General features: G+C 44.8%; 2 protein-coding genes across 2 annotated transcripts; both read left to right on the top strand.

Annotated features, from left to right (window-relative positions):
* Positions 1 to 17,063: 17,063 nt before the first annotated feature.
* LOC138080744 (uncharacterized) lies at positions 17,064 to 20,026 on the top strand. Its single transcript, XM_068973610.1, is given in 4 exon segments — positions 17,064 to 17,573; positions 17,575 to 17,664; positions 17,667 to 19,985; positions 19,988 to 20,026. Coding segments are annotated over 4 exon segments (2,958 nt in total).
* Positions 20,027 to 27,698: 7,672 nt separating this feature from the next.
* LOC138080743 (putative serine protease 47) lies at positions 27,699 to 44,256 on the top strand. The gene is made up of 6 exons (XM_068973609.1): positions 27,699 to 27,702; positions 28,650 to 28,934; positions 29,934 to 30,117; positions 31,559 to 31,836; positions 34,123 to 34,283; positions 43,881 to 44,256. Exons 1-6 carry the CDS (start codon positions 27,699 to 27,701, stop codon positions 44,226 to 44,228), a joined length of 1,260 nt encoding a protein of 419 aa, XP_068829710.1. The 3' UTR covers positions 44,229 to 44,256.
* The last annotated feature ends 24,978 nt before the right edge of the window (positions 44,257 to 69,234 follow it).

Raw genomic sequence — 69,234 nt, 5'->3', positions numbered from 1 at the left:
GTCTTCCACTCCACTATGAACCATTAAGGAAACAAAGACATACCATGTTTGTGAAAGTGAAGAAGAACTTAAGAGCCTCTTGATGAAAGTGCGGGCGGCTGCGATGGTGCACAAGCACGGCCGAGAGGAGCTACCCCACGTCCGAGGTCAGGGGCAGCGGCTGAGAGTGCCAGGCTGCAACAGCACAGGGGCAGCTGACAGGTGTTACCCCACGTCCAAGGTCAGGGACAGCAGCCAGGAGGAGCTACCCAACGCCCAAGGCCAGGGGCGGCGGCCGAGAGGAGCAACCCCACGTCCAAGAAGCAGTGGCTGCATGGGTGCAGGAGGGCCTAGAGGAGCTACACCACGTTCAAGGTCGGGAGGGGCGGTGGTGAGGAGACACCCCTCAGCCAAGGTAAGGAGCAGCAGCTGCGCTTTGCTGGAGCAGCTGTGAAGAGATACCCCACGTCCAAGGTAAGAGAAACCCAAGTAAGACGGTAGGTGTTGCAAGAGGGCATCCAAGGGCAGGCACACTGAAACCATAATCACAGAAAATTAGTCAATCTAATCACACTAGGACCACAGCCTTGGCTAACTCAATGAAACCAAGACATGCCCTGTAGGGCCACTCAAGACGGGGAGGTCATGGTGGAGAGGTCTGACAGAATGTGGTCCACTGGAGAAGGGAATGGCAAACCACTTCAGAAGTCTTGCCTTGAGAACCCCATGAACAGTATGAAAAGGCAAAATGATAGGATACTGAAAGAGGAACTCCCCAGGTCAGTAGGTGCCCAATATGCTACTGGAGATCAGTGGAGAAATAACTTCAGAAAGAGTGAAGGGATGGAGCCAAAGCAAAAACAACAGCCTGTTGTGGATGTGACTGGTGATGGAAGCAAGATCCGAAGCTGTAAAGAGCAATATTGCATAGGAACCTGGAATGTCAGGTCCATGAATCAAGGCAAATTGGGAGTGGTCAAACAGGACATGGCAAGAGTGAACGTCAACATTCTAGGAATCAGCAAGCTAAAATGGACTGGAATGGGTGAGTTTAACTCGGATGACCATTATATCTACTACTGCGGGCAGGAATCCCTCAGAAGAAATGGAGTAGCCATCATGGTTAACAAGAGAGTCCGAACTGCAGTACTTGGATGCAATCTCAAAAATGACAGAATGATCTCTGTTCATTTCCAAGGCAAACTATTCAATATCACAGTAATCCAAGTCTATGCCCCAACCAGTAACGCTGAAGAAGCTGAAGTTGAACAGTTCTATGTAGACCTACAAGACCTATTAGAAGTAACACCCAAAAAAGATGTCCTTTTCATTATAGGGGACTGGAATACAAAAGTAGGAAGCCAAGAAACACCTGGAGTAACAGGCAAATTTGGCCTTGGAATACAGAATGAAGCAGGGCAAAGGCTAATAGAATTTTGCCAAGAGAATGCATTGGTCATAGCGAACACCCTCTTCCAACAACACAAGAGAAGACTCCACACATGGACATCACCAGATGGTCAACACCGAAATGTGATTATATTCTTTGCAGCCAGAGATGGAGAAGCTCTATACAGTCAACAAATACAAGACCAGGAGCTGACTGTGGCTCAGATCATGAGGTCCTTATTGTGAAATTCAGACTTACATTGAAGAAAGTAGCGAAAACCACTAGACCATTCAGGTATGACCTAAATAAAATCACTTATAGTGGAGGTGAGAAACAGATTTAAGGGACTAGATCTGATAGATAGAGTGCCTAATGAACTATGGACTGAGGTTTGTGACATTGTACAGGAGACAGGGATCAAGACCATCCCCATGGAAAAGAAATGCAAAACACCAAAATGGCTGTCTAAGAAGGCCTTACAAATAGCTGTGAAAAGAAGAGAAGCAAAAAGCAAAGGAGAAAAGGAAAGATATAGCCATTTGAATGCAGAGTTCCAAAGAACAGTAAGGAGAGATAAGAAAGACTTCCTCGGTGATCAGTGCAAAGAAATAGAGGAAAACAATAAAATGGGAAAGACTAGAGATCTCTTCAAGAAAATTGGAGATACCAAGGGAACATTTCATATAAAGATGGGCTCAATAAAGGACAGAAATGGTAGGGACGTAACAGAAGCAGAAGATATTAAGAGGAGGTGGCAAGAATACACAGAAGAACTGTACAAAAAAGATCTTCATGACCCGGATAATCACGATGGTGTGATCACTCATCTAGAGCCAGACATCCTGGAATGTGAAGTCAAGTGGGCCTTAGGAAGCATCACTGCGAACAAAGCTAGTGGAGGTGATGGAATTTCAGTTGAGCTATATCAAATCCTAAAAGATGATGCTGTGAAAGTGCTGCACTCAATATGCCAGCAAATTTGGAAAAGTCAGCAGTGGCCACAGGACTGGAAAAGTTCAGTTTTCTTTCCAATCCCTAAGAAAGGCAATGCCAAAGAATGCTCAAACTACCTACCGCACAGTTGCACTCATCTCACATGCTAGTAAATTAATGCTTTAAATTATCCAAGCCAGGCTTCAGCAATACATGAACCACAAACTTCCAGATATTCAAGCTGGTTTTAGAAAAGGCAGAGGAACCAGAGATCAAATTGCCAACATCCGCTGCATCATCAAAAAAGCAAGAGAGTTCCAGAAAAACATCTGCTTCTGCTTTATTGACTATGCCAAAGCCTTTGACTGTGTGGATCACAATAAACTGTGGAAAATTCTGAAAGAGATGGGAATACCAGACCACTTGACCTGCCTCTTGAAAAACCTGTATGCAGGTCAGGAAGCAACAGTTAGAACTGGACATGGAACAACAGACTGGTTCCAAATAGAAAAAGCAGTACGTCAAGGCTGTATATTGTCACCCTGCTTATTTAACTTATATACAGAGTACATCATGAGAATGGCTGGGTTGGAGGAAGCACAAGCTGGAATCAAGATTGCTGGGAGAAATATCAATAACCTCAGATATGCAGATGACACCACCCTTATGGCAGAAAGTGAAGAAGAACTAAAGAGCCTCTTGATGAAAGTGGAAGAGGAGAGTGAAAAAGTTGCCTGAAAGCTCAACCATCAGAAAACTAAGATCATGGCCTCTGGTCCCATCACTTCATGGCAAATAGATGAGGAAACAGTGGAAACAGTGGCAGATATTATTCTCGGGGGCTTTAAAATCACTGCAGATGGTGGTGACTGCCACCATGAAATAAAAGGATGCTTACTCCTTGATAGGAAAGTTGTGACCAATCTCGACAGCATATTAAAAAGTAGAGACATTACTTTGTCCACAAAGGTCCATCTAGTCAAGGTTATGGTTTTTCCAATAGTCATATATGTATGTGACAGTTGGACTATAAAGAAAGCTGAGTGCTAAAGAATTGATGCTTTTGAACTGCGATGTTGGAGAAGACTCTTGAGAGTCCCTTGGACTATGAGGCGATCCAACCAGTCCATCCTAATGGAGATCAGTCCTGGGTGTTCATTGGAAGGACTGATGTTGAAGCTGAAACTCCGATACTTTTGGCCACCTGATGAAAGAGCTGACTCATTTGAAAAGACCCTGATACTGGAAAAGATTGAAGTCAGGAGGAGAATGGGACGACAGAGGATGAGATGGTTGGATGGCATCACCAACGCAATGAACATGAGTTTGAGTAATCTCCGGGAGTTGGTGATGGACAGGGAGGCCTGGCATTCTGCAGTCCATGGGGTGCAAAGAGTCAGACACGACTGAGCGACTGAACTGAACTGAACTAACTTCTCCCAGATTTATCTATGCAGTGAATGCTGCCCATTCTTCCCCACAAAGGGACTGGTGAAGGCATCAAGGGGTAATGGATATGAAAGCACTTTCTTAATGATAAACCCTATCACAAGCTTCACCATCACTGTCAGCGATCATGTGGCCCTGGACTCTGGTTCTTGGATCCCAACCTCCCAGTTGTGTTCCCTTAAAGGGACACTGCAATCAGCCTCCTGTAATATCCCTATGCCCTGGCTTCCTCACCATGAGCCAGTCTGCTGCTTTCCAGCTTGCAGAAGTTGCCTTAAAGCACTGAAGGAGGTCTGGGACCTGACATCACCTCTGCAAAGGTAGAGAATCATCCCTTTCTCTCCTTGGTGGTTCTTCTTCCCAGAGCCTATGGTGTGACCCCAGGGCTGCAGGTAGCCTGGGTTTGAACTGGAAGGGAGACTCCTGGGGGTGGTTAGGTTTAAAATCCTGGGGTGAGAGACAGCAAGGACACTGTGAAGTCAGTATGGGGCTGTGCAGGGTAGTTGGTTGCAGATGTGCACCCCTTCCCAGCCTGCCCAGGTTTCCAGGCCCAGAAACTCCTGGTTGAAGCTTGTTCCTCATGTCTCCTGCAGACACTTGGGGAGGTTCCCTGACAAAGGCAGCTTTCATCAGGTCTCTCAAGATATCCCAGGGGAGATGTACAAAGAAACACCTACTGCAGCCCAACAGCTGTGGAGGGAAAAGCCTGCTCCCACTATGTCCTCCATGCCTCCTCTGCCCAAACGGCCTCTACCTCGAGCCTCCAGCTCTTCTCCAGGCTTAGTCCCCTCCTTGGTTTCCGTTCACTCAGATTCATCCCTGAGTGCCTCTCCAACACCAGAGCCTGTCCTTCTGCTGGACAGTCTTCCACCCACTTGCTCTCTCTCCTTCCCCTCGTCATCTTGATGAAGGTACCTGCCTTCCACCTCAGCACCATTAGGCTCCCTGCTGAGTCTCACTCAGGGCGACTCCATGGCACTAACACTGGGCACTATCCCACAAAGTTCATCCCCGTGCTCCCCTTGGAGACCAGCCATCTTAGGGCTTGTCCATTCAAGTTATCCCCTTTCAACCCTGTCTTGGTGGCAGGGGGCTGCCAAAGAATTGAGCTTCTCCACCCTGACACACTTGGGGTCCACAAAAGAATAGCTTTCCACACGCTCACCAGAGGCATTATTTTGGTGAGACCCCAGAAACAGACAGGTAGAGGCAGGTACCCTCTTTTGTCAATGCAGATGTCCAGAAGCTGCTGGAGATACGAATCACCAAGAGAGTGGAACTCAAGATTTGGAAGGAGTAAGAAAAGGAGGAGGAGGCAGGCCACCATCTGACTTCACTGGGGAAGAGAATTAAGTCGCTGCGTGACAAGCAGCATACCTTGGGTCACCAACATTTCTGGAGCATAAAAGGCAAACCAGAACAGCAGCTTGGTCCCAGAAAGCTCCGATATCCTAACACTTTGAGGGACCATTTACAGAAGACATGCAGGTAGCACTTCTGGGTCTCCCCTTTCTGCAGAGTGTGTCTCTGGTGGCTACTGACACAGTACCTGGGTCCCCTCTAGAGTTACACCCTATCTTATTCAATGAATGCTCTAAGGCTGAACAATTCCAAATTCAAACTAAATTAATTTCACAACTGCCATTGGTCCAGTCCTTGATCCACTCTGTACCCCAGGCTTAGCCTCAGTCCTTGACTGCAATCATGTCCCAGTTGCAGCCATCACCTCTGAGTCACATTTAGACCCAGGCCAGACCCCTACCCTTAATTCCAAACATGCCCCAGATTCAACCACCACCACAAGCTCACATGGAGACTCAGGCTGGACTCTTGACTCCAATTCTTGACTCCATCCATGCCCCAGTGTCAACCACCAATACAGGCTCAAGTAGAGACCCAGTTCCAATCAAAACACTATGGAGTTATGACTCCAACTGTAACTCACTTTCAACCACCACCTCCAGCTCATGTGGACACCCATACTCACCCCAACCCTTGACTCCAACCACAGCTCACTTTCAAACACCACCAACTCAGATTCACATGGGGACCCAGGCCCGAACCCAATCCTTGACTCCAAGCAAACCTCAGTCACAACCACAACCTCGGATTTACATGGGGACCCACTGCCCATCTCACACTCTTTCCCAATGGAACTATCTTCCTCTCAACTGAAGACTAGGTACAATGAAGTGTCTTGCCTTATATTCCAAAACAAGGCACAATCTTTGATCCTCAATGCAATTCAAGCCTACAATGTCTGTTTTTTAAAAAAGCAACTAGAAAGTGGGTGAACTTAACCCTCTTCAGTTAGAAAAATCTCAGCAAGTCTTTAGCCAGATCACCCCCAATCTTCCCCAGGAAAACAGGTCTTCCCAGGCAAGCAGATGTGTTTCCATTATTCCTGGGGATTTGATCAGCCCTGAGGTTCAGGAGAAACTGGAGTACCCTCTTTCCAAAAGGTTCATGCAACAAGAGAGTGGCATGCCCTGCAGAATCCACAGTCTCAGAAATTGATGCAGCCTCAGGGCGAATCCCCAAGGCCTTGGCAGACACTGGGCATGAAGAAACCCTCAAGACCTTCTGCAGGTCTAGGCAAAAGCAGCCAGGAAACACAGAAAATGACGTCCTGGTACCTAGCAAGGATCCCAGCAGGAAAACTCCTGAGCCAGGATGTAAGGCAGAGCATGGGGAGGATCCTAAAAGTTCTGTACATGACCTCAGCCAACCCTCCAGTGAAGGTTCCAAGTGCAAAGCATGAGTTAGAAAGAGAGTTGAGCCCAGGCAGGAAGCATCCAGAAGAAATCCTGGGGGTCCTTATAAACAGGAAGGCATAGCAGATCCATGAGTGTTAGACCCCTGTTAATGTCTGTTGTTCAAGGCTTTCTGCCAACCATTTCATAGACCTTCCTGGACTGTCAACTGCTCCTATGGGAACAGAAAATGCAGGTTGTTCTCAGGATTGGGAAGCTTCCATGTAGACTTCCTATGAGTCTCTTGTCCTCAGTCCTCATATTTAACAGGAGCTGGAAGCTCATATAATAAAGTTTCAGGTGAGGCACAGATGGATCCTTCTCCTCAGGTTCATATATAGCTTGAAGTTGAAAACTTTTCATCACATACACCTTCGAAGATCCACCTTGAAGACCACCAGTGACTCTGGGGACCACCCAAATACCAAGTTACAGAGGGCTCAGGAAATCATTCTCATCCCCATCCAGGAGAGAAAGTGATAACAATCCAGGCAGTGCCCACCCTGGAGAGTACCTGTCCTGCCCCCTACCCGGCAACTCAGAAAACCCAGGGGGCTCTGGGAGGAACCTCAACTGGAAATGTCCAGAAGCCCTCAGAAGCCCCTCTTACTGGAAAGGAGGATAAGCCACCTTCTCAGGCCCCCACATACAACTTTGTGGGCAGAATTTGGCACAGTGAATCTGTTGTGGAGGCTGACAAAGGCAGCTTGGAGCCCAGTCCACATCCAGCAATGGCCAGAAATGAGCCACAGGAGGAATCTGGGGATCGGGCCTCCCCAGAAACTTGCTCTAGTGTGACCGTCATGGACCTTGATGAATGTTCCCAATCTTCCAGAGAACAAGAGACTGTGGAGGGAGACCCTGCTTAGAAGGGTACTTTGAACCTGGTCTACTAATCAAATCCCAAATAATTAATTTTGACAGGAGATCATGGTCACCAAGGTCCCATAAAAATCCCTCCTTGAACACAAAGTCTGTTGCCAGAAATCCAGAAGATGTATACTTTGATGAACAGTTTCATAAGCTTAAGTTCCAAGGGTTCATAGACTGGCAGAAACAGGCTCAAGGCCAGGCCACTTTCAAGACTGTGCCACTGAGAGGCTTCTCAAAGACTCATTTAGATATATTCATTGCCACAAACACCTTGGTTTCTCAGGAATCTCTGTGTTGTTTTGAGACCTTGTCCAGTGGAGACACGGCCAATTCCCGCACATGTGATGTTACATCGAGTGGAGGGAGCAGCCAGGGACAGCAGGATGCCCTGAAAAGGCAGCCCCAGCCTAAGAGTCAGCACAGGAAGTTCATCTCCACTGATGCGAGACAGACTAATAGGAGGCCCAAATTACAACAGCATAAAAAGGGGTTGGTGGCACAGAAGTTCCACCAGGCCCACAGGATGAGCCACCCTGGCCAGAAAAAGGAATCAGCAGATTCCCTACAAAACCGTTAATCCTGAAGAAGGGACAGGTTTCTTCAGAAAACCACTTTAGAGAAAGGATTAAGCACTTTCTGCAGTGGATTTGCCCCTATGAAGGCAAAAGACTATAACAAGCCCTGCAACAGCAAGCCTGCAGCAGACACTGCTCAGAGCCAAGGAACTGTCAAAAGAAGTCTGATTACAGAGAGCAAGGCTGTTGAGGCTCAGGATCTCATGACATCTGTTGGACAGATCTAATAGAAGAAGATGGAGCTTCACCAGGGTAGTTTCACTGGTACAAAGCAGAACTGCAGGCCCCGTTAGGTCCAGCTTACTGCTACCATGGCTTTCTCAGAAATCAAGAGCAAAGGAGAGTGATGAAACAAACAGCCCACCATCAGCGAGCTACCCCTGTAGGCCACAGGTATCCTACCAAGAGTAAGTGGACCAGTCCCAGGAACAGCACATGGACCTTCCCACCCAGGGAGTCAGGTCCCCTTCTGGGCAGAGCCTGCCAGCATGGATCAAGAGTGACAAGTATCCCATACCATCCCCTCCACAGCCCAAGGCACTGTCTTCAGAAATACACCTCTTCTGGCCAATCAGAACATGCTTGTCACAGCTTTCCTGAAAGGAAAACACTTCTCAAAAAAAAATCCATACCATGCACATGAAAACGTTTTTTCTCATGTTAGAACATCCTCTGTGTGCTAAAACCTTCTTCCTACCACAAAATTAGTTTCCTGAAATAAATGTTATTTCTCATGAGAAATGGGGCTCTGTCTGCTTGAAGAAAGGAAATGGATAAGCGTCCCTTCTTCCCAGGTGTGTGCTTTGACTTCCATATGGGACGGGGTCATGGAAGGAAAGTGAACCCAAGAATGGATACTCAACCCATACCTCAATTCCCTCCCTGCACCTCAGTGTCCATAATACCAGCACAGTATTACAGAAACAAGCAACAGCATTCAGGATATGTCACGGTGAACTAAACCTAAAGACCTCTCCCTTCTCAGGGGAGAGGACAGCTCAGTCCTCCCCATCTCTCTCTCTACTTTGAACTTGTGAGGCTGTAGGGGAAGAGTTTGCAGAAGCTGAAATTCCACCCCCCTCAGGCTCAGAAAGTGTCAGAAACAAGTTCACTCATCAGAATAAGGAGGGGAATTTGGGGCAGTGCTGGCCCCGAGTACAGGGTGGGAGAAACCTCATTCCTGTGTCATGGTGGGATTAGATGATGCAGTCCTGGAAGCCCCTCTTCTTCCAGATGGAGCTGTAATGAGGTGCGCCAGGCCTGTCACCCTTTCTGTTTTTCTCATGCTCTGGAGCAAGGGTGAGAATGAGATCCACACACACTCAGCTCTGAGGGTTGCGGTGTGGAGCATGGAGGCCCCTGAGGGCTGGCCCACCCCTGCCTTGGAGAAGAGGACAGCTCATAGTACCCACCTCTGCCAGGAAATGGGTAGGGGTGTGTTTTTGTGTGCAGTCACCTCAGTGTCTGAGGGTGGGACACTGTGCCCCTAGTGTCAGATACAGGGAAAGGAGGGAGGGGGCAGAGGTGCCCATAGATGGTGCAGGGACCAAGGAGCCCCTGGTGTCCCACCAGCATCTACAGGCCCAGAGGAAAGAAGTTACGGGGCCGTTGGCTCCTGGTGGCCCCACCCCAGAGTCTCCCCTCTACTCTAGCCTCCAGAACGCAGACAGAGGGAGGCCACCTGGACTCCCTGACAGAGGGCCAGGCTCTCAGAAGCAGCAGAGCCTCCAAGCAGGCAATCTTCACCGCTCCACAGTGTAGTTAGTCAGCTACCATAGGACTGGGAGCTCGGGATAGACTCGTGGTCTGTGACCTCTACCTATGCACGTGGCCCAAGGAGGCTCCCAGAGGACAGGTGAACTCAACAGGCCCAAGGGCTCTGCTACAGTCATCGCAAGTCTCACCTGTCATCAGCCTTGCTCAGCCCAGAGCCCAGACAGTGAGGAAGCCAGCAGACAGAATGTGTCACCCAGCAAGCTGGAAGCAACCTGTGGAGAAGGGTGCTGTCAGCTTTCTTCCCCAGGACCCATCTGCACAGGAAAGTGTTAGTCAGTCAGTTATGTCCACCTCTTTGAGATCCCATGGACTGTAGCCTGCAGGCTCCTCTGTCCATGTAATTTTCCAGATAAGAATATTGCAGTGGGTAGCCATGCCCTTCTCCAAGGGATCTTACTGACCCAGGTATCGAACCCAGGTCTCCTGAATTGCAGGCAGATTCTTTACCATCTGAGCCACCAGGGTGCCCTGAAAAGCAGGGAGACAAGAGCAATTCTCTAGGGCAATTTGGGGCTCTGTATCATACTCACTACAGCAGTGGAGAGACCAGCTCCAGGAGGGGCCTCTGATCCCAGTGACAGCTGGAATGGCCCTGCCCCATGCCTGTTACAACCCTCACATTTGGAACCAGGTCCAGGTCTGCATGGCGGTGTGCACAGGCCTGCATGTGCTGAGGTCTTTACCTGGAGCCAGGTCTTGCCTCTGAGCCCCATCCCCCAGGGTGGGCACAGCAGTGGGTGCTCAGACAGGGTCTAAGGGAGCAGCTAGAACCCAGGGCACAGAGTGGCCTCCAGAGCTCAGGATAGAGGAGGGCACAAAACAGAGACTCTGAGCCTGGGTGCTGCCTGGTCCTCTCAGAGGCATTGAGGGGTGAGTGCTGAGAGTGGGGGGCGCTGACCCTGAAGATACCTGTGAGGAAATGTGACGCAGAGGGACACCAACAAAGAGCAAGAAACCAGAAGGGGAAAATCCCTGTGCCCTTCTCTTGCTGAAAGATGCAGAACAGCCAGCAATGGAGGTCCCCTCACTAAGAGACTCCACACAGAGACCCACACTGTCCCCACATGGGGACCTCCCACACATCCACTCTGAGAAATCTCACTCAAGCATCCCACAGAGACCTCGCTGTGAGACCTCCCATGCACACACCTCACAGGTGTTCTTCAGGATCTGAGTATCCACCCACTTGACAGGTCCTTCATGGTGGGTCAGATGTCAGTTAAGAAACTGGCAGCACAGAAGAAGGACCAGAGATGGTGCCCAGCCCCTACCCCAAGTCCCAGAACTCCAAGATATCCAGATACTGTCAGCATTGCCCTAAATGGCATTCTCTGCTTGAGGAAATGCTCATGCCTTCTGTCCTTTGTAACCATTGCCTCTGAACAGAAGAGTCATGGTGTTCCACATGCAGACCTGCAAAAGTCTTTCCTCCACAGATCTTCCTTAGCTTGAGCTCTATCCCATGGCTTCAGTCCAGTTCAGTCACTCAGTCGTGTCTGACTCATTATGACCCCATGAACCGCAGCACACCAGGCCTCCCTGTCCATCACCAACTCCCAGAGTCCACCCAAACCCAGGTCCATCAAGTCAGTGATGCCATCCAACCATCTCATCCTCTGTCATCCCCTTCTCCTCCTGCCCTCAATCATTCCCAACATCAGGGTCTTTTCAAATGAGTCAGCTGTTCGCATCAGGTGGCCAAAGTATTGGAGTTTCAGCTTCAACATCAGTCCTTCCAAAGAACACCCAGGACTGATCTCCTTTAGGATGGACTGATTGGATCTCCTTGCAGTCCAAGGGACTCTCAAGAGTCTTCTCTAACATCACAATTCAAAAGCATCAATTCTTCGGCACTCAGCTTTCTTTATAGTCCAACTCTCACATCCATACATGACCACTGGAAAAATCACAGCCTTGACTAGACGGACCTTTCTTGGCAAAGTAATGTCTCTGCTTTTTAATATGCTATCTAGGATGGTCATAACTTTCCTTCCAAGGAGTAAGTCTCTTTGAACTTCATGGTGGCAGTCACCATCTGCAGTGGTTTTGGAGCCCCCCAAAATAAAGTCAGCCATTGTTTCCACTGTTTTCCCATCTATTTGCCATGAAGTGATGGGACTGGATGCCATGATCTTAGTTTTCCGATGATTGAGCTTTAAGCCAACTTTTTCACTCTCCTCTTTCACTTTCATCAAGAGGCTCTTTAGTTCTTCTTCACTTTCTGCCATAAGGGTGGTGTCATCTGCATATCTGAGGTTATTGATATTTCTCCAGGCAATCTTGATTCCAGCTTGTGCTTCCTCCAACCCAGCGTTTCTCATGATGTACTTTGTATATAAGTTAAATAAGCAGGGTGACAGTATACAGCCTTGATGTACTCCTTTCCTGATGTGGAACCAGTCTGTTGTTCCATGTTCAGTTTGAACTGTTGCTTCCTGATCTGCATATAGGTTTCTCAAGAGGCAGGTCAGGTGGTCTGCTATTCCCATCTCTTTCAGAATTTTCCACAGTTTATTGTGATCAACACAATCAAAGACTTTGGCATAGTCAATAAATCAGAAATAGATGTTTTTCTAGAACTCTCTTACTTTTTCGATGATCCAGTGGATGTTGGCAATTTGATCTCTGGTTCCTCTGCCTTTCCTAAAACCAGCTTGATCATCTGGAAGTTCACGGTTCATGTATTGCTAAAGCCTGGCTTGGAGAATTTCAAGTATTACTTTACTAGTGTGTGAGATGAGTGCAATTGTGCGGTAGTTTGAGCATTCTTTGGCATTGCCTTTCTTTGGGATTGGAATGAAAACTGACTTTTCCAGTCCTGTGGCCACTGCTGAGTTTTCCAAATTTGCTGGCATATTGAGCACAGCACTTTCACAGCATCATCTTTCAGGATTTGAAATAGCTCAACTGGAATTCCATCACCTCCACTAGCTTTGTTCGTAGTGATGCACTCGACTTCACATTGCTTAGAGAATCACAAATTTTAAACATGAGTTAAATGCTGCCAACCTCCAATGAAAGCATCTTATTTGTCCCATTTATTCATCTTCCTGTCAGATGGTGCCAATATCATATATTTTTTCTTTTCTGGAGGATAAGATCTGAACTCATGATGCAGGTTTCTTTACTTTGGAAACAAGGTAAAGCACGGCAGCAAATGGGCTCTAGGAATAAAATTAACCAGCAACAAGGTGTGTGGAGTTTCACTCACCTCCCAGGGGGCCATGCAACTAACACAGCATTTTGTACATAACGGCTTGTGTCAGGCTTGGGTTTTAAGTTCAAAGGCAACAGCCTAAAATTATGTGTAGGTTTTCAAATGAATCATGTAACTGGCAATTGCTTTTTGGTCCCCTGCAAAAAAATACTTATTTTTTTCTCAAAATGTGGTAATGCCCTCAAATGATATTATGCATATTTCCAAAATATGATATAATCTTAATGTCCATGTAACATAGCTTAAACTTATTAACCATTTAAGAAGATTCAGTATTTAAATAATTCTTTTAAAATGTACAATTTCCAAGACTCAAATGGGCTCAATTTTATGTCCATTATAGGGCTAGAAAAGGATACATTGCCTCAAATACTGTGGAATCTTACAAAAGACATCATTTAATCTTGCTTGATATATACACATGGTCTAATAAAATGACCAGAAGGGACTTCACATCTGAATCAAAGAATGTTTACATAAATAATCAAAGTGTGCATTGACATACACAAGGTGTACAGCAATCATCAAAATCCTCACACTGTAAATCCAGCCCTTCCCAAAGGGGGACTTCTGTGATATCACAGACATAGTTGTCATTGCTCATATGTAACTAGTTTCCCTGCTTTGTTAAAATCGACTTAATGATAGCTGCCATGCACTTATCATTGTTAAGTCAGATTATCTGCATGATGACAATCTTTCCTCTAAAAGAAGCAGGGTTGATATGAGGGCTCTTACGACCTATTTATTTCCTTCAGGTGGCACTAGTCGTAAAGAACCCACCTGCCAATGCAGGAGACATAAGAGACATGGGTTCCATCCCGGGGTTGGGAAGATCCCCTGGAGGAAGGTATGGCAACCCACTCCAGTATTCTTGCCTTGAGAAACCCCATGAACAGAGGAGAATTTACACAAAAGTTCTTAGTGACCCAGATAAGCACAATGGTGTGGTCACTCACCTAGATTCAGACATCCTGCAGTGTGAAGTCAATTGGGCCTTAGATTCATTACTATGAACAAAACAGGTGGTGGTGATGGATTTTCAGCTGAGTAATTTAAAATCCTAAAAGATGATGCTGCTAATGTGCTGCACCCAGTATGCCAGCAAATTTGGAAAACACAGCAGTGGCCACAGGACTGGAAATGTCAGTTTTCATTCCAATCCCAAAGAAAGGCAATGCCAAAGAATGTTCAAATTACTGTACAATTGCACTATTTCACATGCCAGCAAAATATGTTCAAAATCCTGCAAGCTAGGCTTCAGCAATACATGAACTGAGAACTTCCAGATGTACAAGCTGGAATTAGAAAAAGCAGAGGAACCAGATACCAAATTGCCAGTATCCATTGAATCAACAAAATGCAAGAGAATTCCACAAAAATATCTACTTTTGCTTCATTGACTACACTAAAGCCTTTGACTGTGTGGATCACAACAAACTGAGGAAAATTTGTAAAGATATGGGAATACCAGACCACCTTACTTGCCTCCTGAGTAACCTGCATGCAGGATAAGAAGAAAGAGTTAGAACTGGACATGGAACAACAGACGGGTCCAAATTGGGAAAGGTGTATGTCAAGGCTGTATATTGTCACCTTCCTTATTTAACATATATGCAGAGTACCTCAAAAGAAATGTTGGCCTGGATGACTCAAAGCTGGAATCAAGATTGCTTGGAAAATACCAATAACCTCAGATATGCAGATGACACCACTTTAATGGCAGAAAGTAAAGAGGAACTAAAGAGCCTCATGATGAAAGTGAAAGAGGAGAGTGAAAAGCTGGCTTAAAACTCAACATTCAAAAACAAAGATCATGTCATCCAGTCCTATCACTTCATGACAAATAGGTGGGGGAGAAGTGAAGACAGTTCAGATTTCATTACTTGGGCCCAAAATCAATACAGATGGTGACTGAAGCCATGAAATTAAAAGTTGCTTGCTCCTTGGAAGAAAAGTTATGACAAATCTAGAGAGTGTATTACAAAGCAGAGACATCACTTTGCTGACAAAGGCCCTTATAGTCAAAGCTATAGTTCTTCCAGTAGTCACATATAGATGTGAGAGTTAGTCCATAAAGAAGGCTGAATGCTGAAGAATTAATGCTTTGAACTGTGGTGCTGGAAAAGACTCTTGAGAGTCCCTTGGAATGCAAGGAGATCAAACCAGTCAATCCTAAAAGAAATCAACCCTGAATATTCATTTGAAGGATTGCTGCTGAAGTTCTAATACTTTGGCCACCTACTTTGAAGAGCCAACCCTTTGGGAAACCCTGATGCTAAGAAAGATTGAGGGAAAGAGGAGAAGGGGGTGACAGAGGATGAGATGGTTGGATGGCATCACTGACTCAATGGACATGAGTTTGAGCAAACTCAGGGAGACAGTGAAGGACAGGGAGGCCTGGCATGCTGCAGTCCATGAAGTCACAAAGAATTAGACAGGATTTAGTGACTGAACAACAACAATCTCAGAAGATAATGTGTTTACAAAGAGGGCAGCTAAAGTTTGCTGAGTGTCCTTTTTATTACATGGAATCCCAGATGCTGTAAAAAGAGAGCTTCTAAACTAGCTGTCAATGGCCGCAGATTCTTCCCCTTTCATTTGTATGATAGAATAACAGATCAATCAGTGTGAGCAAGGATGGCTTTAGAAATGGCTTGTAAGTCAGTTGTTGTTTCGGAAGCCTTTTATTAAGGTTGCTGTGCTGTGCTTAGTCGCTCAGTCATGCCTGACTCTGCCCTCATGGACTGCAGCTCACCACCTTTGTAGTACAGTTCTCCTGTGTCTCCTGGGATTCTTCAGGCAAGAATCCTGGAGTGGGTTGCCATGCCCTCCTCCAGGGGTTCTTCCCAACCCCTAAATATTATCCTAGGATTTTCCTATTTTGCTTGCTATATCCATTTGGTGACCTTCCCTGGTCCTGCCAACATGTGTACAAGCTGAGAAAGATCTAGCAGTTTGGAGTCAAGGCCATCACAATGACCCTTAGCTCTTCAAAAAATATTGCAGGCTCCTTCTTAGACTTCCCTGGTGGCTTAGATGGTAAAGTGTCTGCCTGCAATGCAGGAGACCCGGATTCGATCCCTGGGTTGGGAGGATCCCCTGAAGAAGGAAATGGCAACCCACTCCAGTACTCTTGCCTGGAAAGTCCCATGGACAGAGAAGCCTGGTAGGCTACAATCAATGGGGTCACAAAGAGTCGGACAAGACTGAGTGACTTCACTTTCACTTTTCACTTTCTTAGGTTTAAAGAACTCCTTGACTGGAGCTCTTTGTTCAATTTTGGCAAAGGAGTAAAGAACACCTGAGGGGGTTTGCCTGCAACCTCAGGTACAGTTATTTTAAATGATAATTGCTAAATATGCTCTTTAGATTAGAAAAGTAGTTCAGACAGAGAATTAGTAAAACATGAGTACTCAGGTGAAAAAAGACAAGATAGGGTGGGCAGTAGGATTTAAGTCTTTATAGTCTTTTGATTTAGGTACATTTTATCCTTTAATTTTTTATAAACTTATTTTTAATTGGAGGATAAATGCTTTACAATGTTGTGTTGGTTTCTGCAGTTTAACAACGTGAACTGCGGGGGACCGCCTGTAAAGGGTTAAGTCTTGGGAGCTGCTCGGCAGGTATGCAGAGCCTTAGGCATTGTTCCTAAGCTCCCTGTCCCGCCACCCTTGAAGAGTTTTTACAGCCCTTAAGGTCAGGGTGTCCTGCAACATGTCATAGAAGATAGATTACTTAGTATACTCTGTACACAATGGTAAGGGTCTAGTGATTGTATCCTGAGGTTAAAAAATAATCTTGTACATGTCTTAAGTCACGTACATTATCCTATAAATACTATAGCCTAATAAAGAAAGGCATCAGCCAATTGTGGTCTGATCCTCTCAACCCCATCTTTTGTCTCTCTCTTATTTTTCTTAGCGGGGATGCTCCGTTCTCTCCCTGTGCAGGTGCAACTCTTGCTCGTGCTGGCCGCGGCAGGTGGCGCCCAACGTGGGGCAGTTCGACAGTTTTCCTCGCCACTACTCTTATTAAGCTGAAAAGAGTGAGTATATAAGTATACAAGTGATTTAAATTAAGGAGGAGTAGTAAGGTATATAGTTGAGAGTATAAATATGGGACAGACGCATAGTCGTCAATTGTTTGCACATATGTTATCTGTAATGTTAAAACACCGGGGAATTACTATTTCCAAACCTAAATTAATCAATTTTCTTTCATTTATTGAGGAAGTTTGCCCTTGGTTCCCCAGAGAAGGCACAGTAAGTTTAGAGACGTGGAAAAAGGTAGGGGAACAAATTCGGACTCGTTATACTTTACATGGCCCTGAAAAGGTTCCTGTAGAAACTTTATCCTTTTGGACACTAATTCGTGATTGCCTGGACTTTGATAATGATGAATTAAAACGTTTAGGAAATTTATTAAAACAGGAAGAAAATCCTCTTCATGTTCTTGATTCGGAGCCCAAGTATGCTGTTCCCAAGGGAATTGAAGGTGACCCTCCGTTTTGTAACTTATCGCGTCCGCCGGATAATGATGATTCACTTTCCTCCACAGATGAGGCAGAATTAGACGAAGAGGCTGCTAAATACCATCAAGAAGATTGGGGTTTTTTGGCACAACAAAAAGGGGGCGTCAACATCTAAAGATGATTTGGTTGAATGTTTAAAAAATCTCACTGTTGCTTTACAAAACTCAGGAATCAAGCTTCCTATTAAAACTCCAAATCTCCTTCTGCTCCGCCTCTTCCCCCTGGCTATGCTCCTTCCGTAGTTGCTGGTCTCGATCCCCCTCCGGGGCCGCCTCCTCCGCCATCTGAAAATGTGTCTCCGCTACAAAAGGCATTGAGACAAGCACAACGACTTGGTGAGGTTGTCTCCGATTTTTCTCTTGCTTTTCCTGTCTTTGAACATAATAACCAGCGTTTCTATGAAGCGCTGCCTTTCAAGCAATTGAAAGAGTTAAAGATTGCTTGCTCACAATACGGTCCTACCGCTCCATTCACTGTTGCTATGATAGAAAGTTTGGGTACTCAGAATCTACCCCCAAATGATTGGAAACAAATAGCTAGAGCTTGTCTTTCGGGGGGAGATTATTTATTATGGAAATCTGAATATGTTGAACAGTGTGCTCGTATAGCCGATGTTAATCGGCAGCAAGGTATACAAACCTCCTATGAAATGTTGATTGGTGAAGGCGCTTTCCAGGCTACTAATACTCAACTTAATTTCTTACCTGGTGCATATGCACAAATATCAAATGCAGCCCGACAGGCATGGAAAAAACTCCCTAGCTCCAGTACTAAGACAGAAGATCTTTCAAAGGTCCGACAGGGACCTGATGAGCCTTATCAGGACTTCATGGCACGACTCTTAGATACTATAGGTAAGATAATGTCAGATGAAAAGGCTGGGATGGTATTAGCAAAACAATTGGCTTTTGAAAACGCTAACTCTGCCTGTCAAGCTGCTTTACGACCTTATAGAAAGAAGGCAGATCTGTCTGATTATATTCGTATTTGTGCTGACATTGGACCCTCCTATATGCAAGGCATTGCTATGGCAGCGACATTACAAGGAAAAAACATTAAAGAGGTACTTTTTCAGCAACAAGCCAATATCTCCTTTTATGGTCTTACTACGCAATATCCTATGTGCTTTTCTTATCAATTACAGCATCCTCACTGTATACAGGTGTCAGCTGATATATCCTATCCTCAAGTGACTATTTCTGGCATTGATGAAAAAACCGGAAAAAGATCGCACCGTGACGGAACTGGACCTCTCGACATTCCGTTTTGTGGCAAACATCTAAGCATCCGCATAGGAATAGACACTCCTTGGACTTTATGTCGAGCCCGGGTTGCGTCGGTGTACAACATCAACAATGCCAATACCACCTTTTTGTGAGATTGGGCACCTGGAAGAAAACCTGATTTTCCTGAATATCGAGGACAGCATCCACCCATTCTCTCTGTAAACGCTGCTCACACATATCAAACAGAACTGTGGAAACTTTTGGCTGCTTTTTGTCATGGCAATAGTCTATATTTACAACCCAATATCAGTGGGAGTAAATATGGTAATGTAGGAGTTACGGGGTTTTTATATCCCCGAGCTTGTGTCCCTTACCCATTTATGTTGATACAAAGCCATGTGGAAATAGCATTGTCATTGAATATTTATCATTTAAATTGTTCTAATTGCATACTTACCAATTGCATAAGAGGTGTTGCAAAAGGAGAACAAGTTATAATAGTAAAACAACCTGCTTTTGTAATGTTACCAGTTGAAATAACTGAAGCTTGGTATGACGAGACTGCTTTAAAATTGCTACAACGCATTAACACGGCTCTTAACCGCACTAAAAAAAGTGTGAGCCTGATTGTTCTGGGTATAGTATCTTTAATCACCCTTATAGCAACTGCTGTTACTGCTTCTGTATCTCTGGCACAATCCATTCAAGCTGCTCATACTGTAGATTCCTTGTCATATAACGTTACTAAAGTAATGAGAACACAAGAAGATATAGATAGAAAAATAGAAGATAGATTATCAGCTTTATATGATGTGGTTAGAGTTCTAGGAGAACAAGTTCAGAGCATTAGCTTTCGCATGAAAATTCAATGTCATGCTAATTATAAATGGATTTGTGTTACAAAAAAGGCTTATAATGCATCTGACTTTCCATGGGATAAGGTGAAAAAACATCTACAAGGAATTTGGTTTAATACTAATGTTTCTCTAGACCTATTGCAATTACATAATGAAATTCTTAATATTAAAAATTCTCCTAAAGCTACTCTAAACATAGCTGATACTGTTGACAATTTTTTACAAAATTTATTTTCTAACTTCCCTAGCTTGCATTCACTGTGGCGAAGCATAATTGCTGTGGGCGCGGTTTTGATTGTTGTGCTTATCGTGATTTGTTTGGCTCCTTGTTTTATTTGTAGTATTGTTAAAAAATTCTTACACATGAAAATTCTGATACATAAAAACATGTTGCAACACCGACACCTTATGGAGCTTTTAAAAAAAAAAATAAAGAGAGGGGAGCTGCGGGGGACCGCCCGTAAAGGGTTAAGTCTTGGGAGCTGCTCGGCAGGTATGCAGAGCCTTAGGCATTGTTCCTAAGCTCCCTGTCCCGCCACCCTTGAAGAGTTTTTACAGCCCTTAAGGTCAGGGTGTCCTGCAACATGTCATAGAAGATAGATTACTTAGTATACTCTGTACACAATGGTAAGGGTCTAGTGATTGTATCCTGAGGTTAAAAAATAATCTTGTACATGTCTTAAGTCACGTACATTATCCTATAAATACTATAGCCTAATAAAGAAAGGCATCAGCCAATTGTGGTCTGATCCTCTCAACCCCATCTTTTGTCTCTCTCTTATTTTTCTTAGCGGGGACGCTCCGTTCTCTCCCTGTGCAGGTGCAACTCTTGCTTGTGCTGGCCGCGGCAGTGAACCAGCCATGAGAATATATATATTTATCCACCTCTTCTTGAACCTCCCTCCCACCCCAACTCATCCACTTCTCTAGGTTGTCAAGGAGCACCAGGTTGAACTTCCTGTGTTATATACCAACTTCTCACTAGCTAACTATTTTACATATGGTAATGCACATGTTTCAATGCATTCCTTAGCTTTTTGTACTGAGTACTTAAATGAAGCTATTTTGGAATCTTGAAACCTTCTGTAAGCTTTTACATGTCAATTAAAGTAGGCATCTCCTTCACTTTGTCCAATTTGGGATCCTGTGCTCTCTAGGATTTTCCTTAAATGAACAATCTTGTCTACCTGGAACACTCCCCACAATGACTACTATAATTCTAGATCAATATTAGTAAAAATTTGCCATCTTTCTAAATATCTATAGCCTCAAGGTCTATAGCTCTTCCATATAAAATATAAAATAAGCAGCTGTGCCAGAAGGTGACATGCTCAGTAGGATTAGGCTCCCATTTCTTTAGCTAGCCTTTGTCATCCCCAAACAAGACAAACAAACCTATGCCATAATACATCAACACTACCCGAGAGATGCTACTATGGCCTGGCCAAAATAAGGCTGGCGTGCACAATCACTAATTCTCAGAGAACCTTGTATTGGGTAAAATGATAAAACCAGCAAATCCCTAGAAATGGGGACTACAAACTGATTCCATGCAAAATGGAGACCTATAGCTGCCACCGACAGTTCTGAGCACAGAAGCTGGGCTGATACTGATTCCAAACACATGGGGAAGTAGAAACTACATCGTCAGCGGTTCCCAAATTGGGATCTAGCAAACAAAATTAGGGGCTAGGGTTTACCACTCAAAAATAGATTGGCAACAACCAAGAAATGTTACTGTGCACTGGAAATTTGATCTAATAGGTTATGGGTTTGGCCTCAGGCAGAATGATCTGCCAGCCAACCCAAACCTCCCTGAAAGGAAAGCCAATTAGATTAGGGGCACAAATGCAAAGAGAATGGAGTGCAAACCAAGAGGAGCTTACTAACAATCTCTGTGAATGGCAAGAAAAACAGTGAACTCAGAGGATGTGTGGGCACCACAGTTGTTTCTCCTTGTCTCTAAATGTCATCAGAAATTCCCTTGAGATCCCATCACTGTCACCAGCACATTAAGAAAGAAAAATTTGTAAATTTGAAGTAAAAAGTAAATTTGAAGATTTACTTCAAATTTAAAATAAATGGACTCTAGAACTGATTCATGAAACCAGGCAGCACTTCATTTGGAAGACAGGGAGATGCTCCAAGGAGTTACACATCATGGAAGGCTTTTAAGGTAAGGAGGGCAGGACAACGGAATAAGTCATCAGCATGGGAAAAAGTGTAACTTCAGCGGAAGAAAGAAAACATTCAGGGGACAATGGCTTCTCTTTAGCTAAACTGAAGAATTTTCTATTAGCTGGGTTTGTGGCTGGCCAAAAGGGAAGTCTTCCTCCTCCAGCTGGAGTGGTGATGTGGCTGCACTTCTTGTTTGGGAATGCAAGGTTTATTTCTTCCTGTTGGGTAACTGAGGATGAATGACACGGCATGAGAGCTCCCTCTACAGACCTTCCAGACTCCAACTATAGTTACGGTTTGCTTTTCTTAATTTTCCACAGAATGTTTTGTTAGCAGGAGGATTCACAATAAGGGAGAAAAGGCCAGAAGACTCACCGTTAAGAGGGTTCAGAAATTCTTGGGTGAATCCATGGGAGGCAGGAGGTGGCTGTGGGGTCAGCTGATTTCCACACTGATCACATGGCTCCATCTGATGGCGTTGCAGCTTCCTGTTGAAACAGTTCAGTTCAATTCAGTTCAGTCACTCAGTCATGTCCAACTCTTTTAGAACCCATGGACTGCAGCACGCCAGGCCTCCCTGTCCATCACCAAATCCAGGGGTTTACTCAAACTCATGTCCATTGAGTCAGTGATGCCATCCAACCTTCTCATCCTCTGTCATCCCCTTCTCCTCTTGCCTTCAATCTCTCCCAGCATCAGGGTCTTTTCAAATGAGTCAGTTCTTCACATCAGGTGGCCAAAGTATTGGAGTTTGACCTACAATATCAATCCTCCCAAAGAACACTCAGGACTGATTTCCTTTAGGATGGACTGGTTGGATCTCCTTGCAGTCCAAGGGACTCTCAAGAGTCTTCTCCAACACCACAGTTCAAAAGCATCAATTAGTCAGCATTCAGCTTTCTATATAGTCCGATTCTCACATCCATACATGACCACTGGAAAAAATATAGCCTTGACTAGACAGACCTTTGTGGGCAAAGTAACATCTCTGCTTTTTAATATTTTGTCTATGTTGGTCATAACTTTTCTTCCAAGGAGCAAGCATCTTTTAAATCCGTGGCTGCAGTCACCATCTGCAGTGACTTTGGAGTGCAAAAAAAATACAGTCTGCCACTGTTTTCACTGTTTCCCCATCTATTTGCCATGAAGTGATGGGATCAGATGCCATGATCTTAGTTTTCTGAAGGTTGAGATTAAGCCAACTTTTTCACTCTCCGCTTTCACTTCCATCACTTTAGTTCTTCTTTGCTTATTGCCATAAGGGTGGTGTCATCTGCATATATGAGGTTATTGATATTTCTCCCAGCAATCTTGATTCCAGCTTGTGTTTCTTCCAGCCCAGCATTTCGCATAATGTACTCTGTACGTAAGTTAAATAAGCAGGGTGACAATATACAGCCTTGACGTACTCCTTTCCCGATTTGGAACCAGTCTGTTGTTTCATGTCCAATTCGAACTGTTGCTTCCTGACCTGCATACAGATTTCTCAAGTGGTCAGGTGGTCTGGTGTTCCCATCTCTTTGAAAATTTTCCACAGTTTGTGGTGATCCACACAGTCAATAAGCAGAAATATATGTTTTTCTGGAACTCTCTTGCTTTTTTGATAATCCAATGGATGTTTGCAATTTGATCTCTGGTTCCTCTGCCTTTTCTAAAACCAGCTTGAACATCTGGAAGTTCATGGTTCACATGCTGTTGAAGCCTGGCTTGGAGAATTTTGAGCATTACTTTGCTAGCATGTGAGATGAGTGCAATTGTGCAGTAGTTTGAACATTCTTTGGTACTGCCTTTCTTTGGGATTGGAATGAAAACTGACCTTTTCCAGTCATATGGCCACTGCTGACTTTTCCAAATTTGCTGGCATATTTAGTGCAGCCCTTTCACAGCATCATCTTTAGGACTTGAAATAGCTCAACTGGAATTTCATCACCTCCACTAGCTTTGTTCGTAGTGATGCTTCCTAAGGCCCACTTGATTTCACATTCCAGGATGTCTGGCTCTAGGTGAGTGATCATGCCATCGTGATTATCTTGGTCGTGAAGATCTTTTTTGTATAGTTCTTCTGTGTATTCTTGCCACCTCTTCTTAATATCCTCTGCTTCTGTTAGGTCCCCAACATTTCTGTTCTTTATTGAGCCCATCTTTGTATGAAATGTTCCCTTGGTATCTCTAACTTTCTTGAAGAGATCTCTAGTCTTTCCCATTCTGTTGTTTTCCTCTATTTCTTTGCATTGATCACTGAGGAAGGCTTTCTTATCTCTCCTTGCTATTCTTTGAAACTCTGCATTCAAATGGCTATATCTTTCCTTTTCTCCTTTGCTTTTCGCTTCTCTTCTTTTCACAGCTATTTGTAAGGCCTCCTCAGATAGCCATTTTGATTTTTTGCATTTCTTTTTCTTTCGATGATCTTGATCTCTGTCTCCTATACAATGCCACAAACCTCCATCCATACTTCATCAGGAACTCTGTCTATCAGATCTAATCCCTTAAATCTATTTCTCACGTCCACTGTATAATCATAAGGGATTTGATTTAGGTCATACCTGAATGGTCTAGTGGTTTTCCCTGCGTTCTTCAATTTAAGTCTGAATTTAAGACTCTACACATGGCCATCACCTGATAGACAATACCGAAATCAGATTGATTATATTATTTGCAGCCAAAGATGGAGAAGCTCTATACAGTCAGCAAAAACAAAACTGGGAGTTGACTGTGGCTCAGATCATGAGATCCTTATTGCCGAATTCCTGTTGAATAGTTTTTAAAAAAATGGGTCACTTCATCCTATAAAGGAAACATGAAACTGAGATGAGCTTCCACTGCTAGAAGAATCCTAAGCCTTCAGAAAAGAATGGAGAACATGTCTAAAGGATTTGAGAATGTCAGAACTGTATTTCCTCAGAGCGGGACTCCCCAGGCTCTCCAAATCTCAGTCCTTAATGCTCTCTCTGGAGAAGGCAATGGCGATCCACTCCAGTACTCTTGCCTCGAAAATCCCATGGACAGAGGAGCCTGGTAGGCTGCAGTCCATGGGGTCGCTAAGAGTCGGACACAACTGAGAGACTTCACTTTCACTCTTCACTTTCATGCACTGGAGAAGGACATGGCAACCCACTCCAGTGTTCTTGCCTGGAGAATCCCAGGGACGGAGGAGCTTGATGGGCTGTCGTCTATGGGGTCGCACAGAGTCGGACACGACTGAAGCGAATTAGCAGCAGCAGGAGCAATGCTCTCTCTCAGGAACAAAGCCTCCCTACTACTAGGGAAATTAAATAAATAGTCTTGATCAGGCTTCAGAGACAAAGCAGATCAGGCTTCTGACCTTGCTTCTAACTTACTTGGACACAGCACTGACTTGAGTGGCTTGATTGCCCTATTGTGAGTGCAAGCTGTGCAGAACCATAGGCAAGACAGGAGACAAGTCTTGAAATTGTTGAGCCTCCGGAGGGACACTGGCCAACCAAGCCCCAGGCTTAACAATATTCCAAGTTTTACATGACAAACAAATAGCATTAGTGTGAAACCTAGCTGAAATTGCTCACAGATTGATGATGGTATCAGTTTGCATCCTGGGATTATAAACTGGAATCCCAAACTGCAATATTTGAAGTCTCACTCATGAAGCAGATGCATTGCCTGGGAACTTTTCCCAACTAGGACTCCAGATATGCTGTGTCAGGGGACTTCCCAGTGCGGTTAATTCTGAATGTTGGTCAAAACCCAATTCGGTGATGTATCCTCTGCTGTTTCTATTTCTCTTCTCTTTTAACATTAGTATATTGAAAGAAAGCTAGATAATTCTCTAATAAATTTTTGTATTATTTATTTATGTATAACAAGTGGCTTATTTTGTTAAGAAATTATTTGAACCTGAGACGAAAGTGAAAACTTTCTGCAAAACACCCACCTTCATCCTTGTCAGTTCACTGATCCCCAGAGGTCCTGTGTATCCCTGAGAAGTTAGGTTTCCATGGAGCTAGACTGGTTGCAGGCCTTCCCTGGTGCCTTAAAAGAAAGAATCCACCTGCAGTGCAGATTGATCCCTGGTTCCCTGAGTTCGATCCCTGGGTGAGGAAGATCCCCTGAAGGAGGAAATGGAAGCACACTGCAGTATTCTTGCCTGGGAAATCCCATGGACTGAGGAGCCTGGCAGGCTGCAGTCCATGAGGTTGCAAAGAATCAGACATGACTGAGCACACACACACAGGTTGGTTGAGACCTAGTGATACAGCTGACCAGATTGATACTCAAGTCCCCACAGCTCCTGGGGAAGTTGGGTTCAGGGACACAAGACTTGTAGACTTTCACCACCTGGACCCAATGTGGAGTTGTCCTTGCCCATCAGCTGTGCCACAGAATAGCCAGCAACACCTGGAGCTGTCCAACTGACTCTCAGGGCCTTTTCCTGAGAGAGCACTTGGTTATCAGACCTCTTATCCAGGAAGCACCATGACTTTTGACTGCTGCCTGTTACACCAACAACACACCTCTGAAGGTTCTCCTCTGCATGCCATCTGTCCACCAGACCCACCCTTCTAGGAGCCCAGATGCCAGGACCCACCACACAAATGCTGAAGGAGTGCCCACGAGCCTAAGGTACAGACATCCCTCTATCCATCTGCATGATTTCTGCTGGGAATCCCCAACAGTGATGGGAATTCTTTGACCCACCTGATAGGAACAACGCAATGATTCAGAAAGATGAGGGTCCTTTCACACATATTGCTTATTTAACTTCTATGCAGAGTATATCATGTGAAATGCCGGGCTGGATGAAGCACAAGCCTGAATCAAGATAGCCGGGAGAAATATCAATAACTTCAGATATGCAGATGACACCACCCTTTTGGTAGAAAGCGAAGAAGAACTAAAGAGCCTCTTGATGAAAGTGAAAGAGTTGGCTAAAATTCAATGTTCAGAAAACTAAAATCATGGCATCTGGTCCCATTACTTCATAGCAAATAGATGGGGAAACAATGGAAACGGTGAGAAACTATTTATTTGGGGCCCCCAAATCACTGCAGATAGTGACTGCAGCCATGAAATTGAAAGCCGCTTGCTCCTTGGAAGAAAAGCTATGAGCAACCTAGACACCACATTAAAAAGCAGACACAATGCTTTGTCAACAGAAGCCTGTCTAGTCAAAGCTAGGGTTTTTCCAGTGGTCATGTATGGATGTGAGAGTTGGACTATAAAGAAAGCTGAGCACTGAAGCACACCAGACTCCTCTGTCCATGGGATTCTCAAGGCAAGAATACTGTGCTGGGGCAGTTGCGGGAGAATCGCCATGCCCTCCTCCAGGGGATCATCCCTACCCAGAGTTAGAACTTGCTTATTTTATGTCTCCTGCATTGGCAGGTGGGTTCTTTACCACTAGCATCACCTGGGAAGCCCAGAAACTGTCATGCTAAGTGATATAAGTCAGACACAGACAAGTATTGTATGATTACACTTCTTTTGGAATCTAAAAGATAAATGAACAAGCATAACAAAACATAAACAGAGTTATAGACAAAGAGAACAAACAGGTGTTTACCAGAAGGGAGAAGACTGGGGGGAAGAAAGCAAAAGCTGAGGGAGATTGAGGTATAAAGTTCCCATGGCAAGAGTTCCGTGGTGGTATAGTGATTAAGAATCCGCCTGCCAATGCAGCAGACATGTGTTCGATTCCTGATCCAGGAAGACAACATGTGCTATGGGGCAACTAAGCCAGTGCACCTCAATTACTGAAGCCTCCATGCCCTAGAACATGTGCTCCACAAGAGAAGCCACAGCAATGAGAAGCCTGCACACCAGAACGAAGAGTCCTACTCCCTGCTCTCTACAACTAGACAAATCCCTCGTGGAGCAACAAAGACCCAGTGGAGCCAAAATAAATTTAAAAAATATATATATATATATATATATATATATATATTTTTTTTTTTAAGTTCTAATTGCCAAATAAATGAGTATGAAATGGGTAAGAAATAACACTGCAGAGAATATAGTGAATAACTATGTCATGCCTTTGTATGGTGACATATCATAACTATTCCTATTATTTTGAAATGTGCAGAAATATCCAATCACTATGTTGTGTAATAGCAACTAACAGCATTGTAGGTCAATTATACTTCAAAAACAAATCCACAGAAAAAGAGATATCAAATTTGTGGTTACAAGAAGCCAGGAATGGGGAGGTAGGGATTAGATAGCTATAGTCAAAGAAACAAGCTTCCAGTTATAAGTTAAGTACTAGGAATGTAATATACAACATGATAAATATAATTAACACTGCCCTATATTATACAGGAAACTTATTAGAGTGAATCCTGAGTTCTCATCATTGGAAACACATTTTTTTTCCTATTTTTTTAATTCTGTACCCATGTGGGTTCACTAAATTTATCAGGATGACCATTTCATGATGCACCCAAGGCACATCACTATGCTGCTACTGCTGCTGCTAAGTCACTTCCATCGTGTCCCACTCTGTGTGACCCCATAGACGGCAGCTCACCAGGCTTCTCTGTCCCTGGGATTCTCCAAGCAGGAATCCTGGAGTGGGTCGCCATTTCCTTCTCCAAATCACTATGCTATGCACCTTAAACTTAAAAGATTGAAAAAAGAAAGAAAAAAAGAATGGACTTAGGTTAATATTAATGTATCAGTACCAGCTCACTACTTGTGACAAACGTGCAGAGTAATGCAAGATCTGATCATTGCGGGAAACGGGGTGAGGAGGAATATTTGAACTCTTTTTATCATCTTTGCCGTTTTTCTGCACATCTAACACTGTTCTAAAACAAAAGGTTTACTTAAGTATAAATCAATAAATTTTTAAAACATTTACTGAAAATCATTGACTTGTCCTTTGTATAAATGAACTTGATGGTTTAAAAATTAAAAGTAGCGCTGTTTATAAAGTTTTCAAGAAGATAGGGGTGGATTGGGGTTGGTCTGGGGCGGGGCCAGAGCAGGGTGGGGTCAGGCTGGGGTCAGTAACCCTGGCAATGGGCGGGGAGGCGGGGATCCCCCAACGCCTAGGCCAGCCCGCGGCTCTTCTCTGGCTGCTGCTGCTGAACGTGGCCACCCGGGAGCTGCGAGGGTCCCCAGCCACGGCCGCCCCCGGCCCGACTGCAGGCGATGGGGGAGCGTTGAGGGGCGGCGCTCCGACTTGGCGAGCACAGCGGTTGGCTCCGGGAGCTACAGGTGAGTTGGGCCTCCATTCGGGCCAAGATCTCCTAGCCTACAGGGCCTGTGGGCGGCCGGCTGTGACCAGGGCCTGGTGAGTCACTAAGTATCATCTTTTCTCTGGCCTTCCCTCCAACCAGGCAGCCCAGAGATCCCCTCCACACAGGTGGGTCAGGCCCTCCACCGTGAGGCCTCTGGGAGGGAAGAGACCCAATTCCTTTGTGGGGCTGTGGGAGTGGGGACTAGTAGGGTCTGCCCTGGAGGTTGGAGGCTGGGTGGAAGAAAGTTCTAGGACTACTGAGTGAACAGGCCTGAGTCCAGGGACCAGGGGTGTCATTCCCCTCACTGAGGCCCTGGGAGCCCAGGCCCTAGACTAGATGCCCAGTCTCAGGGGGCCTGGGCACACTCCTGCCCTCCCGAGTGTGAGTCCTAGAACCAGGGCTGTCCCCATTAGCCCACTCCTTCTTCTTTTAGACATGGAGACTCCTGCAGAGTCAGAGAGGGGAGTGAATTGCCCCAGATCACACAGCACCACAACTTCTGCCTGCAAGTCTCCTCCCTAAGACATGGGGTAGAGTGGAGGGAGCACAGGCCCTTAGAAGCCGTGATCTTGAGAAAGTAATGTTGGTAACTTCTGAGACCTTTAGTTCTTTGATCTACCAGACAAGGCATTGAGGCGAGCGAGGTGAGGGAAGTGAGGTCTGTGCCATGCCCAGCGCTCGGCAGCCTTGCTCAAGGATGTCCACCTGCCTGGAGACGCTCCTGTGAGCTGGTCCCTCCTTGTCCCACCCCCCAGACCCCTGGGTCCTCTTCCCCACAGGGCTTGATGTGTTGTGCTCTGCTGTCCAGTCCTCAGTGGCAGCCAGTGAAGGCAGAGTCCTGTCATTTTGGCTACACCACTAGACGCCTGGCCTTTTGGCTAGACTGCTAGAAGCCTGGCCTTGGTTTTCCCATCTGTGAAGTGGGGAGAGCTTCCTGGTTGTGACATTTGGGGCACCAACAGTGTCTCTATTGTAGGTGGCAGCAGAGTTTCCACGGTGTGCGGGAAATCCAAGGTGATGCGGAGGATCTATGGTGGCCGGGACGTGGAGGCTGGCCAGTGGCCGTGGCAGGCCAGCCTGCGGTCCCAGGGCTCGCACATCTGTGGAGCTGTCCTCATTAACTCCAGCTGGCTTCTTTCCGCTGCCCACTGCTTTCTCAAGTGAGTCTCCCTCCTAGGCTGCCAGCGCAGGCTCTGGCAGGGGAGGGGGATGCAGGGGAAGATGAGAAAAGGGGGATGGTGTCCCATGTCAGCTCCTCTGGGCTTTCCTCTGGGCAGTCTGTGGCCTTCAGAGGCATGTCGTTCCTGCCTTTGGGCTGTGTACCCTCCACCTGGACTGTCCTCCCTGCTCACCTGCCCAGATCCTCCTCATGCTCTGCCCTTGGCCCCTGTGTCCGTTCCCCAACACAGGTGTGCCTCAGGAAAGCGGCAGTGTCAGTCCTCACTGCCATGTGGTGTGGACCCATCTCAGACCACAGCTTCTTCTCAGTGTCCCCATATTTCCAGGTGTCAGACTCTTGGCGGGGGCCTGGGACCACATGTGTGGCCAGCAGCTGGGAGATTCTTATTAGTCCTGCGAAACTGTGCCCAGGAGGAGTCACAGTCACTGGCGTGCATGCAGGGAGCTGTGGTGCCAGGCTGCATAAGGGGGAGGTGGGCTCCCTGGGAGAGTGACAGTGCTGCTCAGAGTCTAATTCACCTAGCCAGGTGGGGCTGGCTCAGTGACTGGCTTCTGAACGGATGAGGAGGGGTCACCAGGGAGTTCAGGCATCACAGCCCAGGTCTGGGCACTGGAGCTTTGAGGGCTCAGAGTTTATCGGCACCTGCTCTGTGCCATGCTCCGTGCAAGACCCTTGGTGGCATCAGGGGTGGCAAATCCCACCTCACCGTGTCTCCATCCTGTCAGAAGGGAAAGCCCAGCATGGATGAGAAGGGCAGAGCAGATGAGGTGGGGGATCAGGAGAAGATGTGTGGAGAGGGAGGCCTTGCTGGAGGGGAAGGGTTGGGTGAGGGGAACATGAGAGAGGGTCTGCAAGTAGATGAGCTGTGAAGACAGTCAGGGAGGTGGGAAGTTTCAGCACCTGTGTTGGGGGAACAAGGCAAAGTTCCATTTCCTGCACCCATTTGCTCATTTATTTAACAAATCTTTTGTCCTTGGAACTAAGTGGAGAAGCAGGCCTTGGGCATGGATGTGTTTAGAGAAAGGGGATGGTTAACAGGAGTGTGGGGCCAGAAGGTGGGTTGTATGGCATCTCGGGTAGGGTAAAGTTAGAGCCTGAACTGAGCCAGAATGCCTGCTGTGTACAATCAGAAGGCCTTCATTTAATGACCTCACCAAGGACCTTTCCAGAACAAGGATTCAGTGCTTCCTCAATTCTAGTGTGTGATGGAGAAGCCAGCCATATGTCTGAAACTGTAAGTAGGGTATCAATTAGCCTCAGGAAAGAAGGGCTCCTGAACATTAGAAATGGGGAGACAAAGGCTGTCTGGTGTCATGTGGGGTGGAGGGGTCCAGAGGCATGTGGGCAGTTAGATGAGGATGCAGGGAAAGAGCTAGTCCCCACTTGGAGATGATGGTGGCAGTGCGCTTTTCCTCCTCCAGGAAATCCAAAGCCCCGGAGAATTACCAGGTTCTGCTAGGAAGCACCCAGCTGTACCAGCACACCCCTCAGACCCGGGAGGTGTCTGTGAGCCGGATTATCACACACCCAGACTTCGAGAAGTTACATCCCTTTGGGAGTGACATTGCCATGTTGCAGCTGCGCTTTCCTGTGAACTTCACCTCCTACGTCATCCCTGCCTGCCTCCCAGTCCCTGGCATGAAGCTCCCCAGTAACTCATCCTGCTGGATAACTGGCTGGGGGATGCTCAACGAGGAAAGTAAGGGGATGTGGGGAGTTGGAGGGGGGATGAGAATGGGGAGGAGGAGGAAGGGGAGAAGGACAGAGGGGCAAAAAAGAGAGGTGTGTCTCCACCTGAGGCGTCCCCAGGCAAAGGTCCCCTTGGCCCACTATGCTTCATTTCCAGAGGACTGAACCATTCTAGTTCTAATTCTGAAAGTGTGTGATTCTAAAGCTTTGGTGTTCCCTAAGTGTAAAACTCTGAAGTCTGGGAATATTTGACTTTGGAATCAAGAATCTGAGTTCTTGAAGTCTTTCTGGTTCTTGATTCCAAGGTTTAAATCAACCATAGATCTGAGATGACTTGATCTAACTCAAAGGTCATGGTTGGGGCCTGACTCCTTCCAGGTCACTGACAAACTCTCTGATTTCCCAGTGCCATAGGAGGTGCTTTGGAAAAGTGGAAAAAAACTCAAATATGACCTCTGACCTCTGAGTCTGCCTGATCAATTTAGAATTATTACAACTTGAGAAGGTTTCACTCTCCAGACCTCACTTTGGTTTTCTCCCAGGTCAGGTCATCTATCTAATTTGTAGACTTGTTAGACAAACTGAGTAACATGAAAAAATTGTATTTTTTAAGATTGAAAGAGAAGAAAAGGAGACCAAAACTTATGAACAAGAGTCTCCACTAAAGAAAGGAGTGTCTATGACTTGGTGAAATGCTTACGATGCCAAATTAGGGAGGGAAAGAATATTTATTTGTCATTATTTGTAGGGTCATAATTTGGTATGGTGTTTCTCTACAGAGGTGCTGCAGGCATTTTGAACAGATGCTGCTTCATTAGGTGGGATGTTCCAGCATCCCTGGTCCTTGCCTATTAGTGTGTCGGTTAACACTCAATAATCATAGGACAAACAACTAGGTCCCCAGAATTCTCACACCACCCACACAACACACATGTATACCACACTTCACACTTCACACACACACACACACACACACACACACACACACACAGACTGGTTCCTCCTGAGGACAGGGACCCTGTCTTTCTTGTTTCAATATCCCAGTCCGTGCCCCAGGCAGGGCCTGGCACCTGGTAGGTATCCCACTGCTGCCCTGGGTGCTTCTTCCCTGGACCTCCAGACTGATCTCGGCTCCCACCCTGTGTGCTCTATGTTACTCTCCATGTAGCCGTTTGAGTATTTGCTTTAGAGCAGGAGTCATGCCAGTTCCCTGCTCATCACCCCCAGTGCCTTCTCATTTCTACTTAAAATAAGGTCACAACTCCCTGCCTTGGCTCTCAGGCCCCATTACTCTCTCTCACCTCCTGCTGCATCCCTCACCCACACCACCCCAGCCAGCAGGCCTCCTTCCTGCCTTGACGATGCCAAGGCCATTCCCACCTCAGGTCTCCACCTTGGCTGTCTCCCTGGATGCATTTACTCTCCCAACTAACCTTGTCATGACTTGTTTCTTTACATATACAACTCAGCTGCCCCTCTGAGGAGTTTACTTGATCATGTGAGCTAAAATAGGCAACCCCTAATGGCACATCTTCCTGTTATATTTCCTTTATACCACTTATTAGATCTAAAGTAATGCTATTTATTTACTTCATTTACCCTGTCTGCCGCAACTAAAATATTCCCCTGTATCATTAGTTAAAAGATACTTAGCACGAGGATAGAGCAATAAATGAGTAATTGAATGATGAATAAATCAGTGATTGGATGAGAGAATGGATGGGAGAAGGAGGGAGTATGAGTGGGTGGAAGGGAAGATGGTTGGGCGGGTGGGTGAAAGGGTGGTGGAGAGAGATGCAGTGAGTGGTCTATTGCTGGAGGCGAGAATGGAGGGATGGATGAAGAGATGAGTGTATAAGCAAATTTATGGAAGGGTGAGTGGGTGAATGGGACATGAGGAAAGATAGGTAGATGGATGGAGGGACAAGTGAATGGAAAGCCAGGTTAATGATAGACAAAAGGTGAGTGGATGAGATGGTTTGTGACAGGGTAGATAGATTGGTGAATGGTTGCTAAGCACCAGTGAGTGGCATGTGTTGGAGGGATTTGCCTTTTTCCTTTGTGGAATAGGAGGAGTGTAGTTTGTTGCTATGAAATAGGTGGAGGGAATAGGATGAGTTTGGAAACGTTTGAGAAACACGGGAGGGCTTATTAGGCATAGGTAGAAGACTGAAACAAGGATGAAAGCTCAGCTGTGCAGAGAAAACCTCATGTTGAGGGGCAGTGCTGACTGGTAAGGCAGAGCTCTGTAGCTCGGCTACAGCATCCTTCCCTGATTTTCTTCTTATCCTCACAGCACCTCTGCTCAAACCCTTCCATCTCCAGGAGGGTAAGGTGAGCCTCATTGAGAACAAGTTCTGTAATATGTTATATGGATTTGCGAAAGGCAAGAACCTCTCTGTGCAGGAGGACATGCTGTGTGCTGGGGACTTCTCCACAGGAAAGTCCATCTGCCAAGTGAGTAAGGTCCTTTCTGTTTCCCCTGCTGGTCTCAGGGCCTCGGTTTCTCTGGGGAGGGGCTGTGTTGCCTCTGCTCTCTTTGTGGAGCCCCTGGGACTTCCCGTTTCCTCCTCCATGCGTCTTCCTGGGCTCCATCCCTTGGCAGTGTCCCCCAGGTCAACCCCCCTTCCTAACTCCCTTGCTCATGAGGGCATCGACAGCATCTATTCTTGAGGCATATATTAAAGTGTTTATTGAAGTGTAACATACATACAAAAGAGTATATCCATGCTCTTTTCATAAGTTGGATAAATGTTCACATAGTGAGGCAACATGTGATCAGTACCCCAGAGGCCCCGCTCACACCTCCTTCCTGTCACCAACACCCAACACAAACCACCATCTTCACCTGTAATACCTTAGATTAGATTCTGAATGTTCTGTAAATAGAATGTATTTCCAGTTGTCAACCTTTCTTGTCTTAACGTTGTATTTGTGAGATTCGTCCATACTGTTGCCTGTAGTTGTAGTGTGTTCAGTCTTCTTACTCTATCGGACGCTCCTCTGTCCACTGAATCCTATGATCAGGTACACTGTAATGCATATTTTTGTACTTTCCAAATTTTTCATTTCATTTCACTTCCAAATGTTTTATCTTCTATTTCACAAAACCCTTGAGTAGAATTATTGGATTAAAAGGTACATGTATATTAAACTTTGGCAGATGTTACCAACCTTCTCCAAAGTGGTTCACCATTTCCACTCATTCAAGCAGTGGATGAGAGTTCATATTCTCACCAATACTTAGCACTTTCCATCTTTTCTTATTTTCATAATTATTGTGGTTGATGAATTAAATGTACTTTTGCATATTTACTATCTTTGGACATATTTTTCTGTAACATTTCCTTTCAGGGTTTTTCTCCCCTCTCACTTCTCTGTTGGGTTGCCTGTCTCTTCCTTTAGGGGCTCTTTGTGCATTTTACATATTCCAGATATCAGTCTGCTGCTGGATATTTGTTTTTGGGGGTTTTGGTTTTGCTTTGTTTGTTTGTTTTGCCTGTGTTGGCTGGGTGTTAGTTGTGACAGGCAGGCTTTCCATTGCAGCGTGTGGGCTTCCCTTTAGTTACAGCATGCGCGCTTCAGAGCGTATGGGCTCAGCAGCTGCAGTATGTGGGCTTAGCTGCCTTGGGGCATGTGGGATCTTAGTTCTCTCACCAGGGATTGAACCTGCATCCTCTGCATTGGAAGGCAGATTCATAACCACTGGACCACCAAGGAAGTCCCACTGTTGGATATTTGATTGTGAAGCTTTTTTTCCACTCTCTGTGGTGCCTTTTTATAGGTGAGAAAACAAGCCTGGAGAGGGAAAGTGGCTACCCTAAAATAAGACACCACAACTTGGGCCCCTTTGTTCTGATTCCAAGCCTAACCTGACCTCTACCACATCATCCTCAGGGCCCAGGCTCCCAAGCTGGCATCATGTGCTGATTCTTCCATAGATGGTGTCGTAGAGTGGAGGGGAAGTGTTAGGGTTCTGGAGTTAGAGACACTGCACCAGCATGTGACCTTGGGTGGTCTTTTCAACTTCTGAGCCTGTGTCCTCATTCATAGCGTAGGGTGTTGAGGCCTCCGTCACGGGATTGTTGCAAGGATAGTATAGTAGGTTGGATAGTGTCTCCTAAATTTGTGTCTTCTAAATCTCAGAATGTGACCTTATTTAGAATTAGGTCTTTGCAGAGACGATTGTTGAGAATCACAAGATGAGACCTTGCTGAATTTAGAGTGAAAGAAGAGAGTGAAAAAGTTGGCTTAAAGCTCACATTCAGAAAACGGAGATCATGGCATCTGGTCCCATCACTTCATGGGAAATAGATGGGGAAACAGTGGAAACAGTGTCAGACTTTATTTCTGGGGGCTCCCAAATCACTGCAGATGGTGACTGCAGCCATGAAATTAAAAGATGCTTACTCCTTGGAAGAAAATTTATGACCAACCTAGATAGCATATTGAAAAACAGAGACATTACTTTGCCAACAAAGATCCGTCTAGTCAAGGCTATGGTTTTTCCAGTGGTCATGTATGGATGTGAGAGTTGGACTGAGAAGAAAGTTGAGCGCTGAAGAATTGATGCTTTTGAACTGTGATGTTGGAGAAGACTCTTGAGAGTCCCATGGACTGCAAGGAGATCCAACCAGTCCATTCTAAAGGAGATCAGCCCTGGGTGTTCTTTGGAAGGAATGATGCTAAAACTGAAACTCCAGTACTTGGGCCACCTCATGCGAAGAGTTGACTCATTGGAAAAGACTCTGATGCTGGGAGGGATTGGGGGCAGGAGGAGAAGGGGACGACCGAGGATGAGATGGCTGGATGGCATCAATGACTCGATGAACGCGAGTCTGAGTGAACTCCGGGAGATGGTGATGGACAGGGAGGCCTGGTGTGCTGCAGTTCATGGGGTCGCAAAGAGTTGGACATGACTGAGCGACTGAACTGACTGAACTGACTAAATCCAGTGACTTGTTTTCTCATAGAAAGACGGAGAGACACAGATAGTTGATTTCAGACATCTGACTTCTAGAACTGTGAGAAGATCAATTTCTGTTGATTTCAGAGGAGTTAGCCAGTCTGTGGTGATATGCTTTGGCATGCCAGGAAATGCACATAGGAGGGATGAGATGCACCTGGCCCACAGGATGGCCTCACAGACAGCTGTTTTCATGGCGGCCCAGTGAGCTGCTGAGCCAGAGGGGAGAAGCTTGGCCCCTTGCCCTCCTTGTAGGAGGTGGACCCAGGTTTCTTGGTTCCCAGTCCACAGCCAGTGGTATGAACTGTCTGGCTGTCTGGCCTGGCCTGTCCTTCTCACAGAGTCAGCTGCACCCGAAGGTGAAACAAAGGGCTCAGACCCCGAGTCCCCATCTGCTGTCACCCGAGACCTCCCTTCCAGCCTGCAGAGGTCATGCCCACGGAGCTCAGGGCTGGAACCCTTTGTCTCCTTGCCTGCTGGACATCCATAGTGCCCCTTGAGCCCACTCCTCCTCTCGTTTCGTCCCAGGCTGAGGACAGCACTGAGATGGACCCCCAAGAGCCAAGGCATTAGATGACCCCCCTCCTCCCTCTCTTAGCCTTTCAGTCACCACAGCCTACCTGAGACACTCCATCTAGACTCATCTGCTGCCGCATCACCTGCTCCAGCCCCCACCCTGAAACCCAGGCCCCTCTCCTCTCCTTGGAAGTACCCCTCCCCCTGTGCAGGGCACTCAGAAACAGGTCTGAGGAGAGACAGGCCACAGAGGCATTCAATGCTCAGACTGCGGGGCAGGAGAGCCCTGGTTTCAGTATTCGATCTGTCATTTACTGGGATTGTGACCTTAGCTAAGTTTCCTCACCCATGAAATGGGGTTGCTAACAGCCTCCTCTTAATAGGGTCCCTGTAGAAAGTTTAATACTGTGCCTGACATTCAGTAGGTACTTAGCAAGTTTTTCATACGGTTCATGGGGTTCTCAAGGAAAGGATACTGAAGTGGCTTGCCATTCCCTTCTCCAGTGGACCACATTCTGCCAGACCTTTCCACTATGACCCACCTGTCTTGGGTTGCCCTGAGGGCAGGCTTAGTTTCATTGAGTTAGACAAGGCTGGGGTCCTAGTGTGATTAGATTGACTAGTTTTCTGTGAGTATGGTTTCAGTGTGTCTGCCCTCTGATGCCCTCTTGCAACACCTACCATCTTACTTAGGTTTCTCTTACGTTGGGCGTGGGGTATCTCTTCACGGCTGCTCCAGGAAAGCACAGCTGCTGCTCCTTACCTTGGATGAGGAGTATCTCATTCCACCACCCTTCCTGACCTTCAGCGTGGGATGGCTCCTCTAGGCCCTCCTGTGCCCGCACAGCCACCACTCCTTGAAAAAGCAAAATGATAGGATACTGAAAGAGGTACTCCCCAGGTCAGTAGGTGCCCAATATGCTACTGAAGGTCAGTGGAGAAATAATTCCAGAAAGAATGAAGGGATGGAGCCAAAGCAAAAACAATACCCAGCTGTGGATGTGAATGGTGATAGAAGCAAGGTCCGATGCTGTAAAGAGCAATATTGCATAGGAACCTGGAATGTCAGGTCCATGAATCAAGGCAAATTGGAAGTGGTCAAACGAGATGGCAGGAGTGAACGTTGACATTCTAGGAATCAGTGAACTAAAATGGACTGGCATGGGTGAATTTAACTCAGATGACCATTGTATCTACTACTGCGGGCAGGAATCCATCAGAAGAAATGGAGTAGCCATCATGGTCAACAAAAGAGTCCAAAATGCAGTACTTGGATGCAATCTCAAAAATGACAGAATGATCTCTGTTCGTCTCCAAGGCAAACCATTCAATATCACGGTAATACAAGTCTATGCCACAACCAGTAATGCTGAAGAAGCTGAAGTTGAACGGTTTTATGAAGACCTACAAGACCTTTTAGAAGTAACACCCAAAAAAGATGTCCTTTTCATTATAGGGGACTGCAATGCAAAAGTAGGAAGTCAAGAAACACCTGGAGTAATAGGCAAATTTGGCCTTGGAATGCAGAATGAAGCAGGGCAAAGACTAATAGAGTGTTGCCAAGAAAATGCACTGGTCATAGCAAACACCCTCTTCCAACAACACAAGAGAAGACTCTACACATGGACATCACCAGATGGTCAACACCGAAATCAGATTGATTATATTCTCTGCAGCCAAAGATGGAGAAGCTCTATACACTCAACAAAAACAAGACCAGGAGCTGACTGTGGCTCAGATCATGAACTCCTTATTACCAAATTCAGACTGAAGTTGAAGAAAGCAGGGAAAACCACTAGACCATTCAGGTATGACCTAAATCCCTTATGATTATACAGTGGAAGTGAGAAATAGATTTAAGGGCCTAGATCTGATAGGTAGAGTGCCTGATGAACTATGGACTGAAGTTGTTGACATTGTACAGGAGACAGGGATCAAGACCATCCCCATGGAAAAGAAATGCAAAAAAGCAAAATGCCTGTCTGGGGAGGCCTTACAAATAGCTGTGAAAAGAAGAGAAGTGAAAAGCCAAGGAGAAAAGGAAAGCTATAAGCATCTGAATGCAGAGTTCCAAAGAATAGCAAGAAGAGATAAGAAAGCCTTCTTCAGCGATCAATGCAAAAAATAGAGGAAAACAACAGAATGGGAAAGACTAGAGATCTCGTCAAGAAAATTAGAGATACCAAGGCAATATTTCATGCAAAGATGGGCTCTATAAAGGACAGAAATGGTTGGGACCTAACAGAAGCAGAAGATATTAAGAAGAGATGGCAAGAATACACAGAACTATACAAAAAAGATCTTCATGACCCGGATAATCACGATGGTGTGATCACTCATCTAGAGTCAGACATCCTAGAATGTGAAGTCAAGTGGGCCTTAGAAAGCATCACTACAAACAAAGCTAGTGGAGGTGATGGAATTCCAGTTGAGCTATATCAAATCCTGAGAGATGATGCTGTGAAAGTGCAGCACTCAATATGCCAGCAAATTCAGAAGACTCAGCAGTGGCCACAGGACTGGAAAAGGTCAGTTTTCATTCCAATCCCAAAGAAAGGCAATGCCAAAGAATGCTCAAACTACCACACAATTGCACTCATCTCACACGCTAGTAAAGTAATGCTCAAAATTCTCCAAGGCAGGCTTCAGCAATACTTGAACCATGAACTTCCAGATGTTCAAGCTGGTTTTAGAAAAGGCAGAGGAACCAGAGATCAAATTGCCAACATCCACTGGATCATCAAAAAAGCAAGAGAGTTCCAGAAAAACATCTATTTCTGCTTTATTGACTATGCCAAAGGCTTTGATTGTGTGGATCACAATAAACTGCGGAAAATTCTGAAAGAGATGGGAATACCAGACCACCTAACCTGCCTCTTGAGAAATCTGTATGCAGGCCAGGAAGCAACAGTTAGAACTGGACATGGAACAACAGACTGGTTCCAAATAGGAAAAGGAGTACGTCAAGGCTGTATATTGTCACCCTGCTTATTTAACTTATATGCAGAGTACATCATGAGAAACACTGGACTGGAAGAAACACAAGCTGGAATCAAGATTGGCAGGAGAAATCTCAATAACCTCAGATATGCAGATGACACCACTCTTATGGCAGACATTGAAGAGGAACTAAAAAACCTCTTGATGAAAGTGAAAGAGGAGAGTGAAAAAGTTGGCTTAAAGCTCAACATTCAGAAAACGAAGATCATAGCATCCAGTCTCATCACTTCTTGGGAAATAGATGGGGAAACAATGGAAACAGTGTCAGGCTTTATTTTTGGGGGGCTCCCAAATCACTGCAGATGGTGACTGCAGCCATGAAATTAAAAGACTCTTAGTCCTTGGAAGAAAAGTTATGACCAACCTAGATAGCATATTCAAAAGCAGAGACATTACTTTGCTGACTAAGGTCTGTCTAGTCAAGGCTATGGTTTTTCCAGTGGTCATGTATGGATGTGAGAGTTGGACTGTGAAGAAAGCTGAGCACCGAAGAATTGATGCTTTTGAACTGTGGTGTTGGAGAAGACTCTTGAGAGTCCCTTGGACTACAAGGGAATCCAACCAGTCCATTCTAAAGGAGATCAGCCCTGGGATTTCTTTGGAAGGAATGATGCTAAAGCTGAAACTCCAGTACTTTGGCCACCTCATGCGAAGAGTTGACTCATTGGAAAAGACTTTGATGCTGGGAGGGATTGGGGGCAGGAGAAGAAGGGGACCACCGAGGATGAGATGGCTGGATGGCATCATGGACTCGATGGACACAAGTCTAAGTGAACTCCGGGAGTTGGTGATGGACAGGGAGGCCTGGCGTGCTGCAATTCATGGGGTCACAGAGTCAGAGACGACTGAGTGACTGAACTGAAGCTGAACTAGCAAGTTTTGGCTTTCAATATCCTGGCCTGTTCTGTCTCCTTCTACCAGGATTGTACCTGTTCTTCTGGGCCTGTCTTGGACCTGTCCTCTCACCCAAGGTAGAATTCACTGCCCTGGCCCCATCCAACACATATACACACAGTACACAACACACACACACACACACACACACACACACTGCCTTGGTTTGCTCTGTCTCTTCAATAGTGCAAACCACAGCTCACTTTCCATGGGATACACTAGTGTTGGGGCTTCCCACTAGTGCTGAGAGCTCCCTAGGGTGCAGGAGGCTTTTGGAGCCCTTCCCATCTCCCACAGACTGGCCTAGATTTCACCATAATATCAGCAACCATGAGGCTTATCTGCACGAATCCTGGAGCCCTGTGGTAGACAGGGACCAGGCCTTCCCCTGGCCTTGAACAGCTCAGGGAGGGTACACTGTGGGGAAGGCCAAGGGCAACCCAGGTGGGGACACCAGAAGGGAAGAACTGAGTTGATGATGGCACATTCCCAATGTCCAAGAAGCCCCTGGTGTGACTTTCTTGGTGCTTTGGTGACATCACCTTAAATTGGTGGCTCAGACAACAGAATGTATTATCTTACATTTCTGGAGGTCAGAGTCTAAAATCAAGGTGTGGGCCTGGCTGCTCCCTTCTGGAGGCTCTAGGAGAAAACGTTTTCTTGCTTTTTCTATCTTTTTAGAGGTCCCCAGCACTCCTCGGCTCATGGCCCCTTCCTGCGTCACCAAATCACGTTGCTCTCCCTCTGCTCCTGTCATCACATCTCCTCCTCTGACTCTGACCTCCTGCTTCCCTCTTTCCTCATGAGTACCTTTGTGTTTATGCTGGATCCAACCAGATCATCCAGGATAATCTTCCTATTTCCTGATCCTCGACTCCATCACAGCTGCTGAGTCCCTTTTGCCGTGTAAGGTAACACAGCCCCAGGTTCTGCTGATGAGGATGGCCGTCCTTGAGGGTTACTTTTGGCTAGCCACACCATGTACCCTTCTCCTTCCTTCAAGTCACCACTTCCCCCACCCCTCCCTCTCAGCTGGAGAGCTTGCTTCCTATTTCACTGAGAACTTCAAAGCATTCTGTTGGACAAAATGCCATTCATCTTCCCAGTCCAGTGGGCATCTTCCATCTCTCCTGAGCCTCCTGGCCCATTGTACCCAGTCCCTCCTGGAGCTCTGGGTGTCCAGAGGCTCCCTTGCTCCATGTCTTGTCTCCGCTTTCACGGCTCTCGTATAAATGTGCAGTGGCACTCTCCTTCCCGCTACTGCCCAGTTTCTCTGCCTCCTTTCCCCCAGAGACTCCTCCTAATAGCCCTGGATCTAACTCACTCTACCCAGGAGTGTCCCCAGTACCACCAGAGCCACATGGCCAATGTCCCTGGGGACCTGTCTTGCCAGATACACCCGTGGCCCCAAATCCTCCTCTCACTCGGCACTTGACCAAGTGTCACTGCCATTTCCTGGGCACCAGGACCAGCCAGCTACTCCACTCTGCACCTGGTCCCCTCCCTGCCCACCTCTGAATGCTGGAGACCCCGGGGCTATACCTCCCCTCCACACCGCCTCCCTGAGATAGGCTCAGTTCTCCATGGGCGTCAACTCCAACCCCCACCATAAGGCCCTGGGAATCCGAGTCCCGTCTACCCCCCTCGCTTCCCACATGTCATTGCTCTTCCTCCCACCCACCTGGCCATCCCTCCTCTCCTCGTCTGCACTCACTGCTCCCTCTGCTCCAGCATCAGAAAGTTGGGTTGTCCCATTTGGACTCTCAGCTTGGGAAAGCTCTATGTTTCCACCCTATGAAATGCCTTTCCCTTCCTCTCCTGTCCCTTCCATGTGTTGTTACCACATGTCACATCTGACAATGACAGGCTGGTTGCCTTATTTACAATAACTCCATGAAAGAGGAACCTTGACATTTCACCCCTGTGCCCAGGGCAGAAGCTTCCCTGGATGCTGGATGTGCGTGTTAGACAAGCGTATGGAAGGCAGCAAGCACAGCTATCCTGCTCCTCTCACCCTGCCTCCAAGGATGACACCTTCCCTTTGGGTGATGAAGTGAGAGATTTCCACCCAGGTGGTCCTGCCCTGACAGCATTTCAAGACTCCAGTAACTCCTAGCAGCTTTCAGGGGACCCTAGCAGCTTTCATTGCTCTCTGAGTAATACAGGCTGCCTCCCCCAGGCCTGGGTATGGGCACTTTCTGAAGATGCTCAACCAAGAATTTGAGAGAAAACTAAAGGACTGACTAATTGAGTGAAAAAGGAGGCGGACCTGGGTGGACATGTGCTGCTGCAGCTCAGAATTTGCAAGATCCAGGTCTGCAGCAGCTTCAGCTGGTTCCACTCTCAGACCAGCCTTCTTGAGCTCATATCCTGCAGCTGTCTGTCCCTTCTCGGCCTTGGACAGTGCTTTGTCCCTGGCCACCACACCCTCCCTGGGCATAGCATCCATATATTGATGGATATAGATCTGTGATTGTTTTGAGGGTCAATCAGGACTTCCTGAAGCATGATTCCAGTGCCTGCCTGCATGGCTTAATTGGGCTGATCTGCAGTGGGAAGTTGGTGCTTGGAATTTCACAGAATGAGGCTGGAGGGCAGAGACTCATAAGCCCCACCCTGCTACCTGGTCTTCTCAGAACTGGCTCAGTCACCCACGTGAACTCCCATTTCTTTCCTAGGGCGATTCCGGGGGCCCCCTCGTCTGTGACTTCATCGGTTCCTGGGTTCTGATGGGGCTGGCCAGCTGGAGTTTTGACTGCCGACACCCCATCTACCCCAGCATCTTCACCAATGTCGCCTACTTCACCAACTGGATCGAAGAGATCCAGAGACTCACACCCCACCCTGAGCCCATGTCTGCTCTTACACCGCTCCCTGAGCCCACGTCCACTCCTCCACAGACCCAGTTTCCACACCAGTCTCTGCAGGCTGCCGCCTCGTCTGTGCTGGGCACAGCCTTTGGGCCTCCACAGACCTGGCCCCTGCTGCTGTTCCTGCTTGGTTCCCCGAGGCAAACCATGCGGTGATGCGCCAAGCCCCTCAGCTCCTGCTCTGTGCCTCAGGCTCCAGCCTCCTCACTGGAACCTTCCCCTCTCCCCTCCCCCAGCCCCGTCACTCTCAGTGGTCCCTTCTTGGCTTCCCTGTCTACCAGCTGTGACCCCCACAATCCAAGCTTGAAAAGCCAAATAAAAACAAATGAAAGAGTCATCCTGATTCTGTCTTGGGGCCCTATTGCTCCTCCTGATCCTCAGCACTCAGCCCTTCTCTTGAGGTCTGTCGTCTGATTCCCTGGACAAGCAAACAGGAACCGGCAGGAACATTACAGCAGGAGGAGGCAGGGGTGGGGACTCTGAAGGAGTCCAGCTGGGGAGAGAGAAGGGTGTCTTCCTACCATGGAAATGCACAGGCCTCAGAGGAAGAACATCAGTCAGCTCCAGTTGCCGTAACAAATATCACAGGCAATGTGTTCTAGACAACACGCATTTATCATCTCACGGTTCCGGAGCCCAGCAGCCTGAGGCCTCTCGCCTTGGCTTGTAGACACCATCTTCTCCCTGTCCTCACACTGCCTTCCCTCTGTGTGTCTGTGTCCACGTTTCCCCTTCTTAAAAGGGCACCAGTCATATTAGATTAGGACCCAACCTAGTGGGTCCTATTTTAACTGAGTTATCTCTTTAAAAGCTCTACTCCAAATAAAGTCACATTCTGGGGACCTCTGGTTGTCCAGAGGTTTAATCCAGGCTGCCACTGAGTGGGATGTGGGTTCAGTCCCTGGGTGGAGAGCCAAGATCCCATTTGCTGGACTGCACAGCCAAAAGAAAGTCACATTCTGAGGTGCTGGAGGTTAGGACTCAACATAAGAATTTGGGGTACACAATTCAGCCCGTAATAGGAAGTAAGACATATCGTCAGGTGTCTGTAGTGCAGGGGAGTAAGGTAGTGAAGCATCACTCCCCGGGTTTGGAGGAGGGAGGAGCTCCTCCTGGTGGAGGTAGAGGGAAGTTCCCAGAGTCCAGGACAATTGAGTTGAACTGGAGTATAATGACCCAGGCCATAAAGAAGGGAGTTCCAGCCTGCAGCACAGAAGGCTCTTGAATGTGGGGGATCTAGGAGACTGAGCTGGAGACAGGACGAGGAGGCCCTTGTCAGGCCGCGAGCTGAGGTCCAGTCTGGCAGTCCTCACATCTCTGATCCTAGAGTAGACTCCCAGAATCTCCCTCAGCCATCCCCATGCTCCCTCAACCACTTCCATGGCCCCTCCCCCTCCCCCATGTCCCCTTATCCACCCCCACGTCCCCTCACCCACACCCATGTCCCCTCATCCACCCTCACATCCCCTCACCCACACCCCTGTCCCCTCACCCACTCCATGGTGCTTCACCCACCCCCACATCCCCTCACCCATCCCCACATCCTCTCACCCACCCCCACGTCCCCTCACCCATCCCCATGGTCCCTCACCCACCCCTATGTCCCCTCACCCACCCCCTGGTCCTAAACTCACTGCCCCAGCTTCCTGGGTTTGATGCCTGGGCAGGGAACTAGATCCCATGTGCCACAACTAAGAGTTACCATGCTGCAATTAAAGATCCTGCATGGCTCAGAGGGTAAAGCGTCTGCCTGCAATGCAGGAGACCTGGGTTTGATCCCTGGGTAAGGAAGATCCCCTGGAAAAAGAAATGGTACTCTTGCCTGGAAAATCCCATGGACAGAGAAGCCTAGTAGACTACAGTCCATGGAATCGCAAAGAGTCAGGCACGACTGAGCGACTTCACTTTCACTTTCACTATGCTGCAACTAAGATTCAATGCAGTCAAATAAATAAATAAAATTTTTTAAAAAGAAATATGCATTCATGTCTACCATATGCAGGCCCCCAACATGCAAGAGCTGCATTCCCTGTTCTCACTTTTAGGTTCAGAAGGGACATAATGAACTGAACTGAGTTACAACAAAAGAGTAAAATCTTGGGTTGGGGGTGGATGTCAGGGTGAGGATGAGAGATAGAGAAGGGGGATTACAGAATAGTTGAATCAAGGCCCACTGCTTACCACTTACAGAATCAAATTTACAAACACTGATAGAAAGGAAAGTTGTCTCTTATCAGAGTGCCAGCAATCTGGGAAGATGATAAACTCAGTGTCCCTCAGAAAACTACTTCTGGAGATTCTACTCAATAGTGAAAATTTTAAAGGAAAAGTGAAAGTCACTCAGTTGTGTCCGACTCTTTGTGACCCCGTGGACTATACAGTCCATGGAATTCTCGAGGCCAGAGTACTGGAGGGTGTAGCCATTCCCTTCTCCAGCAGATCTTCCCTACCCAGGAATCGAACCGGGGTCTCCTTCGTTGCAGGCAGATTCTCTACAAGCTGAACTACTAGGGAAAGGAGAGAAGTAATTTCAGTTAATCCTTGAGATTGAGTCAGAGTCATTGCATGCAGGCTCCAGGACTCCCTGTGATCTTCCTCTAGTCCTTATCTTGTTCACACAGTTTGTTTACGGGATTACTAAAGGGGAGTCTAGGAAAGAAATCTGGTCACCTGTTAATTATTCAGTCTTAGTTTCTTACTTCTTTGCCATACTGAAAGAACTGACAAGTTAGGCAAGGGATTGCGTGATTAAAAGATCTGAAAGGTGTGCTCAGGCTTGAGTGCCTGGTTAAAGGTTAGGTACCATATAGTGAAAGTGAAAGAAAGTGAAGTCGCTCAGTTGTGTCCGACTCTTTGTGACCCGTGGACTGTAGCCCACCAAGCTCCTCTGTCCATGGGATTCTCCAGGCAAGAATACTGGAGTGGATTGCTATTTCCTCCTCCAGAGGATCTTCCCAACCCAATGCAGGCAGATGCTTTAACCTCTGCACCACCAGGGAAGCCCAGGTACCATATATATAGCCTTGCTAAAGTAGCAAGGACAGAGGCTTTCTGCTGAAGGCAGTATCCAGCAAGGAGGTGTTTGCACGATGAGATGGTGTAGGTGCTAGTGCATCCAGTCATGTCTGACTGCGACCCCATGAACCGTGGCCCACCAGGCTCCTCTGTGCATGGGATTTCCCAGGCAAGAATACTGGAGTGGGTTGCCATTTCCTCCTCCAGGGGATCTTTCCAACCCAGGGATTGAACCTGAGTCTCCTGAGTCGCCTGCATTGCAGGCAGACTCTTTACCTGCTGAGCTGTCAGGGAAGACTGAGGTGGTATAGATCAGGGTCCACATGTTTGGAAATGACATGACACTCAGGGCACTAAGCAATGTTTTTAGAGTCCATAAATCTTTCTCTCCCACTTTCTTTTATAGAGATTTTAATTTTGAGTTCCCTTTTTTCCTGTTTTACACTGACTCTTTTTCCCTAAGTTATTTTCTCTTTCACTGATTATTTCAGTTTTTTCATCCTGACATATATGATAAAAATTTATTTCATTCATTGATACTTCTGTAGTGACATTTGTTTTGTTTTACTGCTTCTTATGCATGGCATCCGGTCCCATTGCTGCTGCTGCTAAGTCGCTTCAGTCGTGTCTGGTTCTGTGCGACCCCGTAGACGTCAGCCCACCAGGCTCCCCCACCCCTGGAATTCTCCAGGCAAGAACACTGGAGTGGGTTGCCATTTCCTTCTCCAATGCATGAAAGTGAAAAGTGAAAGTGAAGTCACTCAGTCGTGTCTGACTCTTTGCAACCCCGTGGACCGCAGCCAACCAGGCTCCTCCATCCGAGGCATTCTCCAGGCAAGAGTACTGGAGTGGGGTGCCACTGCCTTCTCCATCCAGTCCATTACTTCATGGCCAATAGAAGGGGAAACAATGGAAACAGTGGCTGACTTTATTTTTCTGGGCTCCAAAATCACTGCAGATGGTGACTGCAGCCATGAAATTAAAAGACACTTACTCCTTGGAAGAAAAGTTATGACCAACCTAGACAGCATTTTAAAAAGCAGAGACGTCACTTTGTCAACAGAGGTCCGTCTAGTCAAGGCTATGGTTTTTCCAGTGGTCATATATGAATGTGAGAGTTGGACTATAATGAATGCTGAGCTCTGAAGAATTGATGCTTTTGAACTGTGGTGTTGGAGAAGACTCTTGAGAGTCCCTTGGACTGCAAGGAGATCCAACCAGTCCATCCTAAAGGAGATTAGTCCTGGGTGTTCATTGGAAAGACTGATGTTGAAGCTGAAACTCCAATACTTTGGCCACCTGATGCGAAGAACTGAGTCATTTGAAAGACCCTGATGCTGGGAAAGATTGAGGGCAGGAGAAGAGGATGACAGAGGATGAGATGGTTGGATGGCAATCACCGACTCAATGGATATGAGTTTGGGTGGACTCTTGGAGTTGGTGTTGGACAGGGAGGCCTGGCGTGCTGCGGTTCATGGGGTCACAAAGAGGCGAACATGACTGAGTGACTGAACTGAACTGAACTGACTATATTACTGGTCTACTGCAAAAGGATGTAACTTAGAAACAGCTAGGTGGTAGAGATGATTAGGACAAGGGATGAGGAAAGAAGCAATGTTCCCATGGACTTAGGAAATAGCATGGATAAGTTCTTCCAGAGTACCCACAGTCAAAAGGGTTGTTTCCAAAATGTGAACAGTTGAGAAACATGGAAGACACTTTAAGACATTTCAAATATATATTTAGTAGTGGGTGAATGATTATGTGCTATGTGAATTATATCTCGGTAAAGGTGCCTAAAAATAAATTCAAAGATGGATCTAGATCTAGATACATAGGTGTTCCAGAAGGGAATAGAAAGGATGCTAGTGAAGCGTTAGTGAAGAGACAGCAACTGATAATTGCCGAGAACTTAAAAGAAATCTAACTTCTCAGGAAGAAAGTCTTGGATACAGTCTGGTGACTCTGTAAAAGTATAAGGAATAAGAAAAACTTTAAAGGCTACAATACAGAAGTAAGACGTGTGTGCAGTTGAAGTCCTCCTCCATCTATACCCTCAATATCACTTCCCTCGCCACCCACCAGCCCTATTAACTGCTTAGTGTGTGGGTGTGCACCTATATCCATCGTGTATCAATGTCTATTATACTATTTATCCATATTTATCCAAGTATATTATATAGTTCCATATGTTTGCTTTTCATTAATAAAGAGGCTCTTGTAATACATGTGCTGTACAACTTTCTCTTTTCATGCCACAATAAACCATAGGCATCAGATTCAACTTCTTTATTGTAAAGTTTTTCTTTTTTTTTTTAATGTTATTTAAAAATAATATTCCTGGAACATCCCTGGCAGTCTGGGAAAAGTCTCCCTGCTTCCACTGCAGCAGGCGTAGGTTTGATCCCTGATCAGGGAACTAAGATTTTACATCCTTACAGTGCAGCCTAAATTTTAAAAATAATGCTTGCTATATTTTTTCAAATTCAGAAAAAAATACAGAGGAGACCATAATCTCACTCTCCATCTATGGATGTTTTTAAATAATAAAAGCAATAATCATTCATGGCTAGAGAATAGAAACCGTTCAGAAAAGGAAAACATGATAGCATGTGATTCTTCCTAGAAAGAATTACATTTATTAACATATACTATCCATACTGATTTTTCTTTTGTTTTAAAAGTTAACACAAAAGAAATCACTATAACATTGTTCCACACATTGATTTTTCACTTAATAGTGAAAGAGATCTTGGAGATCTCTACATACTAGTTTTATGTAAAGCTATAGTATTCTTTTCTTTTTAATGGATTCACTATATTCCATAAAACATAATATATTGTACATAAGTACAACCATTTACTCTATATGGAATACATTGTATCTACTCACAGTCACTTACATCCTCTGATGTCCCTTTCATATTCTCCTTTTTTAATATTTGTTTTTATTTATGTGGCTGCTCTGGGTGTTAGTTGCAGCAGCGCTTGGGATCTGTGATCTTCGTTGGGGCATACAAGATCTTCAGCGGTGGCATATGAGCTCTTTTTTTTTGTTTAAGTTGGAATATAAGTGCTTTACAATGTTGTGTTAGTTTCTGCTGTACAATGAAATGAATCAGTTATATGTGTACATATATATCTACTCCCTTTCCAGCCTCCCTCTACCCTTCTCCCCCACATCCCACCCATCTAGGTCATCACAGAGCACCAAGCTGAGCTTTCTGTGCTTCAAAGCAGGTTCCCACTACCAATCAATTTCACACAGCAGTGTACACACATCAGTCCTAACACCTCACCCGCCCTACCTTCCCCTTCCCCTCTGCATCCGCACGTCCATTCTCTATACTTGTGTCTCTATTCCTGCCTTAGAAATAGGTTCACCTGTATCGTTTTTCTAGATTTCACATACAAGGGTTAATATACTGTATTTGCTTTTCTCTTTCTGACTTACTTCAAACTCCAGGTCCATCCATATCTCTACAAAATGGCCCTGTTTCATTCTTTTTAGTGGCTGAGTAACATTCCATTGTATATGTGTGTATTCTTTATCCATTCATCTATTGGACATTTAGGCTGCTTCCATGTCCTAGCTATTGTAAATAGTGCTGCTATGAACATTGGGGTACATGTGTCCTTTTGAATTATGGTTTTCTCAGGGTATATGCCCAGTAGTGGGATTGCTGGGTCCTATGGTAGTTTTACTTTTAGTTTTTTGAGGAACTTCCATACCGTTCTTCACAGTGACTGTACCAATTTACATTCCCACCAACAATGCAGCAGTATCTTGCAATTTGGTTCTCAGAGGATCTAGATTAACACAGTATACCTGGGTCTCCTTGCTTCATCAATGTATTTGTCTATTCTAGGTCTGCTATCACAGAATTTTAATTACTACAACTTTGTGTACATTTGGAAATTCAGTTGAATAAATCCCCTACATGGTCTTCTTTGTCAGAATCTGCCTATTCTTATGCATATGCTTCCAAGTGAACTTGTTTGATAAATTTTTTTTCTTTTTAATTAATGCACGTACATGATGATGAAAGGCTATGTGAAAAGCAAGTTTCCCCTCCCATCTGTAACCCCCACTTCCAGAAATTCCCTTCTCCAAGGAAACTATCATTATTAGGTTTTTCTGTGTTGTTCCAGAAGTATTCTAGATATACACAAGCATGTGTGCATATGTACACATACATACGCTCCTTCCTTTTTGGCCCTGGTTGTAGGGTAGAATGCACTCTGTTCTGTACTTTGCTTTTTCATTAACAATAGAGCTTGGAAAGCTTTCAATGTCAATATTTATAGTTCAGCTTCATTCTTTTTAATAGCAATTTAGCATCCTATTGTTCCCTTCCAATGCACATTAAGTAGTTCCCAATCCCTTGCTATAACAAAGAATGCTACCGTGAATCAAAGGAACTTTAGAATCATCTTGTCAAGTTCTTTTTTTTAATCCAACTGGGATTTTAAGTGGGACTTGCCTTGAAATTTATAGATTTAATTTGGGCAAAAGAAACACCACTATATTTGGGTCTTCCAAACCAGTCCATGTACAATGATTTTCCATTTAGTTAGAAGGAAAAAAAATTATGTCCATTGGTCAGCTTTGACAGCTTTTGTCAATATAGGTCTTGTACTTTTGCTTAGATTTTTTTTCCTGAGTTCTAGTTTCCTTTGCTTGTTCTTCTTTTTTAATGATTACCACAATAATTTTAGTGAACATCCATTATCTCATACAGACACAAAATAAAAAGGAGAAAATATTTTTTCCTTGTGATTTAGGGCTTACTCTTTTTAAAAAGGGCTTCCCTGATGGCTCAGAGAGTAAAGAGAGTCTGCCTGCAATGCAGGAGACCCAGGCTCATTCCCTGGGTCAGGGAGATCCCCTGGAGAAGGGAATGGCTACCCACTCCAGTATTCTTGAGGTGATATTTCATTGTGGTTTTGATTTGCATTTCCCTGATGATTAGTAATGTTGAGCATCTTTTCATGTGCCCATTGGCCATTTGTATGTCTTTGGAAACATGTCTATTCAGTTTCTCCACTCATTTTTTGATTGGATTGTTTTTTTATTTTTTTGATGTTGAGTTGTATGAGTTCTTTGTATATTTTGGATATTAACCTCTTACCAGATATATTATTTGCAAATATCCTCTCCCATTGAGTAGCAGCCTTTTCATTTTGTTGATTGTTTTCTTTGCTGTACAAGATCTTTTTAGTTTGATGTAGTTTCATTTGCTTGTTTTGCTTTATTTCTCCTTCCCTGAGGAGACAGATCTAAAATAATGTTGCTAAGACATGTCAAAGAGTGTACTACCTATGTTTTCTTCTAGGAGTTTTATGATGTCAGTTCTTAACATTTAGGTCTTTAATCCCTGTTGAGTTTGTTTTTGTCTATGGTGTGAGAAAGTAGTCCAGTTTGTTTCTTTTGCATGTATCTGTCCAGTTTTCCCAAAATCTATTTTTATTTTTTGAAATGTTTATTTATTTGGCTGCACAGGTCTTAGCTGCAGCATGTGGGATCTTCACTCTTCATTGCATCCTGTGGAATCTTTAGTTGCAGCAGTAAACTTTTTATTGTAGTGTGCATGAGGGATCTACTTCCCTGAGAAGGGATCAAATGCAGGCCCTCTGCATTGGTAGCAAGGAGTCTTAGCCACCGGACCACAAGTGAAGTTCCCCCAGTACCATTTATTGAAAGGCTATCTTTTCCCCATTGTATATAGTCTTGCCTCTTTTGTCATAGATTAATTGCCCATGTATGTGTGGGTTCACTTTGGGGCTCTCTATTCTGCTGCATTGACCTATGTACCAGTATCAACCCCACCCAGCACTATGTTAGGCACCTGAGACTAATAAAATATTAGCCTGTGGTTGAGGTGGTTGGGTCACAAAGCAGCCAACTGCAGAGCCCTCCCTTGGGTGGGTCTCTGGGCTATTGCTGGTCCACTGGTGGGTGAAGCCAGATGGCTGGCTGCAAGGTAGGGTGTCTCAGAGCCAGTGTCAGCCCGCTGGTGGGCAAGGCCTGGCCCATGGCATCCCTGGGGCTGGTGTTGGCTTGCCAGTAGGTGAGGTTGGTTCCTGACACAGCTGGCTGTGGACTCTGAGGTGTTCCAAGTGTGTGTGTGTTAATCACTCCATCGTGTAGGACTCTTTGCAGTCCCATGGTTGTAGCCCACCAGGCTCCTCTGTGCATAGAGTTCTCCAGGCAAGAATACTGGAGAGGGTAGCTATTCCCTTCTCCAGGGATCTTCCCAACCCAGGGATGGAACCAGGGTCTCCTGCATTGCAGGGAGATTCTTTACCATCTGAGCCACCAGGGAAAAGCTGGTGTCAGTCCACTGGTAGGAGAGGCTAGACCCTGAGGCATTTAGGTGAGGGGCTGAAGGTGTCCTGAGGCTGGTGTTGACTTGTTAGCAGGTGGGTCCGGTCTTGGCTGGCTAAAGGGGTTGTGATAGCCTTAGGGCTGGCATTTCCCCAGGGGTGGGTGGAGCTGTGTGCTGGGATCTCTGGCTGCAGAGTTCTAGGGTTCCTGGAGTTGGCTTTGGCCCACTGGTGGGTGGGTTTTGTCCCCAACTGGTTAGGGACTCAGGGGTTCCTGTGGCAACTGGTCTGCTGATAGGTGATGCTACAGCCCTGCCTGGCTAGCTGCTTGGTCTGGGGTATCCCAGCACTGGTGCTAACTGCCTGATGGGCAGGGCCACGTCAGCACTAATAAACTAGAGTGAGGATTCCAAAATGGCTTTTGACAGCATCGGCATCCTCATGGTGGAACGAGCCCACCAGAATGGCTGCTTCCAGCGTCTATCTCCCCAGTGGAGTCCCAGTTGCCTTCCTCATCTATGGGAGGCTCTCCAAGACCAGCAGATGGCCCTTTTCAAATGACTACTTCCATCCGAGATATCCGCGTGTGGGAAAAATTGTGTCCACTTGCATATTAACCTATTTGAACCAGGATATGTTCTATATGTTAGCAATGAACAACTGGAAAAGCCATATAAATGTAGCATCTAGTTTCTCTATCTCAAAATATGAGATGGAGAAAGCATATAGAGAATCACTCTTGGAACATTTTTATGGGCCAGGCCTGAAGGAGGCATACATTACTTTACCAAATAGATGGGGAAACAGTGGAAACAGTGTCAGACTTTATCTTTTTGGGCTCCAAAATCACTGCAGATGGTGATTGAAGCCATGAAAATAAAAGATGCTTATTCCTTGGAAGAAAAGTTATGACCAACCTAGATAGCATATTTAAAAGCAGAGACATTACTTTGCCAACAAAGGTCCATTTAGTCAAGGCTATGGTTTTTCCAATGGTCATGTATGGATGTGAGAGTTGGACTGTGAAGAAAGCTGAGCACCTAAGAATTGATGTTTTTGAACTGTGGTGTTGGAGAAGACTCTTGACAGTCCCTTGGACTATAAGGAGATCCAGCCAGTCCATTCTAAAGGAGATCAGCCCTGGGTGTTCTTTGGAAGGAATGATGCTAAAGCTGAAACTTCAGTACTTTGGCCACCTCATGCGAAGAGTTGACTCATTGGAAAAGACTCTGATGCTGGGAGGGATTGGGGGCAGGAGGAAAAGGGGACAACGGAGGATGAGATGGCTGGATGGCATCACCAACTCAATGGACATGAGTTTGAATGAACTCCAGGAGATGGTGACGGACAGGGAGGCCTGGCGTGCTGCGATTGCTGGGGTCGCAAAGAGTCATACACGACTGAGTGACTGAACTGAACTGAAGGGTAAATAAAAATCCAACACCTGCGCTGGTTTCTCTGTCACTGAGGGGAGACAAGATCTTCAACAGGAGCTATGCACTAAGTCACTCTCCTGAATGCATTGACAGCATGGAACATTAGGATTTCTTCATTGGGTAAGTGTTGAAAGTGTTCTGTGTTGGGGAAGACATATGAATCTGATCTACTGCAGAAGCAAAAGCTAGCTAGTTGTTATCAAACTGAAGGCATTAACAGCTCACCAAAGTGGTATGAAAGCTGTCTGGAAATTATTTTAAACTGGAAACATCTCAGCAATCAGCAGCCACAGAAAAAAAACTTGTTAGCTGAACTTTAGCAGAACCTCTAGAAATACATCTGCTATTTACCCTCCTCCAAGAAAGTTTCCTTCTTGAAAGAAGACTGACCCTCAGCATGAGAAAGTATAAACTCGGCTGCGTTTATGTGTGTTAGTTGCTCAGTCACGTCCAATTCTTTGCAACCCCATGGATCGTAGCCCACCAGGTTCCTCTGTCCATGGGATTCTCCAGGCAAGAATACTGGGGTGGGTTGCCATTTCCATCTCCAGCAGATATTACTGACCCAGGGATCAAACCCAGGTCTCCTGCATTGCAGGCAGATTCTTTACAGTCTGAGCTACCAGGGAAGTCCAAACTCAGCTGACATTAGTATAAAAAAACTCAATAGAATCTTCCTTTCAGTGGGAAACATACTTTCCCTTTGAAGCCCTAAATGTCCTCCTTTTTTTAATCTGGTATATAAACATTTATCTCTGACTATTCAGGGAATTTTGCCAAAGAATGCTCAAACTACCACACAGTTACACTCATCTCATATGCTAGTAAAGTAAAGCTCAAAATTCTCCAAGCAAGGCTTCAACAATACATGAACCATGAACTTTCAGATGTTCAAACTGGTTTTAGAAAAGGCAGAGGAACCAGAGATCAAATTGCCAACATCCGTTGGATCATCAAAAAAGGAAGAGAGTTCCAGAAAAACATCTATTTCTGCTTTATTGACTATGCCAAAGTCTTTGACTGTGTGGATCACAATAAACTGGGGAAAATTCAGAAAGAGATGGGAATACCAGACCACCTAACCTACCTCTTGAGAAACCAGTATGCAGGTCAGGAAGCAACAGTTAGAACTGGACATGGAATAACAGACTGTTTCCAAATAGGAAAAAGTGTACGTCAAGACTGTATATTGTCACCCTGCTTATTTAACTTCTATGCAGAGTACATCATGAGAAATGCTGGGCTGGAAGAAGCACAAGCTGGAATCAAGTTTGCTGGGAGAAATATCAATAACCTCAGATTGCAGATGACACCACCCTTATGGCAGGACGTGAAGAGGAACTAAAAAGCCTCTTGATAAAAGTGAAAGAGGAGAGTGAAAAAGTTGGCTTAAAGCTCAAAATTCAGAAAACGAAGATCATGGCATCTGATCCCATCACTTCTTGGGAAATAGATGGGGAAACAGTGTTAGACTTTATTTTTCTGGGCTCCAAAATCACTGCAGATGGTGATTGCAGCCATGAAATTAAAAGATGCTTGCTCCTTGGAAGGAAAGTTATGACCAACCTAGACAGCATATTCAAAAGCAGAGACATTACTTTGCCAACAAAGGTCCGTCTAGTCAAGGCTATGGTTTTTCCAGTAGTCATATATGGATGTGAGAGTTGGACTGTGAAGAAGGCTGAGCACCAAAGAATTGATTCTTTTGAACTGTGGTGTTGGAGAAGACTCTTGAGAGTCCCGTGGACTGCAAGGAGATCCAACCAGTCCATTCTAAAGGAGATCAGCCCTGGGATTTCTTTGGAAGGAATGATGCTAAAGCTGAAACTCCAATACTTTGGCCACCTCATGCAAAGAGTTGACTCATTGGAAAAGACTCTGATGCTGGGAGGGATAGGGGGCAGGAGGAGAAAGGGACGACCGAGGATGAGACGGCTGGATGGCATCACCAACTCAATGGACATGAGTGTGAGTGAACTCCGGGAGATGGTGATGGACAGGGAGGCCTGGCGAACTGCAATTCATGGGGTCGCAAAGAGTCGGACAGGACTGAGCGACTGAACTGAACTGATTCGGGGAATTACTAACTACTGAGTACTCTTTTGAGCATAATAAGTTATTCTTTGTTAATCTGTCTATTGTTAATTAATTTGCAGCTTCCCCACCCACCTATCCACCCCCTGCCCCCTGCCCACGCCCCACATCCAGTGATCAGTTGACCTCAGTCATGAAGTTTTCCTTCCCTTATTTACATGGACAACACAGTTTAACTATTTTCTCTCTATTCCCTCTGTAGCTGTGGCCCTGTCTGAACACCAGTCAATGGAACATGAGTGTTGAGGAAATAATTTTAAATATATTCACTGACAACCAAGGAAACATTTCCACAAAGGTACTCAAAAAAGAAAAAAGTTTTATTATTGAGTAAGCATTACATCATGCCTATCACACTTAATGACTAAAAAGATGTAAAATAAAAAAGAAATCTCACCTTTTTACAAACATACGTTAACTATCTTTACGGAAGGGGAAAATTTCCTTTTCTTTTCTCATATCTTTTCAACAGCGAGAAGTCCCATCTTGTAGCCAAGCATCCCCGGTCAGTCCAAGTAGCTAGGAAACTGTGCTTCTGGAGGTTCAGTTTCCAAAAGGTGGCTCCAAAAAAGAGATTCTTGAGATGCTGAACTGGCAAGAAGCTCACTTAGTTCTAAAAAAGATTTACATACATCTCCAGGAGACAGAGAAAGCAATTACAGCTTCAAGTTTTCTAAAACAAAATGCTAAAATGAAGGAAAATGGGAAAATTTCTTTTTCCCTTTAGGCACAAGGGGAATTTTAATTAAATCAATGTTTAAATATTTTAAATTTGTATTTACTCATAGGTGTTCAGAATTAATGTACACTTCATGCAAGCCTGGTCTATAAATATGTTCCATGAGTGATTCTCTATAATATCTAATAATAAAAAAATACTTTTTAGGGACTTCCCTGGTGGTCCAGTGGCTGAGACTCCATCCTCCCAGTGCAGAGTACCTGAGTTCGATCCCTGGATGGGGAACTAGATGCCACGTGCCACAACTAAATGCCCACATGTCACAACTAAAAGATCCCACATGCTCCAACTAAAGACTCTGCGTGCTGCAACTAAGACCTGGTGCAGCCAAATCAATAAATATTTAAAACAAAAAATTTTAATGCCTTATCAGGCATTAGTAAATATACCACATGATTGCTTTGTGAAGACCAAATGTGTGAGATTTAAGACAGATATACTCTGTTCATTGTGTGAATGTTTGTACAATGTGCAAGGGACTTGAAATGGGACAATGTAAAAATCCTTCAGTATAGTTGGGTTAATGGGATTTCTAAGTGAAAAATGCAGCTGTGTGATTCCCAAAAGGCACCAGAAAGAACCTGGGATGCTGCTGTTCTAGATGTGTACTACTGTGTTGATTATTAGTCTGAGGAGGGAAGTTCTAGAAAATTGTTGCACAAATAGTTTCCATTTAGGAGTTTTTTTTCCAAGTTACATTTTAAATTTCCCTTATGGTGAATATTTAATTGTAACAAAAAATAAGTTGCATTTGCATTAGCATACCCCATAACACCTAATTGGCACATACATTTCAGTGAAAGGCAATATTCCTACTTCATTAAAATACTTGCTACAAGAATTCTGTGATGAAATAATTAAACAAATTTCAAATAAGGGTTAATAGATAAGTTTATTGCCTTAGGGAGGGTTGGGGTTCAGCAAACAGTCACAGAAGTCTAATTCTAAAACGTGTTTTAAAAATATTTCTCTTGTAATCATCATTTATTTTTATGTGAACCATAACTGATTCTAAAAGAAATGTAAGTGCCTTTTTCCTCAATGAAAGATAGTCTAAATCATCTTATATTGATTGTGTTAATTAAAACCAGGATCTGTGAAGTCATAGTAGCTAGTTTAATCATACAAATTTTATGAATAAATTTAATTTCCCTTCATACATATAGAATGAGCAGATAAAATTTCCTACATCAAACAAAAAAAAAAACAGGCATTCTAATCTTAAGGTTAAAAGTGATAGAACAATAACTTGATATTGAAGTAGACTCTTACATGAAATTTGGCACAAAGTACACATTCAGCAAATGTCAATTTCCTTCCTCCCTTCTTTTCTATATTGTGTCGAATTTTTCTTATTAAATATAGTATTTTTTTTGTTTATTTAAGGAAGTAAAATTTCAGCCAGCATTGAGCACCCATATGAGTATTACCCAGTCTTTGAACACTCCTCGATGACCCAAGTTGAAGGGAACACAATTTGACGTCTGAGAAAGGAGGGGAAGTGAACTATAGAGGGCAGGCACTTGTTTCAACCAAGCCTCAGGCAAGTTGCAGGCAAAAGTCGGGGAATTTAAGCCCACTCTCCTGGGATATCCCTGGCAGTCCAGTGGTTAAGACTCTGCACTTTCAAAGCAGGGGGTGCAGGTTTGATCCCTGGTCAGAGAACTAAGATCCCACATACTGTGTGCTGCAGCCAGAGAAAATAAACCTGTTCTCCAAGACCATCTTAAAGTAATTTTATTAATGACACTAGTTGATTGTGTGAGGGAGAGCTAAAATTTTGTGTGTGTGGATTATATCTTTTGTGCTGTTTATCGTGATCCTGAATAACAGCTGAGAAGACCTTGATAGGACGTCTTGGACTAGATGTTGTAAAAATGCAGAACTTGCAGTTGGTGCGTCCACTAGTTTTGTTTTTAATCTTTCTTTCTAGTAATTCACAATGAAAACGTTGAATTTCCTAAATCTGTGTAGTTCTAAGGTAAACATTTACTGTTTACAGAGAAGTGGAAAAGAATGTCTATTCTGAAAGGGCTTATAATCTATTAACTAATGGGGCTTTCCAGGTGGTGCTAGTGGTAAAGCATCTGCTAATGCACGAAATGCAAGAGACGAGAGTTCGATCACTGGGTTGGGAAGAGTCCCCTGAAGGAGGAGATGGCACCCCACCCCAGCATTCTTGCCTGGAAAATTCCATGGGCAGAGTAGCCTGGCAGGCTACATTCCACAGGGCCACAAAGAGTTGGACAGGACTGCCTGAACACATAGCACATAATCTAAATTCATGCAAAAGCATGACAAAAATCAGTTATTTATCCAAAAGATCAAAGTGATTCAATACAAAATAAATAGATAAGGTACAGAAAGGAACAATCACAGCTGAGCTGGCTTGGTCAGGAAAATTTCCTGAAATGTCAGCTGTGAGTCATTTTCTCCTCTGCTCGCTCTCCTTTAACAAACTCCTGCATTTGTGTTTATTTTCAATTAATTTTTTAAATTTGGTAAAATATGCAAAGCATCTTAATCATTTTAAAGTGTACAGTTCAGTAGTGCTAAATACATTTACATTGTTGTGTAATCAATCTCCAGAATGATTTTCGTCTTGCAAAACTGAAACTCTATACCCCTGAAATAACTCCTCACTCCCTTCTCTCCACACAACCCCCTACCCCCAGCAACCACCACTCTATTTTCTGTCTCTATGGATTTGACTGCTCTAGGTACCTCATATAAGTGGAATCACATGATAGAGTAGAACATCCTCACATGGCCATACCAAACCCAGCAGAGGCTGGGAAATGTAGGCTGGTTGTAGGCTGAGGAAGGAAAGGAAATTGGACTTTGGCAGTCCTCCTGGAGTTTACAGAGCAGCTAAAATCCTGAGAATCATGAAGTTCTTCCTTCTCTGTCCCTCTATACCCAATCCATCATGGAGACCCATGAATTCTGCTACTCATGAACTCTCTGCACCCCACCTCCTCTGTGTCCCACCATTGCCACTGCTGTAGATACTTGTTTAAATCCTAAGTTACACAGCTCCTATACACTCAGGTACATAGAGGGCTTTAGGCCTCCCAGCTGGCCCTAGTGCTAAAGAACTCACCGGTAAATGCAGGAGATATAAGAGAGATGGGTTCAATCCCTGGGCTAGGAAGACCCCCCTGGAGGAGGGCCTAGTAACCCACTCTAGTATTCTTGCCAGGAAAATCCCATGGACAGAGGAACCTGGTGGGCTAAACAATTGAAGCATCTTAGCACAGCACAACACCTAGAGGGCTTTATCAGTTCAGTTCAGTCGCTCAGTCGTGTATGACTCTTTGCGACCCTATGAATTGCAGCACACCAGGCCTCCCTGTCCATCACCAACTCCCAGAGTTCACTCAGACTCACGTCCATCGAGTCAGTGATGCCATCCAGCCATCTCATCCTTGGTCGTCCCCTTCTCCTCCTGCCCCCAATCCCTCCCAGCATCAAAGTCTTTTCCAATGAGTCAACTCTTCGCATGAGGTGGCCAAAGTACTGGAGTTTCAGCTTTAGCATCACTCCTTCCAAAGAACACCCAGGGCTGATCTCCTTTAGAATGGACTGGCTGAATCTCCTTGCAGTCCAAGGGACTCTCAAGAGTCTTCTCCAACACCACAGTACAAAAGCATCAATTCTTTGGCACTCAGCCTTCTTCACAGTCCAACTCTCACATCCATACATGACTACTGGAAAAACCATAGCCTTGACTAGATGGACCTTAGTCAGCAAGTAATGTCTCTGCTTTTGAATATGCTATCTAGGTTGGTCATAACTTTTCTTCCAAGGACTAAGCGTCTTTTACTTTCATGGCTGCAGTCACCATCTGCAGTGATTTTGGAGGCCCAAAAAATAAATTCTGACACTGTTTCCACTGTTTCTCCATCTGTTTCCCATGGAGTGATGGGATCGGATGCAATGATCTTCATTTTCTGAATGTTGAGCTTTAAGCCAACTTTTTCACTCTCCACTTTCACTTTCATCAAGAGGCTTTTTAGTTCCTCTTCACTGTCTGCCATAAGGGTGGTGTCATCTGCATATCTGAGGTTATTGATATTTCTCCCGCCAATCTTGATTCCAGCTTGTGTTTCTTCCAGTCCAGCGTTTCTCATGATGTACTCTGCATATAAGTTAAATAAGCAGGGTGACAATAAACAGCCTTGATGTACTCCTTTTCCTATTTGGAACCAGTCTGTTGACCCATGTCTAGTTCTAACCGTTGCTTCCTGGCCTGCATACAGATTTCTCAAGAGGCAGGTCAAGTGGTCTGGTATGCCCATCTCTTTCAGAATTTTCCACAGTTTATTGTGATCCACACAGTCAAAGGCTTTGGCATAGTCAATAAAGCAGAAATAGATGTTTTTCTGGAACTCTCTTGCTTTTTTGATGATCCAGTGGATGTTGGCAATTTGATCTCTGGTTCCTCTGCCTTTTCTAAATCCAGCTTGAACATCTGGAAGTTCACGGTTCATGTATTGCTGAAGCCTGCCTTGGAGAATTTTGAGCATTACTTTACTAGCGTGTGACATGAATGCAATTGTGTGGTAGTCTGAGCATTCTTTGGCATTGCCTTTCTTTGAGATTGGAATGAAAACTGACCTTTTCTAGTCCTGTGGCCACTGCTGAGTTTTCCAAATTTGCTGTCATATTGAGTGCTGCACTTTCACAGCATCATCTCTCAGGATTTGAAACAGCTCTACTGGAATTCTGTCACCTCCACTAGCTTTGTTCATAGTGATGCTTTCTAAGGCCCACTTGACTTCACATTCCAAGATGTCTGGCTCTAGATGAGTGATCACACCATTGTGATTACCCAGGTCATGAAGATCTTTTTCTACAGTTCTTCTGTGTATTCTTGCCATCTCTTCTTAATATCTTCTGCTTCTGTTAGGGCCATACCATTTCTGTCCTTTATCGAGCCCATCTTTGCATGAAATGTTCCCTTGGTATCTCTAATTTTCTTGAAGAGATCTCTAGTCTTTCCCATTCTGTTGTTTTCCTCTATTTCTTTGCATTGATCGCTGAAGAAGGCTTTCTTATCTCTTCTTGCTATTCTTTGGAACTCTGCATTCAGATGCTTATAGCTTTCCTTTTCTCTTTGGCTTTTCACTTCTCTTCTTTTCACAGCTATTTATAAGGCCTCCTCAGACAGCCATTTTGCTTTTTTGCATTTCTTTTCCATGGGGATGGTCTTGATCCCTGTCTCCTGTACAATGTCACGAACCTCAGTCCATAGTTCATCAGGAATTCTGTCTATCAGATCTAGCCCCTTAAATCTATTTCTCACTTCTACTGTATAGTCATAAGGGATTTGATTTAGGTCATACCTGAATGGTCTAGTGGTTTTCCCTGCTTTCTTCAATTTCAGTCTGAATTTGGTAATAAGGAGTTCATGATCTGAGCCACAGTCAGCTCCTGGTCTTGTTTTTGTTGACTGTATAGAGCTTCTCCATCTTTGGCTGCAGAGAATATAATCAATCTGATTTCGGTATTGACGATTTGGTGATGTCCATGTGTAGTCTTCTCTTGTGTTGTTGGAAGAGGGTGTTTGCTATGACCAGTGCATTTTCTTAGCAACACTCTATTAGTCTTTGCCCTGCTTCATTCTGCATTCCAAGGCCAAATTTGCCTGTTACTCCAGGTGTTTCTTGACTTCCTACTTCTGCATTGCAGTCCCCTATAATGAAAAGGACATCTTTTTTGGGTGTTACTTCTAAAAGGTCTTGTAGGTCTTCAAAAAACCATTCAACTTCAGCTTCTTCAGTGTTACTGGTTGGGACATAGACTTGTATTACCGTGATATTGAATGGTTTGCCTTGGAGACGAACAGAGATCATTCTGTCATTTTTGAGATTGCATCCAAGTACTGCATTTTGGACTCTTTTGTTGACCATGATGGCTACTCCATTTCTTCTGAGGGATTCCTTCTCTCAGTAGTAGATATAATGGTCATCTGAGTTAAATTCACCCATTCCAGTCCGTTTTATTTCGCTAATTCCTAAAATGTCAATGTTCACCCTTGCCATCTCCTGTTTGACCACTTCCAATTTGCCTTGGTTCATGGACCTGACATTCCAGGTTCCTATGCAATATTGCTCTTTGCAGCATCTGACCTTGCTTCTATCACCAGTCACATCCACAGGTGGGTATTGTTTTTGCTTTGGCTCCATCCCTTCATTGTTTCTGGAGTTATTTCTCCACTGACCTCCAGTGGCTTATTGGGCACCTACTGACCTGGGGAGTACCTCTTTCAGTATCCTATCATTTTGCCTTTTCACACTGTTCATGGGGTTCTCAAGGCAAGGATACTGAAGTGGCTTGCCATTCCCTTCTCCAGTGGACCACATTCTGTCAGACCTCTCCACCATGACCCACCTGTCTTGGGTTGCCCCTTGGGCCTGGAAATGAAGCACTTAATTTTAACTAATTTGTTGACAATGATCTATTTTTGTATTTATTCTGACTGTGCTCTGGCTTGAAGATGTGAAGGAAACCTTCTCCAGGAGTACTTATTGGATTCTTTTTCTTTTGTGTAAAGACTAGGTTCATTAGCTGTGCTGGTGGTCTGGAATTTCCTCTCATATTGTTGCAACAAACTCCCTTTCATTTGAGTAGTTTGACTAGCTTCCTTCTCATGGTCATCAAAAGATCCGTCAGTAAATTGTTTTTTTTTTTTATTTTTTGAAAGTATACTTAACATCTAACGTGGGTATCACATGGTATTAAACTGAGTGTTATCATATCATCTTGCTTGGAAAGTTCTTTGGCGGTGGCTGGTGCCCAGTCTAAAGAAGAGCAAGACCTCTGTATTAGTTTTCTATTGCTGTTGAAACGAATTACAAATGTATAGGGGCTTATGGCTTCCCAGATAGCTCAGTGGTAAAGAATCTGCCTGCCAGTGCAGGAGATGTGGGTTTGATCCCTGAGTTGGGAAGATCCCCTGGAGGAGGAAATGGCAACCCACTCCAGTATTCTTGCCTGGAAAATCCCATGGATGGAGGAGCCTGGTAGGCTACAGTCCATAGGATTGCAAAGAGTCTGACACAACTTAGCAACTGAGAACAGCATGCTGCTGCTGCTGCTAAGTTGCTTCAGTTGTGTCTGACTCTGTGTGACCCTATAGACAGCAGCGCATCAGGCTCCCCCGTCCCTGGGATTCTCCAGCCAAGAACACTGGAGTGGGTTGCCATTTCCTTCTCCAATGCATGAAAGTGAAAATGAAGTCTCGCAGTTGTGTCTGACTCTTCACAACCCCATGGACTGCAGCCTACCAGGCTCCTCTGTCCATGGGATTTTCGAGGCAAGAGTACTGGAGGTGGTTGCCATTGCCTTCTTGAGAACAGCATCAGTTCAGTTCAGTTCAATTGCTCAGTTGTGTCCGACTCTTTGCGACCCCATGAATTGCAGCACGCCAGGCCTCCCTGTCCATCACCATCTCCCGGAGTTCACTCAGACTCATATCCATCGAGTCAGTGATGCCATCCAGCCATCTCATCCTCTGTTATCCCCTTTTCCACCTGCCCCCAATCCCTCCCAGCATCAGAGTTTTTTCCAATGAGTCAACTCTTTTCATGAGGTGGCCAAAGTACTGGAGTTTCAGCTTCCGCATCACTGCTTCCAAAGAACACCCAGGGCTGATCTCCTTCAGAATGGACTGGTTGGATCTCCTTGCAGTCCAAGGGAGTCGCAAGAGTCTTCTCCAACACCACAGTTCAAAAGCATCAATTCTTCGGCACTCAGCCTTCTTTACAGTCCAACTCTCACATCCATACATGACAACATGAAAACCATATCCTTGACGGACCTTAGTCGGCAAAGTAATGTCTCTGCTTTTGAATATGCTATCTAGATTGCTCATAACTTTTCTCCAAAGAGTAAGCGTCTTTTAATTTCATGGCTGCAATCACCATCTGCAGTGATCTTGGAGCCCAAAAAAATAAAGCCTGACACTGTTTCCACTGTTTCCCCATCTATTTCCCATGAAGTGATGGGATCAGATGCCATGATCTTCGTTTTCTGAATGTTGAGCTTTAAGCCAACTTTTTCACTCTCTGCTTTCTCTTTCATCAAGAGGCTTTTTAGTTCCTCTTCACTTTCTCCCATAAGGGTGATGTCATCTGCATATCTGAGGTTATTGATATTTCTCCCGGCAATCTTAATTCCAGTTTGTGTTTCTTCCAGTCCAGTGTTTCTCAGCATAGTGGCTTATAAAAATATCCGCTTGTAATCTTGGTTCTATGAATCAGAAGTCTGCAATTATGTCAATTTTTTAAAATTTCCTGTTTTATTGAAAAATAATTAACAGACATCACTGTATATGTTTAAAGCATACAGAATGATGATTTGATTTACATATCTTGTGAAATGATTACCACGATTGGTTCAACTGACTTCTTTCTCACATACAATAAAAGAAAAGAAATGGGAAAAAGAGCTTCTCCTTGTGGTGCGAATTCTTAGGATCTACCATCTTAAGAAGTTTCTTATGTATCATATAGCAGTGTGAGCCATAGTCATCATGTTGTATGTTACATCTCTAGTACTTGTTTACCTTATAACTGAAAGCTTGTACCTTTTCACTACCTTTCTATAGCTCCTTGCCCCTCGAAACTCCACCTCTGCTAGCCATAAGTCAGATCTCTATTTCTATGAGTTTGGGTGTTTTTGTTCATATTTCTTTTAGATGTCACAAAAAGGTAAGATTGTATAGTATTTGCCTTCTCTATCTGATTTATTTCACTTAGCATAATGTCTTCAAGTTCTATCCATGCTGTCACAAATAGTAGGCTTTCCTCATTTTGTTATGGCTGAATAATATTTTGTTTAATATATATGCCATAACTTCTTTATCCATTCATCCGTCAGTGGACACTTAGGTTTTTTCCATGTCTCACCTATTGTTCAAACAATAATTTTCTTGTAAATTAGTTTATTTTAATTGGAAGCTAATTACCTTACAATATTGTAGTGGGTTTTGCCATACATTGACATGAATCAGCCATGGGTGTACATGTGTCCCCCATCCTGAACCCTCCTCCCACCTCCCTCCCCATCCCATCCCTCAGGGTCATCCCAGTGCAACGGCCCTGAGCACCCTGTCTCATGCATCGAACCTAGACTGGCGATCTATTTCACATATGGTAATATATATGTTTCAATGCTATTCTCTCAAATCATCCCACCCTCGCCTTCTCCCACAGAGTCCAAAAGTTACATCTGTGTCTCTTTTGCTATCTCACATATAGGGTCATCGTTACCATCTTTCTAAATTCCATATATATGCGTTAATATACTGTATTGGTATTTTCCTTTCTGACTTACTTCACTCTGTATAATAGGCTCCAGTTTCATCCACCTCGTTAGCACTGATTCAAACGCATTCTTACTAATAGCTGAGTAATATTCCATTGTGTATACGTACCACAACTTTCTTATCAATTCATCGGCCGATGGACATCTAGGTTGCTTCCATGCCCTAGCTATTGTAAACAGTGCTGCGATGAACATTGCGGTACATGTGTCTCTAATTTTTAAAAATACATGTAACTGAACTACAGTTAACATGATTTGGTCTAGTTATAAGATTACATCAGAAACTCAGTTTGAAGTAAGGCAGACAGGATAGCATTGTAAGCAATAAGAGTTCTAACCCCAGTAATATCTCTCACTAGTAGTGTGTACTTGGTTATTTAACTTGTTATAAACCAATATATTATTATAATAATTCATTTTTATTAATTTATATTATTATTCATGGCTATATAATAATGATAATAAGACCACCTAAACCATTGACTAATTATAAACTATATGAGAGTGCTTATAACAAAATGTATCAGTTCAGTTCAGTCCAGTCGTGTCTGACTCTTTGCAGTCTCATGGGCTGCAGCATGCCAGGCTTCCCTGTCCATCATCACCAACACCCAGAGCTTACTCAAACCCATGTCCATTGAGTCGGTGATGCCATCCAACCATCTCGTCCTCTGCCATCCCCTTCTCCTCCTGCCCTCAATCTTTCCCAGCAGCAGGGTCTTTTCAAATGAGTCAGTTCTTTGCATCAGGTGGCCAAAGTGTTGGAGTTTCAGCTTCAGCATCAGTCCTTCCAATGAATATTCAGGACTAATTTCCTTTAGGATAGACTGGTTGGATCTCCTTGCTGTCCAGGGGACTCTCAAGAGTCTTCACCAACACCACAGTTCAAAAGCATCAGTTCTTTAGCGCTCAGCTTTGTTTATAGTCCAATCCTCACATCCATACATGACTACTGGAAAAACCAAAGCTTTGACTATATGGACCTTTGTTGGCAAAGTAATGTATCTGCTTTTTTTAATATGCTGTCTGAGTTGGTCATAACTTTCCTTCCAAAGAGCAAGGGTCTTTTAATTTCATGGCTGCAGTCACCATCTGCAGTGATTTTGGAGCCCCCTCAAAAAAAAGTCTGTCACTATTTCCATTGTTCCCCTATCTATTTGCCATGATCTTAGTTTTCTGAATGTTGAGTTTTAAGCCAACTTTTTCACTCTCCTCTTTTACTTTCATCAAGAGGCTCTTTAGTTCTTCACTTTCTGCCATAAGGGTAGTGTCATCTGCATATCTGAGATGTATATACAAAGTGTATGGTGCATATATATATATATATATATATATATATATATATATATATGGGCTTCCCTGGTGGCTCAGTCAGTAAAGAATCTGCCTGCAATGCAGGAGACCTGGGTTCGATCCCTGGGTTGGGAAAATCCCCTGGAGGAGGGCATGGCAACCTCTCCAGTATTCTTACCTGGAGAATCCCCAAGGACAGAGGAGCCTGGCATGCTACAGCCCATGGGGTCACAAAGAGTTGGACACAATTGAGCAACTAAGCACAGCACAAGACAGCATAGTGTGTGTGTATATATGTATATATATATAGTGTATAGTATATATACAGTGTATAGTATAACAAAGAACTGTTTAGCATACAGTAAATGATCAATAAATGTTAAGTAAATAAATATTTTTTAAATAAAAGAGATGAATTAGCTGCTTGTTCCATAAAGATAGAATTCTTAGCTATTAACACAGTGACATGGACACATCTTAAGAATAAAGTCTGATGAGCTTTGACAAATGTGCATCTCTGTGCAACTCACATCCCTATCAAAGTATAGATCTTTTCTGTCACCTCAGAAGTTCCCTTGTGTATCTTTCAGGTCACTCCTTCTAGCCCTGTAAGAGGTAGCCACTACTCAATCTTTAAAAACTAGTTTATGAATTAGTTTTGTCCATTGTTGAAATTCATAAAAATTGAAATATACAATATGTACTCTGTAGTATGTAGCTTCTTTTGATCAAAATAATGTGTGAGATTTATCCATGTTATTGTGTGTTTCACCTGTTCCTTTTTATTGCTGAGTATGAACATATCACAATTTGTTTATTTGATCTTTTGTTGATGGACATTTGGGTTATTTCCAGTTTTGAATAAAGCTGTGATGAGCATTCCTGAGCAAAATTTCTCATGAATGTAAGTTTTCATTTCTCTAGC

Source organism: Capricornis sumatraensis, chromosome 6 (assembly GCF_032405125.1).
Source record: "Capricornis sumatraensis isolate serow.1 chromosome 6, serow.2, whole genome shotgun sequence".
Taxonomy (NCBI): Eukaryota; Metazoa; Chordata; class Mammalia; order Artiodactyla; family Bovidae; genus Capricornis; species Capricornis sumatraensis.
The sequence above is the reverse complement of the archived record's forward strand: the minus strand, read 5'-3'. Positions and strand labels throughout refer to the sequence as shown.

What these genes read in the sequence shown, in the direction of transcription:
- LOC138080743 (XM_068973609.1), top strand. An exon ending in GCTGCCCACTGCTTTCTCAA is followed by an intron (nt 30,118 to 31,558) that starts GTGAGTCTCCCT and finishes TTCCTCCTCCAG; the next exon opens with GAAATCCAAAGCCCCGGAGA. An exon ending in GGGGATGCTCAACGAGGAAA is followed by an intron (nt 31,837 to 34,122) that starts GTAAGGGGATGT and finishes TTATCCTCACAG; the next exon opens with CACCTCTGCTCAAACCCTTC.